At 44.0% G+C, this 72,089-nt stretch overlaps 1 protein-coding gene across 1 annotated transcript; it reads right to left on the bottom strand.

Moving 5' to 3' along the window:
* Window positions 1-14,006: 14,006 nt before the first annotated feature.
* Window positions 14,007-71,001, bottom strand: LOC120057990 (cytoplasmic protein NCK2-like). The gene is made up of 4 exons (XM_039006475.1): window positions 70,805-71,001; window positions 38,161-38,405; window positions 15,280-16,070; window positions 14,007-14,811 (listed from the first exon to the last, which is right to left on the bottom strand). The coding sequence occupies exons 2-4, from the start codon at window positions 38,387-38,389 to the stop codon at window positions 14,593-14,595; spliced, it is 1,239 nt and encodes a 412-aa protein (XP_038862403.1). The 5' UTR covers window positions 38,390-38,405; window positions 70,805-71,001; the 3' UTR covers window positions 14,007-14,592.
* Between the last annotated feature and the right edge of the window lie 1,088 nt (window positions 71,002-72,089).

Raw genomic sequence — 72,089 nt, 5'->3', positions numbered from 1 at the left:
ATAACACTCACTGAGCACTTCACTTCTTTACTTTCTTCACTTGAACTACTGATCTATCTAATGGAGCCCTGGTCAAAGGCTGGCCAAAGGTAGGATAAATGTGGCAGATTTCCAACAAGTTTTATTTCAGTTTTCCGTTCCTCTTAGAAGCTACAGATGTCTCGTAGAGCGACGACAGCACCTGTCCCCCCCCCCCCCCCCCCTTCTGTCCACCACCATTGCTCTCTGTCCAACTCAATCAACACTGTGCTGTGTCTTAATCAAAATTGTTGATCAAAGCCACGCAAGATCAGTTTTTACATCAAAAAGTCAGGTTTCTGACGCAAGAATCTGAATGTATGAGAATCAAACTGTTCAAAGATAATAACTTTGCAAGCTTTCCTGCTTTGACTAGATGACAAAGAAAAGCGCAATAAGCCATCAATTTGTTTAAAGGAGATTTATAGCATCAACTGTGTGTGCATGCATGCATGCCTGTCTGCTACTAAATATGTTCAGGGTATAGTTTGATCAATGCAATAGTCAGACAATAGTTAAAAGGCAGTGATTTTAAAACTTCTCCAAAGATTTCATTTGACCCCAACTTCATTCCGGTACCCCCTTAGATTCTTCTGTGTCTTGGTCGGGGCTGTCGTAACCTAGGTAACTGGCAATAGGGAAGTGGGCCCAGTAGGTTCTGGCCAGGTCCTGGATCCGATCGTAACCAGCCTGGGCAGTCAGCTCCTGCAACCAGCCTGTGAAGTCTGACGACCACAGGGCCCAGTTGGGCATTTCACGTTTTTCCCTGCCTAGGGACAAAATCAATCAATCAATCAATCATTTATTTTTAACCTTTATTTAACTAGACAAGTCAGTTAAGAACAAATTCCTATTTTCAATGACGGCCTAAGAACAGTGGGTTATAACTGCCTTGTTCAGGGGCAGAACGACAGATTTTTACCTTGTTAGCTCGGGGATTCGATCTTGCTACCTTTCGGTTACTAGTCCAAAGCTCTAACCACTAGGCTACCCTGCCGCCCCAGGGTAGCCTAGTGGTTACCCTGCCGCCCTATAATAAAACATATTCATCCATCCTTCTTTCTGGCTCACCTTTGCCTTCCTTTGTGGCAGTCTCCGTCTCTTCTGCTCCTGGATAAGACACAGTGAAGGGAAACGGAAAGAGTCAGACCAAAGTCAAAGTTTAGTACTTTAGGACAGTATGGGTGCATTTACACAGCCAGCCCAATTCTGGTCTTTTGACCGATCAGATCCTTTGTCAATAACTGGGCAAAAGATCAGAACTGGGTTGCCTGTGAAAAACACAGCCTATGAGTGGTATACTCAAAGGTGTTCACCTACCTGTGAAACTGAGGAATCCCAGGAGTATGAAGCAGACCAACATTGAGACACGCAGACGATGCATGCTGTCAGACAAGGCTATCCAGAGATGGACAGAGGGACACAGAAACACTATTTAGTGGAACTGAATAGGCAGAGAGGCCAGGAGACACAGAAACACTATTCAGTCACAGAAGACACAGAAAAAACACATGCAGGCAGATACAGTAGCAAGAAAAAATGCTCAGTGTACCTTGAACTATAAAGGACTAATTTCCTCAAACCACCCAGAGAAAATAGAAACTGGAAGAAAGGTAAAGGCAGAAATAAATACAAAGGGAAAATTGTGTCTATTGTGCTTCCAATGTTGTTACCAAGTCAACAAGTGCTCGAGGGCTGGATTCAGTCTGTAGCCAGAAGATCCACGTTGTGGCGCAATTTAAATGGAAAGGTAGTTTCCCATTGAGCCGACATATGCAGCGTTTACCGTGAATGCGGTCCCTCGAACGCGGGAACATTGCCTTCGGGAATGGCCTTTCCCTCTTTATTCAGATTACAACCTCTCGCTTTTGGTTATTTGAAAATGAAATCTCCAAAATATCGCTATTTTTAAAACAAGCCATAGAAAATTGGTTGCGATTTCAGTTTAATCCACCAGAAAAGAAAGAACAAATATTACAACAAATATTATGGTTAAACTCAAATATACTAATTGATTTTAAAAAACTATTTTTTTGGAGAGAAAAACAAACAAATTATATTTTCTTTGTAAATGATATCATAAATAAGACTGGTGGAGTTATATCACACATGCAGCTAACAAAGATATATGGAAGTGTCTGCTCTACCCAAAATTACAACCAACTGATTGCAGCATTACCACAAAAATAGAAGAAGCAATTGGAAGGCTGAGAAAGTAAAGAACTTGCCTGTCGGCCATGCATTAAAGGCCAAAATTGGTTAAAGAAAATTGTGATAAATAAAAAAGTATACCAATTTCATTTAAGGACCAAAAAATTGACAGGTGTGACATACAGGTTGGAAAATAGTTGGGAAGAGATTTTCGATGTACCAAATCCATGGCACATGGTTTATGAACTGATACAAATGACCAATAGGATGTCATATATATGGGGGACACAACCATCCCAGCTCTGCAGATTTTGCTGCGAAGAGTCTCATTAGATCATTTGTTTTGGTACTGTCCATATGTAGCTGTTTTTGGTCGCAGGTTCAGGAATGGCTGAAGAATTGCAACATTTACCTGGAGTTAACTCTGCAAATAGCACTGCTGGGTGATCGGAAAAGTCAGAGTCAATCGATCAATAATATAATAATACTCTTAGTAAAAATGCTCATCTTTAATTTACAATTTGTAGAAACTATGAGAATAGAAAGGTTCAGAACTTTTGTGAAACATCACAGCACAGTTGAAAAATATATGGATGGTCTTTAGCGATAGATGGGAGGGGTTAAGGGTAGCAGAAGGATGGGACTAAAAACAAACAAAAAACTAATGTAAAATGCACTGTGTCTGTAAAATGTAAAATGTATATAGTATGAATAAGCTGGAAGTAAAAGCCTAAGTGTTGTTGTTCATTAGTTTACTCCAATTAGGGGATGGGACAATAATAAAGGAAAATATATTTCAAAACAATATATATATTTAAAATAACATATATATTTATAAAAAATATATATGGGGGATTATAAAAGATGCAGACAATCACATTCATAGAAGCCACAATCTATTTGCAATATTAAAGCTGATCCACCCCTAAAAAAATATTTTAAAAATTATACAAACAAGCAGTATCCGCAAACGCAGGAACATTGCCTTTAAATCTAAATTGAGCTACAGCGTAGATCTTCCACGCTACGGATTGAATCTAAGCCCTAGTCTAGAGTACACTACCTAACCAACCAATGTAGAGAAGAAAAAATTATACTAGAAATATTCAATATCAGGTAGAAAACCTTACCTGATTGAGATGACTGAGCCAAGGACTTTGCCCGTATTTGACCACAGTAAACTACAGCTACCTTCTCCTCTTTGATTGTACTGTAGTCTGTACCCGTTGAACGGTCCCTGTCCTGTGCTCTGGGGTTTCTGTCCATCTTCAGGTGAGGAGGAGACAGAAGAAGGGCAGACATATTTGTTTTTCACACTTCCTCTCTGTATGTCTGACCTCCACCACAACATACTTCACTGGATCTCTCTCACACACCTTACACACCCGCACACACAGTGATCTGTGATACAAACTCTTTACTACCTGACTCTAGGCATAATGCTGACAACACTGAATTTGTAACGTTAGTTAGGTAGACTACAGCATCAACCATGCATTACTATAAATGCTGTCCAAGCCGCGGTTTAGCGTCAAGGAAATCTATCGTGAAGAATAAACATTTGGCACTGAGCATCAAATAGTGTACCACCTCAGGGTTAAACATATCTGTTTCGAAAGAACAGGAAGGGAGATGAAGAGAGGGAGAAAAATGGGATCAAAATATAGACAGGCGGAAAAGGCAGCCAGGGGGGTAATAGAGACATACATGATAGTGAGAGAGACAGAGAGAGAGCTGTGAGAGATCGGTACACAGCCAGTCCAGAACTCTTCACACTTTGTATCCAGACAGCAGCCGGCTGCAGTATTTTAATATTTAACAGATTTATTGTGGGAAAAGAGAAAGAGCCCACAGAGTGGATGAGACACAGAGACCAGACAGACAAACAGAGACTGGCACGGGTCATGAGAGAGCATCCTGTAATTTCTCTCTTCCATCTGTTATTCTCTTTGGGGGAGGCTAGCACCAGGATGTAAGACTGAGCCTGAGACTGAGCTACTGCTCTGATGTTTAGACCAAGGTTGGGTAAACTTCCCCTGCCAGGGCTGGTGGGTTGCTGCCTTTTACTCCAGCCAAGCAGTACTAATCAATCAGTACTAATCAATCAGTACTAATCAAGTCTTCATTCAAGGCTTTGAGTGCTTGGCTGGTGTTTAAATTGGTGTTTAATAACCATTCAATGTTTAATTTAATTGTTTTTCCAGGCTTTGAGACACATCATAAGAGGTGTGTGTGTTTGTGAGAAAGTAGATAGAGAGAAAAAGAGAGCGAGAGTGTGTACTGTATGTGTGTGTAAAAGAGAGAGTGTGTACTGTACATATGTGTAAAAGAGATGGGGAGTGTGTACTGTGTGTGTGTGTGTGTGTGTTAGTGTAAAATGCTTTTTCATCATTGAGAGGGGAGTGGAATTATGTACAGAGACGGAGAAAGCCTTCTATATGAACAGTGTCCTCTCACTGATAACTTCACACACACAATGATCTGACACCTTCACAAACACAATGAGATGAAACAGCCTGGTCTCATAGACTAGACATAATTAGATGTACCTAGGCAAATTAGAGTGATATGTTATGTTTGGTTACATAAGACAGATGGTTACTTAAGGCAAAAACAAAAGTAGAGTGGTTTTTCGGGGTGGATGGATGTGCATTTAACGCGAATGTCTAGCAACCCAAAAGTTGTGTCTTCAAATCAGATCACAGACAACTATAGCATTTTAGCTAATTAGCAACTTGCAACTACTTAGCATGTTAGCTAACCCTTCCCCTAACCTTAACCCCCTAGCCAAGCTAACGTTAGCCAGCTAGCTCATTTTAGCCACCTAGCTAGAAATCGTAACATATCATACTACATGTAGCAAATTCAAAACATATAGTACGTTTTTCAAATTCATAACATATTGTACGCTTTGAAATTCGTAACATATAATACAAATTGTAAATCGTAGCATATCATATGGTGATGGACATCCAAAATGAATACATACAAAACGTAATATATCATGCTAATGGCTACAGGACTGTTTTGCTAGCACAGACTGGAATATGTTCCGGGATTCCTCCGATGGCATTGAGGAGTACACCACATCAGTCATTGGCTTCATCAATCAGTGCATCAATGACGTCGTCCCCAGAGTGACCGTACGTACATACCCCAACCAGAAAACATGGATTACAGGCAGCATCTGCACTGAGATAAAGGCTAGAGCTGCCGCTTTCAATGAGCGGGACTAACCCGGAAGCTTATCAAAAATCCCACTATGCCCTCCGACGAACAATCAAATAGGCAAAGCTTCAATACAGGACTAAGATCGAATCGTACTACACCGGCTCTGACGCTCGTCGGATGTGGCAGGGCTTGCAAACCATTACAGACTACAAAGGGAAGCACAGCCAAGAGCTGCCCAGTGACACAAGCCTACCAGACGAGCTAAACTACTTTGATGCTCGCTTCGAAGTAAATAACACTGTAACCTGCATGAGAGCACCAGCTGTCCCGGAAGACTGTGTGATCACGCTCTCCGTAGCCAATGTGAGTAAGACCTTTAAACGGGTCAACATTCACAAGGCCGCAGGGCCAGACGGATTACCAGGACGCGTACTGCGGGCATGTGCTGACCAACTGGCAAATGTCTTCACTGACATTTTCAACCTTTCCCTGTCCAAGTCTGTAATACCAACATGTTTTAAGCAGACCACCATAGTGGCTGTGCCCAAGAACACTAAGGTAACCTGCCTAAATGACTACTGACCCGTAGCACTCACGTCTGTAGCCATGAAGTGCTTTTAAAGGCTGGTCATGGCTCACATCAACACCATCCTCCCAGAAACCCTAGACCCACTCCAATTTGCATACCACCCCAACAAATCCACAGATGATGTAATCTCTAGTGAAGAGGGCACGACAACACCTATTCCCCCTCAGGAGACTGAAAAGATTTGGCATGGGTCCTCAGATCCTCAAAAGGTTCTACAGCTGCAACATCGAGAGCATCCTGACTGGTTGCATCACTGCCTGGTATGGCAACTGCTCGGCCTCCGACCGCAAGGCACTAGAGGGTAGTGCGAATGGCCCAGTACATCACTGGGGCCAAGCTTCCTGCCATCCAGGACCTCTATTCCAGACGGTGTCAGAGGAAGGCCCTAAAAATTGTCCAAGACTCCAGCCACCCTAGTCATAGACTGTTCTCTCTGCTACCGCACAGCAAGCAGTACCGGAGCGCCAAGTCTAGGTCCAAGAGGCTTCTCAACAGCTTCTACCCCCAAGCCATAAGACGCCTTAACATCTAGTCAAATGGCTTCCCAGACTATATACATCTTTACACCACTGCGACTCTGTTGTCATCTATGCATAGTCACTTTAATAACTCTACCTACATGTACATACTACCTCAACTAACCGATGCCCACGCACATTGACTCTGTATCGGTACCCCCCTGTATATAGTCTCGCTATTGTTATTTTACTGCTGCTCTTTAATTACTTGTTACTTTTAGTTCTTATTCTTATCCATATTTTTTTTTAACTGCATTGTTGGTTAGGGGCTCGTAAGTAAGAATTTCACTGTAAGGTCTACACCTGTTGTATTCGGCGCATATGACTAATAATATTTGACCTGAGGTTCTGGGATTTAAGTACAGAACAATACAAAATGCTCTGAGAGCAGGTTGCAGCGATGAAGCAGCAGAATGACAAGATGGAGGAGGAGAGAAGAGTTGTGAGTTCAGAGAGCAGTGGATCAGAACAGCGATCAATCAGCAATTTGAGGGAGTTTATTCAATCAACCACTGCACAACAATATGTACAGTACACACCAGAGGAGGCTGCTGAGAGGACGGCGGCTCTTAATAATGGCTGGAACGGAGCGAATGGAATGGCATCAAACACATGGAAACGACGTCAATCATTCTACTCCAGCCATTACCACTAGCCTGTCAGGGCCCGTATGGTTTGTGTGTGTCTAGCCCACTCCTCCTCACCTAATCTAACGTAGCAGGTGTAAAAAGACGCCTGAGTGGAGTTTCCACATCCGGTTTTCAGCGTAAAAGGAAGCTAGGCTGAAGATAGCTGTATCCTTGAAAACCAGATGAATCCGGTTGTTGGCATCTCTGCTAAGGGTGCTCCTCACCAGACAGACACGGTGTGATGTTTTGCCACTGGTCAATCAAAAGGCTGAAGGATTTACTCAATGTAATGTGAACAGTGTGTCTGGCCAAGCCATTCCCTGAGATAAAGCTGGAAGGACTAACACCCTCCCTTACTCAGCAGAGACCCTGCTCCACACTGCAGCAAAAACACTAGACTGCCCATTCCTCTCTGCATCATAGTCACACACATCTCCACCTCTCACAGTAAACCACGTCTGTCATTAACTCCATTAGACTCCTCTGTATACATCAATGATGTTGCTCTTGCTGCTGGTGAGTCTCTGATCCACCTCTACGCAGACGACACCATTCTGTATACTTCTGGCCCTTCTTTGGCCACTGTGTTAACAACCGTCCAGGCGAGCTTCAATGCCATACAACTCTCCTTCCGTGGCCTCCAATTGCTCTTAAATACAAGTAAAACTAAATACATGCTCTTCAACCGATCGCTGCCTGCACCTGCCCGCCTGTCCGACATCACTACTCTGGACGGCTCTGACTTAGAATATGTGGACAACTACAAATACCTAGGTGTCTGGTTAGACTGTAAACTCTCCTTCCAGACTCACATCAAACATCTCCAAACCAAAGTTAAATCTAGAATTGGCTTCCTATTGCGCAACAAAGGATCCTTCACTCATGCTGCCAAACATACCCTTGTAAAACTGACCATCCTACCAATCCTCGACTTCGGTGATGTCATTTACAAAATAGCCTCCAATACCCTACTCAATAAATTGGATGCAGTCTATCACAGTGCCATCCGTTTTGTCACCAAAGCCCCATATACTACCCACCACTGCGACCTGTACACTCTCGTTGGCTGGCCCTCGCTTCATACTCGTCGCCAAACCCACTGGCTCCAGGTCATCTACAAGACCCTGCCAGGTAAAGTCCCCCCTTATCTCAGCTCGCTGGTCACCATAGCAGCACCCACCTGTAGCACGCGCTCCAGCAGGTATATCTCTCTGGTCACCCCCAAAACCAATTCTTCCTTTGGCCGCCTCTCCTTCCAGTTCTCTGCTGCCAATGACTGGAACGAACTACAAAAATCTCTGAAACTGGAAACACTTATCTCCCTCACTAGTTTTAAGCACCAGCTGTCAGAGCAACTCATAGATTACTGCACCTGTACATAGCCCATCTATCATTTAGCCCAAACAACTACCTCTTTCCCTACGGTATTTATTTATTTATTTATTTTGCTCCTTTGCACCCCATTATTTCTATCTCTACTTTGCACATTCTTCCACTGCAAATCAACCATTCCAGTGTTTTACTTGCTATATTGTATTTACTTCGCCACCATGGCCTTTTTTTTTTGCCTTCACCTCCCTTATCTCACCTCACTTGCTCACATTGTATATAGACTTATTTTTCTACTGTATTATTGACTGTATGTTTGTTTTACTCCATCTGTAACTCTGTGTTGTTGTATGTGTCGAACTGCTTTGCTTTATCTTGGCCAGGTCGCAATTGTAAATGAGAACGTGTTCTCAACTTGCCTACCTGGTTAAATAAAGGTGAAATAAAAAATAAATGTTTAAAGAAAAAGACAGGTCCTTACCAACAGATCACACATTCATCAGGGTTATCAAAGCCTGGCTGTCTCTCAGAGACTAGAGTATAGGACTTTCTGTCATTAATGTCCCTTCATGCTTCACCCTTCACCACCACCATGTTATCTAATCTATTGGTCATGTTTCTACACCAGCAGACATGAAGGTAGTAAAGTAAGATAATAGGGAAGTTTAGACATGTTACATAGGCAGGCATTCACAGTGCATCTCTTTGAGCTAGAGGACCAGTGCTCTCTAAAGGAGATTCGGGGGTAGGGGACAATATATCCTATTTTCCGCTCATATTTCCTGCCTTCTACCATCTTCTCATTCAGACTCTTCTCTCTTCCCCTCTTTGTTCATCCTTCCTGCCATCCTCCACTCCTCTTCTCTCATCCCCTTCCATCTCACTCATCCTCTACTTCCCTGTCCCCTAACAGCTCTCCTTCTACCATTCTCTCATCCTCTCCTCCCCTAGCTCACATCTACTCATTCCATCATCCTCTCCCCCACTTTCTCTTAACAGGGGGATTTACCTGCTGTAGTGATACAGTTGTTACCAGAAATATTTTGAAAGAAAGCTACAATTTCACACCATGTTATTGACTACTAACACACCCTTAGGCCAAGATTCAATCAGATAAAGTGTTAACAGGCAGGATTAGGCCGCCGCCTATGGTTGCAGATTGACGAGGGTGGCATTTACTGAGCTAAACTGACCAAGATGCACACGCAACAACACATAAAACATCACATAATTCTGCTCAAAAACAATGACAATTTCTCTCAACCAGTGGCATATGGGCTTTTTAGGTGAGAGCTGATACAGCCCTGTGATAAGCAGTGCCCACCTTGTCAAAGGCAGGGGCTTAAAATATTTTGCTTGTCATTTCCCAGCGCGCCTCTCTGTCGGAGGCATCACTGTGGCGCTCCACCAACGTTCCATCCAAAAAATGATCTAACATGAACCATGTAGCAGATAAAGCCAGGGTAAAACATTCACAATCATTAAAACTAGGCTGTATGTGGCAGGGTCAACAGACAATCACGGATTACAAAGGGAAAACCAGCCACGTCACAGACACCGACGTCTTGCTCCCGGACAAGCTAAACACCTTCATTTGCCCGCTTTGAGGATAACACAGTGCCACCGATGCGGTCTGCTCCCAAGGACCGTGGGCTCTCGTTTTCAGTGGCTGACATGAGTAAGACATTCAAGCGTGTTAACCCTCGCAAGGCTGCCGGTCCAGACTATATCCTTAGCTGCGTCCTCAGAGCATGCACAGACCAGCTGGCTGGAGTGTTTTTACGGACATATTCAATCTTTCCCTATCCCAGTCTGCTGTCCCCACTTGCTTCAAGATGTCCACCAAGGTAACTGATCTAAATGACTATCGCCCCGTAGCACTCACTTCTGTCATCATGAAGTGCTTTGAGAGTCTAGTTAAGGATCATATCACCTCCCCCTTACCTGACACCCTAGATCCACTTCAATTTGCTTACCGCCCCAATAGGTCCACAGACGATGCAATCGCCATTGCACTGCATACTGCCCTATCCCATCTGGACAAGAGGAATACCTTAATTCAAGAATGCTGTTCATTGACTATAGCTCAGCCTTCAACACCATAGTACCCTCCAAGCTTATCATTAAGGTCGGAGCCCTGGATTTGAACCCCGCCCTGTGCAACTGGGTCGTGGACTTCCTGACGGGCCTCCCCCAGGTGGAGAAGGTAGGAAACAACACCTCCACTACACAGGGGCCCCAGAAGGGTGCGTGCTCAGTCCCCTCCTGTACTCCCTGGTCACCCATGACTGTGTGGCCATGCACGCCTCCAACTCAATCATTAAGTTTGCAGACGACACAACAGTAGTATGCCTGATTACCAACAATGATGAGACAGCATACAGGGAGGTGAGGGCCCTGGCAGAGTGGTGCCAGGAAAATAACCTCTCCCTCAACGTCAACAAAACGAAGGAGCTGATCGTGGACTTGAGGAGACAACGGAGAGAGCACACCCCTATTCACATCGACGGGACCGCAGTGGAGGTGAAATAGTTCCTCGGTGTACACATCACTGACAAACACGTCTCCAGTGAAAGTTACACCCCTGGTAACAGATTTCTCTTTCCTTTCACCACTGTCTGGAGGCTGGAAAGGTTTACCGCATAGATTGGCACTCATAAAATTACATTTGAGGCAACACCTCAGTAAGCACGGAACGATGCCGACGCCTTTTGGACGTTTTTTTTCTATCGGACTTTGCCTTGATTTCCACGGACGTTGGTTTTTAGTCCAACCCGGCCTTGATTTGGTCCAAAACATAGACGTCTATTCAACTTTCATTCAGAACCAAAAATGTACCGGATTTCAACATACAGAAAATACGTATTTTCAACATCTTTAAAATAGGTATTTTCAGCTTTCATTCTGAACCGAAAATGAACCTTATTTCAATGTCCGGAAAATCTATATTTTCAGATTTTATTCAGAACCTAAAATGAACATAACTTCAACGTCGTCAAAAAATACACATTTTATTTTCAACGTCCTTTACTTACTGGGAATATTCTAGTTTTGTCGGGGGAAGCAATTTATTTTATCTGTCCTAGGGCGGTAGAACAGCCACTGCCCTGCCCACATAGCGGATGTTTTGGCGGTGTGGGAGGTTTAACTGTATAGCAGTGATCAGCTGCTCTTGCGATCATTTTCAAGAAGCCATACCCACCCCATTCGTGTTAGAAGTTCAGAACGAGAATATGTAGCCTATATAGAATAATTACGCTTAAATTAAAAAATCATTAAAAACAAAAATAATGAGGATTTATATCATTCTAATGGAGGTGTAGATTACATCTCACATTCCAGTGTTCGAACTTGTAGTGCGACTCGTGGTCAGCTTTACGTATGACAGGAGCCACTAGTGGATTTGACAGCTCTAACGTAGTTCCACCTCCAACACCATCAAAACAATCTCTATGCAGATGCTGGCTAAAGCGGATCTGATTGAATCGAGCCCTTAATCAATGTCTGACAAGGTTGTCATTGTGGGTGTCAGCGTAGGACAAATCAGAAGTCTGTTTACGCTTTCACAATCATCTGCATCATTTGTACAGACTGTCTGTGAGGGAGCTATTAATGATATACTCTGATCAGACTGAGACAAGCCAGTCGATCCGGTTCAATCAATCTGTCAAACTCTGCATGTTGACAGCTAGGTGTCATCAGACCTGTGGCAGATGGTGTTAACCAATGATGCAACGAGACGCCGACAAAATGAAGGAAAAGTTGGTGAAGCAACAGCTGTGCTGGAATGCGAACGCAATAGGTGTCAGTTCTGATGGTATGGAGCTGCAGAATGAGGGTCAAGGACGAGAATGGTCAGTACTGGAAAGACATAAGAAGAGAGATCATGATACAGAAAGCAGTGGAGCATCTTGTAAAGAAAGCATAAAGAGGGCCAAGGTATGAATCAAGAGTAATGTGTTGGAGTGGAAATAGTGATAGGGTATCTCCCTGTGTTCTCATCAAACACTATCTGACTAACTAATGCCGTAGAGAAAGAGGTAGGGGAAGTGAAATTAGCTCAGTTCATTGGAAATGGTAGATTGTTCATGTTTTTTGGTAGCCAGGTTCAGCAAGAGAAGATTCTGAAAATGGAAAAGCTTACACAGGGAGAAGATTAAAGGCCATGTACGTGGGACATGCTGAACAATCCCAAGGGTGGAGTGTTTCAGCATGACATAGATAACGTTTAACGGGGTTGGGGGAGGATTTGGTAGAAGTTAGTAGGGATTTAATTGGTTTTCATTTTATTTTCATGGTAGTACAGAATTCGCCAGCTCATGATTGATTGTACATTCCAGCACAGTACTTAAAACGATTGTTTGCGGACCGCCATGATTTCAAAGAAGACGACGACGCTCAGTCACTCAGCAGCCAGACTGCATTTCAACAGCCAGACAGTTCTGACTATGATTAACTATGGTGTAGAATAATAACATCCACTCCCAGACACCAGCAGCAATTACCACTTGTCTCACAATACAGCATCAGAGACAGAAAGGGCAGACGGCTTATGATTTGAGTTATTCTGCAAAAACTTTTATTGAACATACGCATTTCAATTCTCATCACGTGATCAGCGGTACAGTACCATAGGTTGGATCAAAACGATTCATATATGCACATCTTCTGAATATATACATACAGTGGGAACAAGAATTAAATAACAATGCTCAATGACATTCAGATATATTATATCTAATAAAAGCTGAGAACCCCATGATCGAAACGTAGCAAGAAGTAAATAAAAACAAAAAACATATTACTCTTGAATTAGTGTCATCCATCAGCTCCATTTACATATTGAGAGTAGAACGCCTGAAGACCTGATTTCATTGGAAAACAGCACTATGGCCAATGAAGAGCAGTACAATAAGGGCTCAATTCATATAGTGAAAGTTCAGCATTAAAGCGTGATTTAAATTGAAAGAATATGTTCTCGTGTTAGCGGAGACTGCATTCACGGTAAAACGCTGCATCGGTCAGCTCAATCAGAAATGACCTTTACATCTCTAGCGTTCAATCTGTAACGCTTCAGCCATCCAGATTGAAACGAGAACTAAGTGTAGTGTAGAGCTGGAGCCAATAGAACAGTGCAGTTAGTGTACAGCAGGAGCCAATCAAATAGCAGTAGTGTAGAGCTGCGGCCAATAGAAAAACAGAATAATAAGTGTAGTGCCAATAGAAAAGCAATACAGTAAGCAGGTGGCACATTGACAGTATCTCTCTCTCAAATTGAGTCCCGAGGAGGATGAAGGTGGAGGAAGAGAGGGCTAGATGAGGATGAAGGTGGAGGAAGAGAGGGCTAGATGAGGATGAAGGTGGAGGAAGAGAGGGATAGATGAGGATGAAGGTGGAGGAAGAGAGGGATAGATGAGGATGAAGGTGGAGGAAGAGAGGGATAGATGAGGATGAAGGTGGAGGAAGAGAGGGATAGATGAGGATGAAGGTGGAGGAAGAGAGGGATAGATGAGGATGAAGGTGGAGGAAGAGAGGGATAGATGAGGATGAAGGTGGAGGAAGAGAGGGATAGATGAGGATGAAGGTGGAGGAAGAGAGGGATAGATGAGGATGAAGGTGGAGGAAGAGAGGGATAGATGAGGATGAAGGTGGAGGAAGAGAGGGATAGATGAGGATGAAGGTGGAGGAAAAGAGGGATAGATGAGGATGAAGGTGGAGGAAAAGAGGGATAGATGAGGATGAAGGTGGAGGAAAAGAGGGACAGATGAGGATGAAGGTGGAGGAAAAGAGGGACAGATGAGGATGAAGGTGGAGGAAAAGAGAGATAGATGAGGATGAAGGTGGAGGAAGAGGATAGATGAGGATGAAGGTGGAGGAAGAGAAGGATAGATGAGGATGAAGGTGGAGGAAGAGAAGGATAGATGAGGATGAAGGTGGAGGAAGAGAAGGATAGATGAGGATGAAGGTGGAGGAAGAGAAGGATAGATGAGGATTAGGCAAAAGGAAGAAGGAAACATCTAAAGAGTGTTTACAGTGGTCCCTTAGTGAACTTATTATTTCCTTTAGAAATCATCAGAACCTCTGGAGGGTTTACATTTTGATTTTTTTTTTTTAACTAACAAAGTTAACAGGACCAATACGAACTATGTGACTGGGCTAAAACAGACAGTAAGGTCTCTCCTCAAGTTCAGCATGTTGAGGATAGCTGGGGTGCGGGCAGCGGTTTGACCAGGTAGAGCTTGTCTCCTTGTTCGCTGGTGAAGATGGGTGCTTTCTTGTAGTGTTCCACCAGTTCATCTATGGAGCTAAACTTGCGCTGGCCAATACAGTAGACCTCCTCTGAACACTGCACCTTGAAGTGCTTGTTCTTCCCAGGCGCCTTCAGAGACACAGAGAAATCACTGGGCTAGAGGGAGAAGGATGGAGAGAGCGAGAGTCAGTTCACTTTACACACAACATAGATGAAACATCTCCAACACCCTACTAACACTACTCACTATCCACCAGCAGAGGGCACTATGACTTCATTTAGAAATCACAGGCCAATAGCTGTTCATGTGTGCAGATACTGTATATCTCCTATCCTCCAACTTAGTATTTTATCCTTGGGAAGATCTCAATTGCATACTCCTCGCGTCCTCTCTCCTCGTCACCTCCTCAAAACCCATTGGAGGAGGTGGTCAGAGAGGGGCATGAGCAGTATGCAATTGAGATCTTCCCCTTCCCACCATCCTTCTATCCTCCATCTCCCCCTCAACTGTACCATCTATCCCCGGGGGGCAGTGTTTGGGAAACCCTGGTCTATCTCTTCTCACACACTCCTACCTCCTTCCCTAATCCCTCCCCTTCCTTCATCCTCTCCTCCCCCACTCACCGATGACTCGCTGTCACGTATGAGGAAGTCCCCCTCCTCTCCTCTCTCGTTGAGGACCAGCTCTGCTTGGTGTCTGGTCACCCCTCCGTAGTACCAGTCCCTGCCTGCAAACTTGCCCTCGCACGCCGGGGCCACATGACCGATCTGTGGGGAGCCGGGGGGCGACAGCGGAAGGGCGGGGAGCCCGGGAGGCCCGTTGGTGTCATTCAGCACCAGCACGTAGTTTTTGGGCACCAGGCCCACCAGACCGCGGGTGTTCCGGCAGCGCCACCACTCTGGGTCGTTCTCAGGTTTCTCAACAACCTCCATCACCTCTCCTTTCTCAAAGTTCAGCTCCTCCTCCGTCACTGAGCTGAACGGGTAGAGAGTCTGGACCAGCTGGAGCGCACCACTGCCCTCGCCACCCCGGCTGCCACCACCTCCCGCCCGCCCGTTGGTCATCGTGGCCTCCCTGCCCCTCCCTGGGGAGTCCCTTCCTCCTCTACCCCCTTCACCCTCTGCGGGGTCCTCCAGGACATAGTTAGAGGGGAACCAGCCCACACGGCCCCCCTGGCTGCCCCGCCACCAACCGTCACTGCACTTCTCCATCACCGTGACCCGGGACCCCTTGGCTAGGGTCAGCTCGTCCTCGCGCTCCGCCACGTACGAGAACTTGACCACAGCCAGGATGTTGAGGTCGTAGACCCGCTCGGCCCCTCCTCCGCCACTCCCATTGGAGGGGTACTCCGCATCTGTGCTGGGCATGGGGAAGGCGTCACTGGCACTCTGCTTCCTTCTGCCCTTACCCAGTCCTGAGACAGAGACACAAAGACAGAAATCACTACATCAGTATGTTAAGCTAACCTACCATGACATTATATTTTAGACAGCCAATCAAAGACAACATGTCTGGTGTTGCCAGTGGATTGAATAAAAAGTACTGTGGATTTCTTCCAGTTGGCAGCATTGGCAGGGACTGGTACTCCAACACTTGTATAACCAGATACTAAGGAATAATCAACAAGAGGTTATGCGTCTTATGGAAAATAATAAACAGCTAGGAGTTGCATTATTTTCCAGAGAACATAGCTGATTATCTCTTTTATACCATGGCTATAATTGAACACAGTTGCCTCATGGCTATAATTGAACACAGTTGCCTCATGGCTATAATTGAACACAGTTGCCTCATGGCTATAATTGAACACAGTTGCCTCATGGCTATAATTGAACACAGTTGCCTCATGGCTATAATTGAACACAGTTGCCTCATGGCTATAATTGAACACAGTTGCCTCTAGAAATGTGTTCAACATCCACTGAAGTAGCTAGCAAGTTAACTAGAAAGCTACAGTAGTTGCCTTGGTAACCAAACACAGACTTGCTAGTTTAGCTAACCAAACCACAATGCCAATGTTTTCAATTTGACTTGCTTTCAAAAGCCGCTCAAACATGGAAGAATGAACTACAGACAGTTAATTCTACAACGGGTGGATCTAATCCTGGATGCTGATTGGTTAAAACCGCATTCCAGCCTATGTCTATTCCACCTGTTGTGAAATCGTTAGATTACTTGTTAGATATTACTGCACAGTCAGAACTAGAAGCACAAGCATTTCACTACACTCGCATTAACATCTGCTAACCATGTGTATGTGACCAATACAATTTGAAGTGACAACCGGCTAAAGCTATGCCTATTTACTCTGATCCATCTCACTGTGCAATCCACTGTCTCATCAGCCCAGCCATACAATTTATAAACTTGATCTCTACTGTAAATACCATATAGAGATTCTCCCATTTCTTTTAGACTAGCAATTGGTTTTCAATAGCGATTTGCATAAACCTTGCAGTCGGTCTCTCTGACATTTCCAACATTGTTTCAATATTGAAATTCAATCTCCAGCTGTCCAATAGTAATGAACATGTAGGGGTCGGGAGTCGGGACAGACAGTTTTTCTCAGCCAGTCGAAATCAGGAATAGGCATCATTTTAGGACATATACGAAAGACATTTCAATGGAAAACAGATAAACCGAAACTAAATGCAGCTAGTTTGCAGTCTTTCCAGCTTCAGTTTGAAGTGATTGTGTTAGCTGTGTTGTTGGCTAGCTTCCCTGAACAACAGTGTCCTGACGAGAGAACACATTTTCTATGCCAGGTGAAATCGCTCATCATTAGCTGATTCTTATGAATGTATCCAAATAAATGTCACTAGAAAACAGCTTAAACATGCATCTACTTTGCTGTTATTCTGGCTGCGGTGTTTAACTTGACTAAGTTAGCCGTAGTTGGGTAGCTAGCAAGCAAGGGATAAGAACGTTGCCAGCTAGTATGACAATAGAACATTTAGGATGAACGACTGGGTCACATCCATAGATACAGAACAAAAAGACTGAACGACGGTCGCGTCTCTGGCAACCGAACTGATAGAACGAACGACCAGCCGGCTTGGGTAGCAACCCTAGATTTGTGTCAGGACTATATTTTGTGGAAGGATGAAATAGTATGAATAAATTAATCTAAATAAAAATGTAATGAAAATATGTCAATCATTATTTGAATATGTTGGTAACCCGTTATATTTAAGTGATAATGCCCTCGATTAACCCCATGCCAATGTATCCTCCAAACACATTCAAGCCAATCAGAAACAAGTATTCAACAATCCCATGATATTAACATCTTTCATATCCACAACCGAAAACAAGTTATAACTCCAGTGGTATTGAGAAAGTAAATAAGACAGCAGGAGCCGAAGCGGATTCAGGACACTGGGAGACAAGGCAGGGGTTGGGGGGACGACACACTGGGAGACAAGGCAGGGGTTGGGGGGACGACACACTGGGAGACCAGGCAGGGGTTGGGGGGACGACACACTGGGAGACCAGGCAGGGGTTGGGGGGACGACACACTGGGAGACCAGGCAGGGGTTGGGGGGACGACACACTGGGAGACCAGGCAGGGGTTGGGGGGACGACACACTGGGAGACCAGGCAGGGGTTGGGGGGACGACACACTGGGAGACCAGGCAGGGGTTGGGGGGACGACACACTGGGAGACCAGGCAGGGGTTGGGGGGACGACACACTGGGAGACCAGGCAGGGGTTGGGGGGACGACACACTGGGAGACCAGGCAGGGGTTGGGGGGACGACACACTGGGAGACCAGGCAGGGGTTGGGGGGACGACACACTGGGAGACCAGGCAGGGGTTGGGGGGACGACACACTGGGAGACCAGGCAGGGGTTGGGGGGACGACACACTGGGAGACCAGGCAGGGGTTGGGGGGACGACACACTGGGAGACCAGGCAGGGGTTGGGGGGACGACACACTGGGAGACCAGGCAGGGGTTGGGGGGACGACACACTGGGAGACCAGGCAGGGGTTGGGGGGACGACACACTGGGAGACCAGGCAGGGGTTGGGGGGACGACACACTGGGAGACCAGGCAGGGGTTGGGGGGACGACACACTGGGAGACCAGGCAGGGGTTGGGGGGACGACACACTGGGAGACCAGGCAGGGGTTGGGGGGACGACACACTGGGAGACCAGGCAGGGGTTGGGGGGACGACACACTGGGAGACAAGGCAGGGGTTGGGGGGACGACACACTGGGAGACAAGGCAGGGGTTGGGGGGACGACACACTGGGAGACCAGGCAGGGGTTGGGGGGACGACACACTGGGAGACCAGGCAGGGGTTGGGGGGACGACACACTGGGAGACAAGGCAGGGGTTGGGGGGACGACACACTGGGAGACAAGGCAGGGGTTGGGGGGACGACACACTGGGAGACAAGGCAGGGGTTGGGGGGACGACACACTGGGAGACAAGGCAGGGGTTGGGGGGACGACACACTGGGAGACCAGGCAGGGGTTGGGGGGACGACACACTGGGAGACCAGGCAGGGGTTGGGGGGACGACACACTGGGAGACCAGGCAGGGGTTGGGGGGACGACACACTGGGAGACCAGGCAGGGGTTGGGGGGACGACACACTGGGAGACCAGGCAGGGGTTGGGGGGACGACACACTGGGAGACCAGGCAGGGGTTGGGGGGACGACACACTGGGAGACAAGGCAGGGGTTGGGGGGACGACACACTGGGAGACAAGGCAGGGGTTGGGGGGACGACACACTGGGAGACAAGGCAGGGGTTGGGGGGACGACACACTGGGAGACCAGGCAGGGGTTGGGGGGACGACACACTGGGAGACCAGGCAGGGGTTGGGGGGACGACACACTGGGAGACCAGGCAGGGGTTGGGGGGACGACACACTGGGAGACCAGGCAGGGGTTGGGGGGACGACACACTGGGAGACCAGGCAGGGGTTGGGGGGACGACACACTGGGAGACCAGGCAGGGGTTGGGGGGACGACACACTGGGAGACCAGGCAGGGGTTGGGGGGACGACACACTGGGAGACCAGGCAGGGGTTGGGGGGACGACACACTGGGAGACCAGGCAGGGGTTGGGGGGACGACACACTGGGAGACAAGGCAGGGGTTGGGGGGACGACACACTGGGAGACAAGGCAGGGGTTGGGGGGACGACACACTGGGAGACAAGGCAGGGGTTGGGGGGACGACACACTGGGAGACAAGGCAGGGGTTGGGGGGACGACACACTGGGAGACAAGGCAGGGGTTGGGGGGACGACACACTGGGAGACCAGGCAGGGGTTGGGGGGACGACACACTGGGAGACCAGGCAGGGGTTGGGGGGACGACACACTGGGAGACCAGGCAGGGGTTGGGGGGACGACACACTGGGAGACCAGGCAGGGGTTGGGGGGACGACACACTGGGAGACCAGGCAGGGGTTGGGGGGACGACACACTGGGAGACCAGGCAGGGGTTGGGGGGACGACACACTGGGAGACCAGGCAGGGGTTGGGGGGACGACACACTGGGAGACCAGGCAGGGGTTGGGGGGACGACACACTGGGAGACCAGGCAGGGGTTGGGGGGACGACACACTGGGAGACAAGGCAGGGGTTGGGGGGACGACACACTGGGAGACAAGGCAGGGGTTGGGGGGACGACACACTGGGAGACAAGGCAGGGGTTGGGGGGACGACACACTGGGAGACAAGGCAGGGGTTGGGGGGACGACACACTGGGAGACAAGGCAGGGGTTGGGGGGACGACACACTGGGAGACAAGGCAGGGGTTGGGGGGACGACACACTGGGAGACAAGGCAGGGGTTGGGGGGACGACACACTGGGAGACAAGGCAGGGGTTGGGGGGACGACACACTGGGAGACAAGGCAGGGGTTGGGGGGACGACACACTGGGAGACCAGGCAGGGGTTGGGGGGACGAGACACTGGGAGACCAGGCAGGGGTTGGGGGGACGACACACTGGGAGACCAGGCAGGGGTTGGGGGGACGACACACTGGGAGACCAGGCAGGGGTTGGGGGGACGACACACTGGGAGACCAGGCAGGGGTTGGGGGGACGACACACTGGGAGACCAGGCAGGGGTTGGGGGGACGACACACTGGGAGACCAGGCAGGGGTTGGGGGGACGACACACTGGGAGACCAGGCAGGGGTTGGGGGGACGACACACTGGGAGACCAGGCAGGGGTTGGGGGGACGACACACTGGGAGACCAGGCAGGGGTTGGGGGGACGACACACTGGGAGACCAGGCAGGGGTTGGGGGGACGACACACTGGGAGACCAGGCAGGGGTTGGGGGGACGACACACTGGGAGACCAGGCAGGGGTTGGGGGGACGACACACTGGGAGACCAGGCAGGGGTTGGGGGGACGACACACTGGGAGACCAGGCAGGGGTTGGGGGGACGACACACTGGGAGACAAGGCAGGGGTTGGGGGGACGACACACTGGGAGACAAGGCAGGGGTTGGGGGGACGACACACTGGGAGACCAGGCAGGGGTTGGGGGGACGACACACTGGGAGACAAGGCAGGGGTTGGGGGGACAACACACTGGGAGACAAGGCAGGGGTTGGGGGGACAACACACTGGGAGACAAGGCAGGGGTTGGGGGGACAACACACTGGGAGACAAGGCAGGGGTTGGGGGGACAACACACTGGGAGACAAGGCAGGGGTTGGGGGGACAACACACTGGGAGACAAGGCAGGGGTTGGGGGGACAACACACTGGGAGACAAGGCAGGAGTTGGGGGGGAACACACTGGGAGACAAGGCAGGGGTTGGGGGGGGAACACACTGGGAGACAAGGCAGGGGTTGGGGGGGGGGCACTAAATTGAGGCTTCAGGCTGCACTCTGGGCCCAGCTGGGGAGTAAACACGTAAGATAGAGGACAAAACAAACACATACAGGTAACTGCCAGAATAAAGGAAACACCAACAGTCTTAATAGGGCACCACGAGCCAGAACAGCTTCAAACTAATGTTCACAATCACATGCATGTACATACAAGATTGCACACACATGCACAGACACTACATACACAGTAATTCTCTCAAACCCACATACAGTAAACACACCGAAGTGACACACAGACACTCCCTCCATCACAACTGCTAGTGTGTTTGTCACAACTCCCATCTCCTCATTAAACCAGGCATTCAGCACCACCGACATGCTCTAGCTCAGCTAACCGAGTCCCCTCAAAAAGCTGAAAATAGTACATTCGAGCTGGGGAGGAAAGTGGAGCAGACAGCCTGGTGCGTGGCTCTGCTGTGGTACTGACAGGCAGGCAGTGGATCAAAGGTGCCTCTACACCTACCCGTCTCCTCTCCCTGCCTCCATCTCCTGCACAACGAAGACAGCAAGCTCTCTCCTGTCTCCTCCATGTTGATTATTTACCTGTTGTAACCCATGTTGAGCGCTAGCTAGGGCCAACTAAGAGTTGTTCTGATGCTTTCAGTTGTCACACCTAGGGAGATGGGTGACTGACATACAGATGACTAATGGCTCCGGGGGTTGGATGCTGTGCAGACAGACCCCATCAGGGCAGCTCTTACTGTACAAACCAATTACATCTTAAATAAAAGTCACCAAACATACTTTAGTTGTTCTGTTAGTTATGCAGTAAGTACAATTACATTCCACTGCAAACACATTCCCAATGTTGTAATTTGTTTAGTCACAACACAGGGAAAAGTGACAACTATGTGTCAGTGTTTGAGTTGCAGTGTAGAGCCAGGTCACAGCTCTGTAGATGACAGATAACTCAGAAAGTTATTGGGTTCACACAGAGTGGCACTAAACTTTCCTCCTGCTTTGTTGTGTGAGAAAGAAATGGGTGGGGAGAGATGGAGGGAGGAGGCTCCCTTGGCAGCTGTTACTAACACACAGAAGACCAGACATCACAGGACAGAACTCACAGAAAAGAGGGGGAGAGAGTGAGAAAGAGAGCGAGAGAGAAAAAGCGAAACAGAAAAAGAGGGCAAAAAAGAGGGCGAGATCGAGGAAAAAAAGAGTGAGAGAAAGACAGAAGGGGATGAAAAATGCAAACAAGACAGGAATATTGAACAGACCATAATGTTTAAAAGAAGAGTCAAGGTCCATGTACAACAAGCCACTGAGGAGTGGCTTCCGTCTGGCCACTTTACCATAAAGGACTGATTTGTGAAGTACTGCAGAGATGGTTGTCCTTCTGAAGGTTCTCCAATGTCCAGAGGAAATCTGTGACCAAGGCCCTTCTAGCCTGATTGGTCAATTTGGCTGGGTGGCCAGCTGTAATTATTTTTTTATTTAACTAGGCAAGTCAGTTAAGAACAAATTCTTATTTACAATGACGGCCTACCCTGGACAAACCCTGACGACGCTGGGCCAATTGTGCGCCGCCCTATGGGACTCCCAGTCACGGCCAGATGTGATGCAGCCTGGATTCGAACCAGGTACTGCAGTGACGCCTCTTGCACTGGGATGCAGTGTCTTAGACCACTGCACCACTCGAGCCCAAGAGAGTCTTGGTGGTTCAAAACTTCAATTTAACTTGTTTGGGATAGGGGGCAGCATTTTCACGTTTGGATGAAAAGCGTGCCCAGAGTAAACTGCCTGCTACTCAGTCCCAGTTGCTAATATATGCATATTATCAGTATATTTGGATAGAAAACACTCTGAAGTTTCTAAAACTGTTTGAATGATGTCTGTGAGTATAACAGAACTCATATGGCAGGAAAACCTGATAAATCCAACCAGGAAGTGGGAAATCTGAGGTTTGTAGTTTTTCAACTCTTGGCCTATCGAATACACAGTGTCTATGGGGTCATATTGCACTTCCTAAGGCTTACACTAGATGTCAACAGTCTTTGAACCTTGTTTGATGCTTCTCCTGTGAAGTGGGGGCGAATGAGAGGGGATTGAGTAAGGTCTCTCCCAGAGAGCCACGAGCTGACCATGCGCGTTCATGTGAGAGTTAGCTTGAGTTCCATTGCATTTCTGAAGACAAAGGAATTCTCAGATTGGAACATTATTGAAGATTTATGTTAAAAACATCCTAAAGATTGATTCTATACTTCATTTGACATGTTTCTACGGACTGTAACGGAACTTTGACTTTTCGTCTGCTCCTAGTGATCGCACGTCATGAATTTGGAATACTGGGCTAAACGTGCTAACAAAAAGGAGGTGTTTGGACAAATCATTAACTTTATCGAACAAATCAAACATTTATTGTGGAACTGGGATTCCTGGGAGTGCATTCTGATGAAGATCAAAGGTAAGTGAATATTTATAATGCTATTCTGACTTCTGTTGACTCCAAAACATGGCGGATATCTTTATGGCTTATTTGGGCTCTGAGCGCTGTACTCAGATTATAGCATGATGTGCTTTTTCCGTAAAGTTTTTTTGAAATCTGACACAGCGGTTGCATTAAGGAGAAGTATATCTTTAATTCTGTGAATAACACTTGTATCTTTTATCAATGTTTATTATGAGTATTTCTGTAAATTGATGTGGCTCTGTGCAAATTCACAGGATGTTTTGGAGGCAAAGCCAAATGAAAACTGAGGTTTTTGGATATAAATATGAACTTGATCGAACAAAACATACATGTATTGTGTAACATGTTGTCCCGGGAGTGTCATCTGATGAAGAATATCAAAGGTTAGTGATTAATTTGATCTCTATTTCTGCTTTTTGTGACTCCTCTCTTTGGTTGGAAAATCGCTGTATGCTTTCTGTGACTAGTTGCTGACCTAACATAATGATATGTTCTGTTTTCGCCGAAAAGCCTTTTTGAAATTGGACACTGTGGTTGGATTAACGAGAATTTTATCTTTAAAATGGTGTCTAATACTTGTATGTTTGAGAAATTTTAATTATGAGATTTCTGTTGATTGAATTTGGCGCCCTGCAATTTCATTGGCTGTTAGCGGAACCCCCGGTCCTGGACAGGTTAAGAATGATGGAGGCCACTGTTCTTGGGGACTTTCAATGCTACAGAAATGTTTTGGTTCCCTTCCCCAGATCTGTACCCTGACACAATCCTGGACAATTCCATCGACCACATGGCTTGGTTTTTGCTCTGACATGCACTGTCAACTGTGGGACCTTATATAGACAGGTCCCACAGTTGACAGATCATGTCCAATCAATTGAATTTACCCCAGGTGGACTTCAATCAAGTTGTAGAAAGATCTCAAGGATGATCAATGGAAACAGGATGCACCAGATCTCAATTTCGAGTCTCATAGCAAAGGGTCTGAATACTTATGTAAATAAGGTATTTCTGTATTATATTTTTTCGCTTTGTCATTATGGGTATTGTGTGTAGATTGCTGAGGATTTGTTTTTTGTTTGTTTTTTAAAACCATTTTAGAAATAGGCTGTAACGTAATACAAATTTGAAAAAGGGGTCTGAATACTTTCCAAGGGCACTGTATGCTAATCTGAAAACATATCCTTTGGTTGTGTTTATGAAGAGCTTTGGGTAACACTAGAATACGCAAAAATATCCTTTGGTTGTGTTTATGAAGAGCTTGGGTAACACTAGAATACGCAAAAATATCTCTCAGAGGAACACAACAGCATTTTCATTATTTATGTTACAGTACGCAATGTTATTTATGTTACTCTTCAATTTGAGAGTTATAAGTGGTTTGGAAACATCCGAATCTGCTCTGTGATACTATATAGAACACGTATATACCAAAACGTCTTACCTGCATGTGACTCTGGAGCAGTATTTGGAAAAGTCATTTATTGGCGCTCCAGGAAAATGTTCTCTTAAAAACTGCCTATAAACACAAATTATGTTTGTGATATCAAAATGCTAACACGTGTGTTAAATACTTATTTAGGAAAAGTCAAGAACGGAGGGGGGGGGCATGACATTAACAATTGCAGAGATATTTCTCTTCTAGATTCATATGCATTCAAAGTGTAAATTAACTTTGAAAAATGTATATATTTTTTAAAGTTACACTTCTCAAAAGGCACTGAATGGGTGGAACAAGTCATTAGTGTGTGTTGCCCCACTTGTTGTGACAACATGAAACCTCTCCTCCTGGGCCTACTTCAAGCCATCCCGTGGAGAGACTGAGCTGTCGACTGCCTCAGGGTAGAGAGCAGAGATATGCCGAGGGCAGCAGACACAAAGTCCCCCGAGACCCACACAGCCCAGCTCAGCTGAAACACACACACTCTCCATCTCCCTCATTTCCACTTCAAGGCTCTGGTCTGCTGGTTGGCAGCAGAACAGTCTCTATTCCCTCCTCCCACACTCCATCTTTCTCTCCCCCCATCCTTATTCATTCAGCACTGGAGCCTGACCCATGACAACCCTACCTCAGCATGTCTTAATAACAACCCAGAGCGACGCAGAGGTTGGCATATCAACAGGGTGGGTAGGATTAGGGCTGTGGCAGTCACAAAATTTAGTCAGCCGGTGATTGTCAAGCAAATAACGGTCAGTCTCACGATAATTGATGGTTAATCAACAAACACATTTAGCATCTCCTGGCTTCCACTAATCACCTACAAGCCACTGATGCAGAACTTTGGAACATCTACATTTAAAAATGTCTAATAAATCCATTAAATATAGCCTACAACTTCGCAATAAATCCATTATTTATTAGGGACAGGTCTAAAGAAGCATGACATGAAGAAAATGTAGTCTATTTCAGAAGAACAGAACAGAATACTCTGAGTTGTCCTTATGTTAGGTTCTGATCTGGTTATGCTAAATGGCTGGGCTACACTAGTTCATTTAGCAGACAAGATTTGCTTAGAATTCCGTGGCATTATTTTATAGTATGAAGAATACAATTGAACAATGCTGAATAAAAGAAAGGACATTTTCTCCAAACGATTTGAGAGAGTGCGACCATGCGGCAATTTTTTGTTGAGGTTAACAAAGAAATAGGTACTCCTATATGCTTAATTTAGAGTTATTCATGTAACTTTAGTTGTTCTGCAAATTTTGCGCTATGTTTTGTTTTTAATACATTGTAAGGCGGCATGACGCGACTAACGATTTGAAAAAAAGTTGCTTGAAAGGCATGAGCTCTGCTTTGTTTTTTTGCGGAGGATGTACACACTTCATTAGTCTCTCATTCACAATTTGACAAGCACTTGATAATGCCGCGGATTTCACGGCGGAATCCCCTTTGTATGGCCGTAATGCACCCTAAGCACGAATGTTCCATTAGCAAAAAACACCATTATCAAGTGACCGCAAATGCGATTGTGCATGTAATGTATTTATTATAAAAGGTGCATTTTTATGGTGAAAATGATCTTCCCCAAACTTGAAACTCACGTGCTGCTTATGTATGCCAGTTAGGCTATATTGTCACCCATCAGACAATTCTTGATTTAAGCTTGTCTTTACATATACTAAATAATGTGTGCAATTTGTTTTGATTTAGGACGGATCATTATCATGCACCTGTCTCCAAACAGGGGCAGAGATAAAAATACAGGTCATCTATGCACTTAAATAGCGAATGGAGGAGCTTTTCCTGTGGTTCATTTTAATGCCAGCCTGGTAGGCTATATTCCTGTTGTAAAGAGAAGCAATGTGCTTAATATTAAGAAAGTTGAGAAATAAATATAGTAGGCCTAGTCTATAGACAGCTGATGGGATCCTCTTTTCAACAGAGGCCATCACTGTTTTCTCACGCAATTGCATAGCCTATAGAAATGTTGCGCAACATGAGCTCATGAAGTGTTTGATTAGATTTTTGATTACATTTGCATTGATGTCAGTGATTAGAGGGACAATAGAGTGCTGAGATCAGGCAGTTAGGAAGTTTGGTAGGCTACTAATGACCATCAGCAGCATCAGAGCTTGGAGAAGCCTAATTACCGTGACTAAACGGTCAAGTGGAATTTGACTGTCTTATGACTCATGACTGTCGGTGTGGCGGTAATACGGTCATCGCAACAGCCCTAGGTAAGAGACTTAAACTGTAATACGTTACAGTTACTAATTACCTGTCAATTGAAAATCAGTAGGGCTGACTCCAATTAGTCGACTGGTCAATTGTTTAGGCGATAGGCTGTTGGTCGACCGAGATTTGCGTAACAAATATAGAGTACCAGTCAGAAGTTTGGACACACCTACTCATTCAAGGGTTTTTCTTTATTTTTACTATTTTCTACATTGTAGAATAATAGTGAAGACTTCGAAACTATGAAATAACACATATGGAATCCTGTTGTAACCCAAAAAAGTGTTAAAATCAAAATATATATTTAATATTTGAGATTCATCTAAGTAGCCATCCTTTGCCTTTGACTGCTTTGCATACTCTTGGCATTCTCTCAACCAGCTTCATGAGGTAGGTAAATATATTTTTTTATGGCACAGGAGACATGTCTGATTGGCGCCCATCTCAGGACACTAATCCATTGCGGTGGCTAAAACGCACAACGCACGTCTCTCTCCAGAATGTGCTCTCTCCTGCCAATTTGTGAACAGTCAACTTCATTGTGTGAATTATTTGTATTTGATTGTTAGTGTCTGTCAATTCCCCATTACATATATCACCAGTAGTACATTTACCATTAATTCCTATAATTTGTAATCTATAATGTTTGTTAGATTACAGTCATTTCTGTTAATGCATTCAATATATAATTATTCCAGTCTAAAGTCCCCGTTGTTGGAGTGGACACGCTGTTTGCAGAGCACACAACATATGCTTGAGAGAAACAAGTTTTGATTCATTTCATTCCTTTTAGGAGTTTTTCCAATTTATGTATGGTCTTTTGTTTGGAGCGCTTCTGTCAATGTTGAGTAAGGACACGCACCGGATTATACGTAGAAGTAGGCCGATAGGCTACCTGTCCTGCATGCAAATGTAGGCATATAAATGTGCCCATTTGGGGATCAGATAGTGTTTCTGATTGGCTTAACGCAGCACTACTAATGAGCAGTGGAGCATCTCAAAGTAACCTCAGACAGCAAGCAAACGAAGTCTGTTTTTACATCCATTGAGAATGACAACAGTTCCTCAATGTATTTGAAACATCTTTCCAGCTCTCTCCCTTTCAGTAACCTCTCAGCGTGAAAGAGAAACATGTCATGTTCTGATCCAGTGGAAACGTCAGAAAACAGGCCTACCTGATGACCTCTTATCCCTTGCGCAAATAGCCTACAGCTGTGTCTGTCCCGAGCTCACTAGCTCAGGAAACTGACGGCTCAGAATATTTTATACAATGTTTCAAATTCATTGCGGACAGGCCATGCGTAACCAATATGATATTTATTTTTATCAGGGTATTTTCTACCTGTAGGCCGCAATGTTTTAATTTGTTGGCTTTATGTAGGCTATTTTTACATAGTTGGCAATGTCAATAGAAGTGAAGTTACTTTTTAGGTTTGTATCCTTATCATTTAGATAGATTTTTGATTAACCACATGACAATGATTGAGATAGGAAGACAAATTAAATGAAACTCTTCCACAGAAATGTGCTTATGAAAACCATAAATGCCACGCAGATTGGTAGAAATGTTAAGATAAACCAGCATTCCAGGTGAGAAAGGTTGCTGACTCCTCATGCAGCCTATAACCGGCAACTTCAGGAGAGTGAAGGCAGAATCTGTGAAAGCCAGTAGGAGCAGGTTTGTTTTTGCTGCTGTGAAGGCACACTGGTATTTCACCCAATAGATATTGGAATTTAACAAATTTGTTTTCAAATTATTCTTTGTGGGTCTCTCGCTCTCACTGTTCAACTATTGTCTTTCCGAGTTAACTACTAACCACACTTTATGCACTGCAGTGCTTGCTAGCTGTAGCTTTTCTTTCAGTACTAGATTCATTCTCTGATCCTTTGATTGAGTGGACAACATGTCAGTTCATGTTGCAAGAGCTCTGATAGGTTGGAGGACGTCCTCCGGAAGTTGTCATAATTACTGTGTAAGTCTATGGAAGGGGGTGAGAACCATGAGCCTCTTAGGTTTTGTATTGAAGTCAATGTACCCAGAGAAGGACGGAAGCTAGCTGTCTTCCGACCACACCATGGTGCTGAGGCTACTGTAGACCATTGCAAAAAAAAAAACTTTTAATCAATAATTTGGTGACGTGAATATATTTAGTATAGTTATCTAAAAATGATAACTTTGTTTCACAATTTATATGAAATTCACCGAGGATGGCCCTCTTCCTCCTGAGGAGCCTCCACTGCCATGCAGTATCGCCTGTAGGCTAAACCACTGCTGTCGTCTTTACTGCCAAGCGTTTATTCAAGTTGTATGTATGATCTTTGGATGCCGACAGCAGTCACACCATTGGAAGACATAGCTTGAACTGTAGCCTACAAATAAATAAATATATATACATATTCATTCCTGTGATCTATTATTGATCAAACGCATTACTGTGTCATCATGTAGTGGTCTCTGACTTGTGGTCAGACTCGCTCAGGCAGAACAAACTTAGAAACTTGCGCCTTTTTCAATGCTGATTGATTTGAATGTCATTGAGAAAAGAGAAAGGTGTCAAAGTTTATTGTAAACATCCTTTATGAATATTAAAGTAATCCTAGAAGTAATCTGTTTTTCCCGAATGAATTGTAATCTGATAATATTTTGTAACCGATTACTCCAACCCTGCCAATGCACAGGGCAACCGGAAGGAGTCATGGGGAGTCAGTAGTTTTTATACTAAATACACAAGTGTGTTGAGGTAGTGGATGTGTTCCCTTTCATAATCATAGTTTCCATATTGTTAACCTGTTTGGGCTGCAGGGGCAGTATTGAGTAGCCGGATAAAAGGTGCCCATTTCAAACGGCCTCGTACTCAATTCTTGCTCGTACAATATGCATATTATTATTACTATTGGATAGAAAACACTCTCTAGTTTCTAAAACCGTTTGAATTATATCTGTGAGTAAAACAGAACTCCTTTTGCAGCAAACTACCTGACAGGAAGTGGAAAATCTGAAATCGATGCTCTGTTCTAGGGCCTCCCTATTAATGTCCTTGATATTTATTAGTATAGATGCACTTCATACGTCTTCCACTAGATGTCGACAGGCAGTGAGAGAAGAAATGGAGTGTATAACTTGATCTGGGGTCGAATAAAAGCTCTCGGCATGACGTGTCACCAGTTTCCTGTTTTCTGGAGAGCGCGTGAAGGGACCTGGTTTTGCCTTCTGATAAGCTGTCGTTATGGACGACTAATATCTCCGGCTTTGATTTTATTTGATACATGTGACAATATCATCGTAAAGTATGTTTTTTCAATATAGTTTTATTAGATTATTGAAATTTATTCGGGACGTTAGGCGTGTTGCGTTGTGTGCCTTTGTTCAGGAAGGAGAGCTTCGCGCTACTTTGCTAGCTTTCCGTGCTAATTGACTGGAGAAGAGGACATTCTAAATCCAAACAACGATTGTTCCCGACAAAGGACCCCTTGTACAACATTCTGATGAAAGATCATCAAAAGTAGGACCCAATTTATGATGCTATTTCATATATCTGTCGAACATGTGAAATAGTCGTTTGCGCCCAGATTTTGGGTACTCTCTCGCTATACCTAAGCTGGATGTCGTAATGAAGTTATTTTTAGAATTCTAACACGGCGATTGCATTAAGAACTAGTGTATCTATCATTTCCTATACAACATGTATTTTTTAGTAACGTTTATGTATAGTTAATTGGTCAGAATAGTTGAGTGCCATAAAAATATCCGCACATTCTGGGAAAAAGATGCTACGTTAGCACAATGTATAACCACTGATTTCAGCTCTAAATATGCACATTTTCGAACAAAACATAAGTGTATGTATAACCTGATGTTATAGGACTGTCATCTGATGAAGCTTATCAAGGTTAGTCAAAAATTATATATCTTTTGCTGGTTTATTCGCTATCGCTAACGTGCCTATTGCTATCGCTAACGCGCCTTGATGAATGAATGCGGTAGTGTGGTAGGCTATTGTAGTAAGCTAATATAATGCTATATTGTGTTTTCGCTGTAAAACACTTTTAAAAAAAAGATGTTTGTCTTTAATTTGCTATACACCATCGATTTTTCAGAAATGTTTTATGATGAGTATTTAGGTATTTGACGTTGGTGTCTGTAATTACTCTGGCTGCTTCGGTCCTATTTGTGACGGTAGCTGCAATGTAAAACTGATTTATACCTCAAATATGCACATTTTTCGAACAAAACATAGATTTATTGTATAACATGTTATAAGACTGTCATCTGATGAAGTTGGTTCTTGGTTAGTTAGGTTGGCTTTGTGCATGCTACCTGTGCTGTGAAAAATGTCTGTCCTTTTTTGTATTTGGTGGTGAGCTAACATAAATATATATGTGGTGTTTTCGCTGTAAACCATTTAAAAAAATCGGACATGTTGGCTGGATTCACAAGATGTTTATCTTTCATATGCTGTATTGGACTTGTTAATGTGTGAAAGTTAAATATTTCTAAAAAATATATTTTGAATTTCGCGCCCTGCACTTGAAGTGGCTGTTGTCATATTGTGCCCGGCTTCGGGCTTGCAGCCCAAAGAAGTTAAGAGGTTTAAATTGAAAAAGTTCTTTATATATATATATATATATATATATATATTTACACACACACACACACAGTTGAAGTCAGAAGTTAACATACACCTTAGCCAAATACATTTAAACTCAGTTTGTCACAATTCCTGACATTTAATCCTGGTAAAAAGTCCTTGTTTTAGATCAGTTAGGATCACCACCATTTTAAGAATGTGAAATGTCAAAATAATAGTAGAGAGAATTATTTATTTCAGCTTTTATTTCTTTCATCACATTCCCAGTGGGTCAGAAGTTTACATAGACTCAATTAGTATTTGGTAGCATTGCCTTCAAAATGTTTAACTTGGGTCAAAGGTTTCGGGTAGCCTTCCACAATAAGTTGGGTGAATTTTGGCCCATTCCTCCTGACAGAGCTGGTGTAACTGAGTAAGGTTTGTAGGCCTCCTTGCTCGCACATGCTTTTTCAATTCTGCCCACAAATTTTCTATAGGGTTGAGGTCAGGGCTTTGTAATGGCCACTCCAATACCTTGACTTTGTTGCCATTTTGCCATAACTTTGGAAGTATGCTTTGGGGCTTTGTCCATTTGGAAGACCCATTTGCAACCAAGCTTTAACTTCCTGACTGATGTCTTGAGATGTTGCTTCAATATATCCACATAATTTTCCTTCCTCATGATACCATCTATTTTGTGAAGTGCACCAGTCCCTCCTGCAGCAAAGCACCCCCACAACATGATGCTGCCACCCCTGTGCTTCACGGTTGGATTGGTGTTCTTCGGCTTGCAAGATCCCCCTTCTTCCTCCAAACATAACGATGGTCATTATGGCCAAACAGTTCTGTTTTTGTTTCATCAGACCAGAGGACATTCCTCCAAAAAGTACGATCTTTGTCCCCATGTGCAGTTGCAAACCGTAGTCTGGCTTTTTTTAAATGGTGGTTTTGTGTGTGATATATATATATAGATATACACACTGCTCAAAAAAATAAAGGGAACACTTAAACAACACAATGTAACTCCAAGTCAATCACACTTCTGTGAAATCAAACTGTCCACTTAGGAAGCAACACTGATTGACAATAAATGTCACATGCTGTTGTGCAAATGGAATAGACAAAAGGTGGAAATTATAGGCAATTAGCAAGACACCCCCAAAAAAGGAGTGATTCTGCAGGTGGTGACCACAGACCACTTCTCAGTTCCTATGCTTCCTGGCTGATGTTTTGGTCACTTTTGAATGCTGGCGGTGCTCTCACTCTAGTGGTAGCATGAGACGGAGTCTACAACCCACACAAGTGGCTCAGGTAGTGCAGTTCATCCAGGATGGCACATCAATGCGAGCTGTGGCAAAAAGGTTTGCTGTGTCTGTCAGCGTAGTGTCCAGAGCATGGAGGCGCTACCAGGAGACAGGCCAGTACATCAGGAGACGTGGAGGAGGCCGTAGGAGGGCAACAACCCAGCAGCAGGACCGCTACCTCCGCCTTTGTGCAAGGAGGTGCACTGCCAGCGCCCTGCAAAATGACCTCCAGCAGGCCACAAATGTGCATGTGGTCTCACAAGGGGTCTGAGGATCTCATCTCGGTACCTAATGGCAGTCAGGCTACCTCTGGCGAGCACATGGAGGGCTGTGCGGCCCCACAAAGAAATGCCACCCCACACCATGACTGACCCATCGCCAAACCGGTCATGCTGGAGGATGTTGCAGGCAGCAGAACGTTCTCCACGGCGTCTCCAGACTCTGTCACGTCTGTCACATGTGCTCAGTGTGAACCTGCTTTCATCTGTGAAGAGCACAGGGCGCCAGTGGCGAATTTGCCAATCTTGGTGTTCTCTGGCAAATGCCAAACGTCCTGCACGGTGTTGGGCTGTAAGCACAACCCCCACCTGTGGACGTCGGGCCCTCATACCACCCTCATGGAGTCTGTTTCTGACCGTTTGAGCAGACACATGCACATTTGTGGCCTGCTGGAGGTCATTTTGCAGGGCGCTGGCAGTGCACCTCCTTGCACAAAGGCGGAGGTAGCGGTCCTGCTGCTGGGTTGTTGCCCTCCTACGGCCTCCTCCACGTCTCCTGATGTACTGGCCTGTCTCCTGGTAGCGCCTCAATGCTCTGGACACTACGCTGACAGACACAGCAAACCTTTTTGCCACAGCTCGCATTGATGTGCCATCCTGGATTAACTGCACTACCTGAGCCACTTGTGTGGGTTGTAGACTCCGTCTCATGCTACCACTAGAGTGAGAGCACCGCCAGCATTCAAAAGTGACCAAAACATCAACCAGGAAGCATAGGAACTGAGAAGTGGTCTGTGGTCACCACCTGCAGAATCACTCCTTTTTTGGGGGTGTCTTGCTAATTGCCTATAATTTCCACCTTTTGTCTATTCCATTTGCACAACAGCATGTGAAATGTATTGTCAATCAGTGTTGCTTCCTAAGTGGACAGTTTGATTTCACAGAAGTGTGATTGACTTGGAGTTACATTGTGTTGTTTAAGTGTTCCCTTTATTTTTTTGAGCAGTGTATATATATATAATGTTTCCCTTCCCCATTGTAAGGTTGTGGCCTGTCATATTTCAAACATTGCTACAGTAAAAGCATAGTGCTATTAACACACAGTGCTACTGTATGCGCTCAGTACAAACATCCAGCGAGTTATGTTTTCACAAACATTATGGGCAGACATGCACGACGACAGTGTGTACTGTACACCCTAAATCTGTCAGAGAGTGAAGCCAATTGGAGAAAAATGGGTAAAAAGTAAAAAAAGAAAAGACAAGAAAAAAAGAGTGAGGGAGCCATTTTGGCTCAGTGTGGAGACATTTGCCCTTTATTGGCCTGCAGTAGCTGTCAATGGATGAGTGAGCATTGCCATTTTTGGGTCAGTGGAGAGATGGTTGCCCCTGCACAGCCATTTTGTGTCAATGCTACTGGGCTTCTCCCTTCAGGAAGAGCAACCCAGGACACAGCGAAACATGCAGTCCTGACTGGAAAAAGAGGAACCATAACTTAGTGCTGACTTTACTAGGCGGGCCAGGATGCATGTGCACACACACAAAATAAGACATTAGAAGTTACTGCCGAACCCTCACCGTCCAAACATTGATTTATGATGAAATACAAAATATTGAAATGCTAGGGGTTGAAGTAGAACCTGGCCATAATGTAAAATTCAATAACAGACGCGGATAGTTAGTCGTTTCTTGGTTTCACCACAGGCTGCAACACCATCAGGCTAGCACGTCAAGCCCTGATGGTTGGTGGGTGGGGAAGTGCATTGCTTTGTTAGAGACCTCACTCTGAAGCTGGTTTACTGGCCTGCAGACAGGACTTCAATGACTCAGCCACATCTCTTTAATGGGCATAGAGACATCCCTTTAATTATGGATACACTCACATTGGTGTCAGAATAACAGTGTGTAGGGGGATAGCAGAGAAGGTGAGAATGATTGTTGATGAGTGTTGGTTCAGTGCCTCTAGAATTCGTTTTCTTACTGCTAGAAATATTTTGAGATTCATGGCAAGAGAAAGAAGCAAGATCTGTGCACATCGTGAGCACTCCCCACGCACACACAGTCCTGACTCAGTGCTGGCGAGTACAAGTGACAGGCTGTGCAGTGTTGGCCCACAGTCTGATGGAGCCGTCCCTCGGGGCAGAGGGGAATAAGTGTGTCTGAAACAGACTACCCATCCCCTCGCATAGCCTCCTCCGCCCTCCCTCTCGCCACTATTTCTCCCTCTCTCTCCCCTTCTCTGTATGTCTGTGTGCGTCTCTCTCCATCTAAACTTCTCTCTCGCTCTCCCACCAGCAGAGAAGACGTACACTATATATGCACAAAAGTATGTAAACACCCCTTCAAAATGAGTGGATTCGTCTATTTCAGTCACACCCATTGGTGACCGGTATGAAATCGAGCACACAGCCATGCAATCTCCATAGACAAACATTGGCAGTAGAATGGCCTTACTGAAGAGCTCAGTGACTTTCAATGTGGCACCGTCATAGGATGCCAACTTTCAAACAAGTCAGTTCGTCAAATTTCTGCCCTGCTAGAGCTGCCCCGGTCAACTGTAAGTGCTGTTATTGTGACGTGGAAACGTCTAGGAGCAACAACGGGTCAGCCACTAAGTGGTAGGCCACACAAGCTCATAGAACGAGTGTTGAAGCGCGTAGCACGTAAAAATCGTCTGTCCTTGGATGCAACACTCACTACTGAGTTCCAAACTGCCTCTGGAAGCAACGTCAGCACAAGAACTCTTCATCTGGAGCTTCATGAAATGGGTTTCCAAGGCCGAGCAGCTGCACACAAGCCTAAGATCACCATGTGCAATGCCAAGCGTCAGCTGGAGTGGTGTAACGATCACCGCCATTGGACTCTGGAGCAGTGGAAACGCATTCTCTGGAGTGATGATTTGGTTGATGTCTGGAGAACACCTCCTGCCCCAATGCATAGTGCCAACTGTAAAGGGCTAGGCCCCTTAGTTCCAATGATGGGAAATCTTAACGCTACATTGCCATTCTGGACGATTCTGTGCTTCCAACTTTGTGGCAAAAGTTTGGAGAAGGCCCTTTCCGGTTTCAGCATGACAATTCCCCAGCACACAAAGCAAGCTCCATACAGAAATGGTTTGTTGAGATCTGTGTGGAAGAACTTGACCGGCCTGCACAGAGCCCTGACCTAAACTCCATCAAACACCTTTGGGAAGAATTGGAACGCCGACTGCGATCCAGGGTTAATCGCACAACATCGGTGCCCGACCTCACTAATGCTCGTGGCTGAATGGCAGCAAGTCCCGCAGCAATGTTCCAACATCTAGTGACAGCCTTCCGAGAAGCGTGGAGGCTAATACAGCAACAAAAGGGGGGGGGGGGACACGAACTCCATACTAATGCCCCTGTGTGCTCAACTCCCTATGTCTCTCTCTCTGGTGCACGCAAGAGTTCACAGTTCAGCAAAATATATATGAGTATATGAGAAAGTATAAAAAAGGGAGAAAGGGAGTAAGGAGATGGCGAGAGACAGAACATGCCAGTGTCTCTTCAGTCTCCACCAGCCCAGAGACAGGCTCACGTTTGATCATCCATGGATGTTTAGTAAACATCTTAGATAAGATTTAATCTTCCATAATCCTGTAGTGTGCGGAGCAGTTTTCATGACGTTACACGCATTATCCTGAACCCTTAACTCTAAACTAGGAATCTTTCTAACCGGAAACCTGTGAAGAGGAATGCTGACAAACCTGGGACAGGTGCTCGACCTTTACACTCACAGGTCACACGTGACTGAGTGCTTGTATAATTAATGTGAGGATAAACAGACTTCAAGCTGTGTCAACTCAGAGATGGCCAGCTGAACACTGTGAGGACATACAGACACCAAGCTGTGGCGACTCAGCGATGGCCAGCTGAACACTGTCCCTGAGATGCTGGTGGATAGCTGCTCTGTAAAGTAAGACAGAGGCTCACATCCAGCCCCAGTACCAGAGTGGGACACACATACAATTCAGGAGAAGGGTTAATAATGAGCTCATCCATTTCTAGCGGATGTGTAGAGGGGATTGACAAAATAGAGGAGGAGGAAGTCGAGGGAATGCTCCTCTTTTTTACTGCTGATAAACTACCACGCCTGCCACCGCCAACATACTGATAACCCTGCCGCCGCCACCGATAACCCTGCCGCCGCCACCACACCGATAACCCTGCCGCCGCTACCACACCGATAACCCTGCCGCCGCCAACACACTGAAACTGCCGCCGCCAACACACTGAAACTGCCGCCGCCAACACACTGAAACTGCCGCCGCCAACACACTGAAACTGCCGCCACCGATAACCCCGCCGCCACCGATAACCCTTCAGCTACCACCACCAACACACAGAAACTACCACCAACAACACACTGACAAACTACCACCACTGTCACCAACAGTTATCGGTTATCGGTGGCTGATAAACCCAGCCCCAACCCTCTTACCCAGTGTGTCTTTGAGGTTCTTGACCAGAGAGGCCTTCTTCACCAGGCTGTTCTTGCGCTCTACGTAGTTGGAGGGGACATAGCCGGTCTGGTTTGAGGCGTTCCTCACCCTCCACCACGTCTTGCTGTCGTCCAGCAGAGTAAGCCGATCATTCTTCCGGATGTCAAGTTCCTGGTCCTGCTGGGCCGTGTAGTCCCACTTGGCTACAACTGTCACCTCCTCCGTCATCTTTCATGGAGTCCCCCTGGAAAGAGAGAGAAGAGAGTAAGTTACACATCAACCTCAAATTAGACCTAAGACGAAGAGAGATTGTCTGCATGGTAGCCCCCCCCCAAAAAAAATATATGATTTAACAATTACGCAAATGAGGTAAATGTGTGAGAGGAAAAAAAAAAGCAGGAAAGCATCCTAATACATATAATCACACTATTGCAACCCTGCCTCCATTTTACACACCGTAATTATGCCATCAGATAACACTACTACACCATCCAACTATAAAATAAGATAGACGGTGCAACAGTGATGAACTAAAAACCACATATATCAAACCAGTCATAAGAGAACTCCTTATTGAAACCAAGCCAGTGTGGTTAGGCTTTCATTAAACTGTGGTTGACCTCTAACAGGAAGCACCTGATAATCTGGATCCTGAACCACCCGTCAGCCAGATCTGAGATCAGATGGCGGAAACATGGCAGATGTATGTGAAGCCAGTTAAAACACCAATGGGCCCAGGAGTTTTTCACATAAAAAGGAAAAAAATGTACTCCCTTCAGAGAGAAAGAGGGCAGAGATCTAACTCAGAGGCTGAGATTGGAGCTCACAGATACTGACTTACGGGATAATGCTTTTTATAAACTGGGTGGTTTGAGCCCTGAATGCTGATTGGCTGACAGCTGGATATACCACAGGTATGACAACATTTATTTTTACTGCTCTAATTACGTTGGTAACCAGTTTATAATAGCATTAAGGCACTTCGGGGGTTTGTGGGATATGGCCAATATACCAAGGGCTGTGTCCAGGCACTCCGTGTTGCATTGTGCATATGAACAGTCCTTAGCCATTGTATTTTGGCCATATACCACACCCCCTCGGGCCTTATTGGTTAATTAAACAGCTGACTGTCACTGAATGAAACTCCTGAAGTCAAGCAGTGAAACATCGATGGTGTTGCACCTTCAGTTTGGCCGTGCAACCCCGACAGTCTTTCTGACAGACTAGATGGTTTTAACAAGAGAGTGCTGGCTATACACACACACAGCCCAGCACATTAGTGTGAGAGAGAGGGAGTATGCATGCTCCAGTTCACCATGCAGGACAGGAATCAGGTGAACAGTCACACACTACTTTACAGCTGAACGTACATGGAAGGGTGTGCATGTATCCGTACATTCAGACATGTATTGTATGCGCGCCTGACTGCCTGCGTGTTGGGGAGTGTTTCTGTGTGTGTGACTGCCTGCCTGCGTGTTGGGGAGTATTTCTGTGTGTGTGACTGCCTGCCTGCGTGTTGGGGAGTGTTTCTGTGTGTGTGACTGCCTGCCTGCGTGTTGGGGAGTATTTCTGTGTGTGTGTGACTGCCTGCCTGCGTGTTGGGGAGTGTTTCTGTGTGTGTGACTGCCTGCCTGCGTGTTGGGGAGTATTTCTGTGTGTGTGTGACTGCCTGCCTGCGTGTTGGGGAGTGTTTCTGTGTGTGTGTGACTGCCTGCCTGCGTGTTGGGGAGTATTTGTGTGTGTGTGTGACTGCCTGCCTGCGTGTTGGGGAGTGTTTCTGTGTGTGTGTGACTGCCTGCCTGCGTGTTGGGGAGTGTTTCTGTGTGTGTGACTGCCTGCCTGCGTGTTGGGGAGTGTTTCTGTGTGTGTGTGACTGCCTGCCTGCGTGTTGGGGAGTATTTCTGTGTGTGTGTGACTGCCTGCCTGCGTGTTGGGGAGTGTTTCTGTGTGTGTGTGACTGCCTGCCTGCGTGTTGGGGAGTGTTTCTGTGTGTGACTGAGTGCATGAGGTGAACACCATATTAAATGTCTATATTTATGAACACACCACCATATTAAATGTCTATATTTATGAACTGAACACCATATTAAAATGTCTATATTTATGAACACCATATTAAAATGTCTATATTTATGAACACAACACCATATTAAATGTCTATATTTATGAACTGAACACCATATTAAATGTCTATATTTATGAACACAACACCATATTAAATGTCTATATTTATGAACTGAACACCATATTAAATGTCTATATTTATGAACACACCACCATATTAAATGTCTATATTTATGAACACACCACCATATTAAATGTCTATATTTATGAACACACCATATTAAATGACTATATTTATGAACACAACACCATATTAAAATGACTATATTTATGAGAGCCGGTCAGGTGTGCTCAGTCTATCAGTGTTGTTCCATCAAGCCTTCCCATAACAGCCTAATGAAATTCTCTGGTCCCACATGCCAGTGGAATGAAACATCCCAATTCAGCGTCTATGTGTAGAACGTTCCGCCGGAGCTCAACCACTGCTGCTGGGAAACAACCGTCAAATAAATAACGGAAGCGCCGCCTTGTAAACATGATACGGAGATGATCGCGAAGAGGAAGAGAAGTAATTCACACAATAACACTAATGTTCTACAATAGTCAACCTCGTCTCCAAATGTTATCATTTTTTAAAGTGAAATACTAAAACAGTCTACTTTTGATGCATTACAACTTGTAGACCTGGGCTCTCTCAACACCTCTTTGAATCCAAACCTGGAGGAGCAATAAACAAGTGCCTGACTCAATCAATCACAGTCTCCCTTCTGTTGAAGTCCTGACCTGCAGGTAAATAGTATAGTAACACTATTCTACTGTGAGGAGGCAGTCGTTGTTTAAAAATGCACGTTGCATAGTAATGGCCTGATTACATATTCATGGTGAAAGAGTGCGAGAGCGACAGAGAGCGAGACAGACAACTGCTAAACCCTTGCTGTGTGAAACTTAGCTAACGGCCGGTGGTTAAACATAGGGCTGGCTGGCTGGCTGGCAGTCAGTCAGTCAGTCAAAACACTGGAGTGTTCTAGAGACAGACATCTCGATAAATGGTAAAATACCCCGGCCCACAGGGGGAAAGACACTTGGGATCACACATTTCCTTTCTCATATCGTCTTCGACATTATTCTTTAATGAGAGGGCAATTCACTGATGAAGCTCTGCCACACAGGACCGTATAACTCACGAGTAGCGGAGCCACACGATTACACCACATAAAAAGATCCCATTAACGCTGGAAAGATTTAGATCTTCAGATATAGCCCACTGTATTTCATAAATGCTGTTTTTAAAAAAAAAAGACAAGATATTAAACTATCCACCACAGGCTCATTTCTTAATGCACCGTCGAGTATATGGATGTTTTAGCACAGTGCCACTCATTTCTAGTACATCAGACGCTTTACTGTCCCATTAGTCTCTTCTCACAGTCACTGGAGAGACAAGACAGACTACTGCCACACAAGCATCTGTGTAGCATCAGAACCATTGTAATATAATGAATGTGCCCCTGCTTGCATGCACTAAAGCTGCCTAACAGGATTCTCCAACAGGCCTGGACACGGTTAGACTTGAAAGGGAGGGGGTAGAGCGGGTAGGAGGAGGTAGAGCGGATAGGAGGAGGTAGAGCGGGTAGGAGGAGGTAGAGCGGGTAGGAGAGGAGCAGGCCAAATCTTGCCTGTGAGCCTGTCCTTGCCTTGGGAACAATGCAGAAGATTGAGTGAGAGGGGTGAGGTGTTACCAACGTGGCTTACAGAACAGCTGTATACACAGTTACACACACACATCTAACCTCGTCCACAGGCTATCATTGGGCAGTAGTGTCTGCTATCGAAATTACACACACAACCAATCCCAAATCAACCCCACACACAAGGATGAGACCGGTAAGAAGAGTATGATAATAACCACCTGTCTCACCTCTGTCTCATCCACCCTCCCTCCCTTCTCTTGTAGTCTCTCACCTCTGTCTCATCCACCCTCCCTCCCCAGTTCATCAGCGTTCTGATAGATGACTCTCGTTCTCCCTCAGAGTGCGATGGCCCCGCTACCTCTGTATCCATGGTGATTATTCAGTCTCCCCCGACGACCGTGCTCATTAGGGAGAGTGATGAGGTTGCCACTTATAATAAGATTAACCCTCCTCTCTGGGCGTTCACACACACGCCGACAGTCTCACTAAACACACACGCCAACAGTCTCACTAAACACACACGCCAACAGTCTCACTAAACACACACGCCAACAGTCTCACTAAACACACGCCAAGTCAGCATACACGCCAAGTCTCACTAAACATGCGCCAACAGACAGCACACGCACCAACAGTCTCACTAAACACCAACAGTCTCACTAAACACACGCCAACAGTCTCACTAAACACACGCCAAGTCAGCATACACGCCAACAGTCTCACTAAACATGCGCCAACAGACAGCACACGCACCAACAGTCTCACTAAACACCAACAGTCTCACTAAACACCCGCCAACAGTCTCACTAAACACACGCCAACAGTCTCACTAAACACACGCCAACAGTCTCACTAAACACACGCCAAGTCAGCATACACGCCAACAGTCTCACTAAACGCCAACAGTCTTACTAAACACCCGTCAACAGACAGCACACACACACACCAACAGTCACCCCACACACCCCAACAGTCACCCCAAAAGTCACCCCACCAGTCACCCCACCAGTCACCCCACACACCCCAACAGTCTCACTAAACACACGCTACACATTAAAACATACCAGCACTCTCACTTGAGGCTGGGAATTGCCAGGGACCTCACGACACGATATCACTTTGGGGCCGATACGATATGTATCACGATTCTCACAATTCTATATGTATTGCAATTTGATACTGTGATTTTAATGCAATTCGATGTTCCAAACATATTGCTCACCATGTCTGCTGCAGAGACGAGAGAATAATGAGACAAGTTTTGATCAGTCAAGGAAAACATTTTTTACTCAATATTTAAAAAGATAAAATGGAGAACAAGCTATGAAGGAAAAATACTAGCATTCTGGTGCAGGTACAGCCAACTAGCACAAAGATAATATTGCGATGGTCAAAATGCTATATTGTCAAAAACTGTATAGATCCCCCCCATTACTACACATACTACTGTGCCCCACACCTATCAGCTTACCTCAGTTTTGTGCTAGATGCTTTAAAGCTCCGACGCACCTCAGTTCTATGCGTTACAGCGCCGACGCACCTCAGTTCTGGCCTAGATGTGTTACAGCTGACGTCCGCCCTCCAGGCAAAGCTTTAGTATATAACTACATTTATTTCATTACTCTTTCCCTACAGCCATCAAGTTCCAGCTGCATTATCATATATGCCTGCCTGCTATTGTCAGATTGCCTTTAAAGGATAAAATTGGGAAGAAACAGGGAAGACACATGGTTAAAAATAAGGGAGATTAGGAGAAAGAGGGAGACTGCTCCCCCCTGACCCTCCATCCCTCTATTGAGAATTGAAAGACGAAGAGAAGTGACAGAGTGCTGAATTGAACTACTCCAGCACTTCAGTTCTTCACTGACGGGGAGAGAAAAAAAACTCCCAGGCCTTTTCATCACAACACAAAGCGATAGTAAAAGAGGATTAAAAAAAAGAGACAAGACTGGCACAGCTCTCCGCATTTGGCATTCAGGTCAAAAACACAGCCAGAGGAAGAGCCAGGGGAACAACAAACCATTCTGCCCTTTTCCCAACACTTTGATTTGTTTGGTGGTGTTTTCGTTGGGTCATTTCTAAAACTGAGGTAGAGGAAACTGGTTGATCTCCAGCATCCTGAATGAATACACCGTAGGATAAGGAACCAGCTCCTGGTACTCCTATAGACCCATCGGTTCACTGTGATCTGGAGGGGCCTACTAGCAGCACCCACAACACACTGCTTTGGCAATGGGTGCTGAAAGCAGGTCAAAGCCCTCGTCATCGTGGCCAAATTCATTGGAACACTGTCAATGTTAATGATGTGTTTTATAGTGAGCCCACTGCCACAGTCATGCCCTACCACTCTGTTCACGCCTGGCCTGAAACACTAAACGGGACACGTGTGTGTGTGTGTGTGTGTGTGTGTGTGTGTGTGTGTGTGTGTGTGCACACATCAGGGGTGTGGTATGCAATGCAGTTGGCTAGACCCATCTCTCTCTCTGATGTTGGTGCGTGCTCCTCTTCATTTTGAGCGGCAGAAAATTACTACCATGTTTGATGTCATCAAAGAGGACAGGCTAAAAACTGTCAACAGACCCAAGACTTTGATGGCTCAGGGAGGTCCCGAAAAGGAAGACATCATGCCGTCCTTTCAAGTGCCTGCTCAAAATAGACCCTGAGGAGTTAGCTTGAGCTACTGACAGAATTCTCAGACCACAGATCGAGGCCCAGGCCTGCAGTCATTCAGCCGGCTACTTCATGGGGATAAAATACAGCAGGAACAGGGACTTATCGAATTAAGCTATTGTAAGTCCTGATCAAAGCTACTGTGATTAAACTATATCGCTGACAAAAGCCTGTACAGCAAAATGGACTGAGAGTATAAGTAAGCGCTAAGACTGAAATAACCATACTCTATGCCAGGTGTTTCTTAATCGTGGTCCTGGGGACAAACATCTGATATCACTAATTAAAGGTTTGATGAGTTGATTAATGGATTCAGGTGGGTAGTGCTATGGAAAAACCGTGCGCCCGTTGGGTCCCCAGGACCAGGATTAAGAACACCTGCTCTACATGTCCTTCTCTTCAGCTCCAGAAAATGACATTTCTACAAAAAAGTTATACACCAAAGCTAAACGACTACATTTTAATGTGCTGTGTAAAACGTTTCTAAAGTATATATAGTTGACTTTGTGACAGCCCTCCACCTCAGTGCTTCAGAAAGCAGGGAGGTCATTATTTTCAGACAGTATCGCTGTCCTCTCTATCATCTTCTCCACTCAGAGAGAAGATTAGGCAGCGTCTTGGGTCCACCCAGTCCCAGTCAGCCGCCTTGGACAGCGCTTTCACACGTATGTCCATCTTCACTAAACAAACTGTGAATTCCTCTCTTTCTCCATCCACCCAGTCTTTCTCCATCCACCCAGTCTCCATTCACTCCCAAATTTTCAAGCAATTTCTCACTTCACTCTGGTTCTGTCATTTCTTTCCCTTCCCCCCCCCGAGTGGGAGAGACATTGTTTAGCGAGTTTCCATGGTTACGGTTGGCGTGGTGGTCACACACACCCCTACTCACCGGTCAGACTGCAACAAAGCGAGAAAAATGTGTAGTAGAATAAAATGCCTGGACACTCACATAGTACTCAAGATGGAGTTGGCTTGAAATCTGTCTAGATTTAAAATGTTGTCAAGCAATAGGTACAGGCATTGCAGTAAGTGTCCTATTTAATTTTAATGAAGTCCGTCCCACGACCATCTTAACCCCTCCCTCTTCTTGGGCTAACTTACTCAAATCAAATGTATTTATATAGCCCTTCTTACATCAGCTGATATCTCAAAGTGCTGTACAGAAACCCAGCCTAAAAACCCCAAACAGCAAGCAATGCAGGTATAGAAGCCCGGTGGCTAGGAAAAACTCCCTAGAAAGGCCAAAACCTGGGAAGAAACCTAGAGAGGAACCAGGCTATGAGGGGTGGCCAGTCCTCTTCTGGCTGTGCCGGCTAGAGATTATAACAGAACATGGCCAAGATGTTCAAATGTTCATAAATTACCAGCATGGTCAAATAATAATCACAGTAGTTGTCGAGGGTGCAACAAGTCAGCACCTCAGGAGTAAAAGTAAGTTGGCTTTTCATAGCCGATCATTGAGAGTATCTCTACCGCTCCTGCTGTCTCTAGATGGGACCTTTGACTCGCTCAGGTTCCTACTGTACTACCATTGTTTTGTGACTGGCATGTTTTTTCTTCCCTTTGTTTATTTCTCACCGCTTCAATGGAAGTGCACCAGACTACAGTGTTAATCATGTATCCTCTATTTTTACCCCAGGAGAGATGACAGCATGGTCCCTTCATGTTCCTGGGCACACAATACAAAGCATAGAAAACAAGAGCTTTGATGTACAGCTCAGTTTGTTTAGCACCGTCTGGAGGAGTAAGGGTAATGCTGAGGTGAACACGTACGTGTGTGTGTGTCACAGTGCCAATGTAAATCAGCCATATGGTCAACCAAAGGGTAAAATACAACACACATGGCTGTGGGCTAAAGCAGTGTACTGAACATCATCATTGATTATTGTACTACACTCTCTCCCCCCAGGCAACTCCAAGACCATCCTCATTCACAATGACTGTACTTCTGCAAACTGTCCTTTATGTTGGTGTCAGTTACAGTACTGGAGAGGGTTCTGTGGCACAACCACCTGGGGCTAACATGGCTCCTGGAGCATCCACATTGCCTAGCCGGGTGCTAACATGTTTCCTTTGGCGGGCCGGGTTCATGCACGCTGACACGGTTGCCAGTTGTACGGCGTTTCCTCCGACACATTAGTGAGGCTGGCTTCCGGGTTGTGTCAAGAAGCAGTGCGGCTTGGCAGGGTTGTTTCGGAGGACGCATGGCTCGACCGCTGCCTCTCCCAAGTCTGTATGGGAGTTGCAGCGATGGGACCAATTGGATATCACGAAAAAAGTGTAAAATATTTTGGGTTCTCCCCAACTCAAATACATCTGCCATTGTGTCACACGAGATGCCCATTTCCTTAGGTTGCTTAAGGTCATGTGTTTGTGTGTAACTTGAAGTAATGGACATCTGAAGTGTAGCAATGGCACACAGACATAAACACACAATCAATCATAGTGTCTCCCACAAGCAGGGATGATAACTAGTGACGGTCCAAAAAGGTAATACAGTTGCATATAACAAGTACATAATACATATTTGAACAATCTCAATACTCAGGAAACATGTTTATGGTATGCTGACATTGCTTAATTCAATACATGGGTCAAATTTAAATCCACGGAAGTGTAGTGTGGCAGGATTTTCCATGTCTGAAGAGGACCTATTTGTTTGGCATGACAGCTGGTCATGGCTGCATCTCACTGTAGTAGGCTGTGTTTTCATTATTTGGATCTCCATTCAACGTTTGTTTACTGTTAATGTCACTGGCCTAAATATAGATTGTGTCATGCCTTTATCCATCTGATATTTTGTCTACTAGGTACCGCTGTTTTGTTCTGATGCATTCATTTGTTTGCGTTCGCAGTCGTGTCAGTATTCTAAGCCAAACTGCTATTCAGTGTTTTTGCATGCATGAATAACTAGGCTACTACTTTTTAATTTTGCATTATTTTGGTAAGACAGCTGCATTCACATAAAAAGGGTAATTCACCTATTACAAACAGCCTGTCTTATAGCCTATATTCATTACCAAAACGGCCTTGATTTAGTGTGTAGGGCACTGTCCATTCTGCTGATACAGCGCAGCAGAGATTCACTTCAAAAGCACTCAATGGTCTAAGTGTCGGCATTTGCATTTTGTGTTATAACATAAGCAAAATTCAATATATTTCCAATGCAAGAACTCCCCAAAAATGTGCCCCCTCGCCGATTTCAACTGCCCCCTTGGAAACTTTATCCTGGCGCTGGGTCTGGAGAGAAGTGGCTGAGTAGACTAATGGCTGGTTAGGGGATGCGGCTGGCTGCTCACAGCTGTCACACGATATTATTGGAAGCACTGATATGACATCACACTCCCAACTCTGAGATTCTATTTTTAGGATGCGTAGGACGGTCATTAATTTCGATATGAGAAACATACACCATTATTCATTGGCGGGAGGTGATGTTAGCTTGCCAGCTTAGATGCTAACGTAGCTAGCTAACATTAATAATTTGCGCTATTGAAACAAATGCAACTATAATTTGTTTCTGATCAACTATAACCGTATAATTATTTCAAAAACAGGTTGCTTACCTCGAGTTGCATTCCAAATTTCCCAGTCAGGAACAGTTTGTTGCGTGGAGTGCGTGATGACACAGGATGCCACCTGTTAGATAAAATACGGAACGGTTCCGTATTTCACTGAAAGAATAAATGTTTTGTTTGAGATGATAGTTTCCGGATTCGACCATATTAATGACCTAAGGCTCGTATTTGTGTGTTATTATGTTAAAATTAAGTCTATGATTTGATAGAGCAGTCTGACTGAGCGATGGTGGGCACCAGCAGGCTCGTAAGCATTCATTCAAACAGCACTTTCGTGCGTTTTGCCAGCAGCTCTGCTGTTTATGAATTCAAGCCTATCAACTCCCGAGATTAGGCTGGTGTAACCGATGTGAAATGGCTAGCTAGTTAGCGGGGTGCGTGCTAATAGTGTTTCAAACGTCACTCGCTCTGAGACTTGGAGTAGTTGTTCCCCTTGCTCTGCATGGGTAATGCTGCTTCGAGGGTGGCTGTTGTCGATGTGTTCCTGGTTCGAGCCCAGGTAGCAGCGAGGAGAGGGATGCAAGCTATACTGTTACACTGGCAATACTAAAGTGCCTATAAAGAACATCCAATAGTCAAAGGTATATGAAATACAAATCGTAGAGAGAAATAGTCCTATAATTCCTATAATAACTACAACTAAAACTTCTTACCTGGGAATATTGAAGACTAATGCTAAAAAGAACCACCAGTTTTCATATGTTCTCATGTTCTGAGCAAGGAACTTAAACGTTAGCTTTCTTACATGGCACATATTGCACTTTTACTTTCTTCTCCAACACTTTGTTTTTGCATTATTTAAACCAAATTGAACATGTTTCATTATTTATTTGAGGCTAAATTGATTTTATTGATGTATTATATTAAGTTTTTAAAAAGTGTTCATTCAGTATTGTTGTAATTGTCATTATTACAAAAAATATATTTTTTAAATTATATTAAAACAAAACGGCCGATTAATCGGTAGCGACTTTTTTGGTCCACAAATAACCGGTATCGGCGTTAAAATCATAATCGGTCGACCTCTAGTACACACTCAGCACACAGAGGAAATGTGATGCCACTGGTCTGCTGTTACCTGCAGGTTCCCCTCAGCTAACGTTTAACCTCCCATTCACTACAGGTCAGGATGGGTCCTTTTCACAGTGACTGGCTGCTAAAACACCTGTCAAAACAAACACTGATGCATGGATCTCTGGTTTAGCAGTAGAGCTCCTAACTATGTCACTCAACACAAATGACACCCACAATGCCAGGTGAATTGAACACACACTTGTGTATAGAAGGGGGGAAACCATAGTCTGAACCCCAGAATCAATGTGGATTTAAATTTAGCTTCAGATGCAACAAACAAACTCTTGTTCGCTCATCACACAAGCAAACAGAAACTCACAAACCTCCAGGATACTCGTTATTGAACTTCTCCTGTTTCTCTCATTAGTCCCAGTGCTGTGCACACCTGGGAGATCAGTTGCAGCAATGTGTGTGTGGTGATTTTAAGAGGTGGGGGCGGATAGATGGGAGGGTTGAAGAGGTCTCTAGGGCTGGTACTATGATAGGCGAGGGTTGGTATTTGATTAGCATCCCCATTAGCTGTTGCGAAAACAACAGCTACTCTTTCCTGGGGTCCACACAAAACATGACATAATACAGAACAGTAATAGACAAGAACAGAAGTTAATTTGACAAGAACAGCTCAAGGACAGAACTACATCAATTTAAAAAAGGCACACGTAGCCTACATATCAACATATACACACAAACTATCTAGGTCAAATAGGGGAGAGGCGTTGTGGCTTGAGTTGTTGCTTTATCTGTTTTTTTTAAACCAGGTTTGCTGTTCATTTGAGCAATATGAGATGGAAGGGAGTTCCATACAATAACGGCTCTATATAGTACTGTACGCTTTCTTGAATTTGTTCTGGATGTGAGGACTATGAAAAGATTAATGTTTCTTATAAAAACAAGTGATGCAGCCCTCTCCAACTCTTAGCCAAGAGAGACTGGCATGCATAGTATCGAAATTATCCCTTTGATTACAATGAAGAGCAAGACGTGCCACTGTGTTCCGCCTGTAGTTTAACTAGGTCTTTCTTTGCAGCACTCAACTGGACAATAATCAAGATATGACAAAACTAGAGCCTGTCGGACTTGCTTTTGAGTGTGGTGTCAAAAAAGCACAGCCTCACTACTACGGACAGACTTCTCATCTTTACAACCAATGAATCTATATGTTTTGACCATGACAATTTACAATCTAAGGTAACACCAAGTAATTTAGTTTCAACTTGTTCTGCCACACCATTCATTACCAGATTCAGCCGAGGTCTAGAACTTATGGAACGATTTGTTCCAAATACAATGCTCTTAGTTTTAGAGATCAGTTTATTATTGGGGACCAGTTTATTATTATTCCAGGACCAGTTTATTATTGGTGACGCATTCCAAAACAGACTGCAACTATTTGTTAAGGGTTTCAGTGACTTCATTAGCTGTGGTTACTGATGGGTATATGGTTGAATCATCAGCGTACATGGACACATGCTTTGTTAAATGCCAGTTGCAAGTCATTGGTAAAAATAGAAAAGAGGGCAGAGAGAGCTGCCCTGTGGTACACCACACACTTTATGTTTGACATTAGAGAAGCTTCTATTAAAGAAAACCCTCAGTTCTATTAGATAGATCTCTCCCATATTGTTGATTCAGAGCTGTTGAAAACAGAGAACACAAGTTCTCTCAACAACAGGTTATGGTCAATAATATCAGAGGCTGCACTGAAATCTAACAGTATAGCTCCCACAATCTTTCAACCAATCATCAGTAATTTGTGTCAGTGCAGTACATGTTGAGTGCCCCTCTGTAAGCATGCTGAAAGTCTTAAAAACATAAATTTTTTCAGAGACAGCATTGTATTTGGTCCCCCCCAAAAAATCCAAAAGTTTGCGAGCTGATAGGTCTGCTGTTAGAACCAGTAAAGGCCACTTCCCCACTCTTTTGTAGTGGAATGACTTTGGCTTCCTCCATGCCTGAGGACCAAGACTTTCTGCTAGGCTCAGATTAAAGATATGACTAATTGGTAGCTGACTATATAGCTACTCCTTTCTCAGTAGCTTTCCATTTAAGTTGTCAACGCCAGGAGGTTTGTCATAATATAACGCAAATAATTTTTCCACCTCTCCCACACTAACTTTACAAAATTCTAACTTGCAATGCTTATCTTTCATTTTTTATACACACGAATACAATGGCTCACTGTTAATTTCCCCAAATAAGTAATCATTAAAATGTTTGTGATGAATAAGCCACCTGATTCAATGAAAGATGGAGTTGAATTTGTCTTTCTACCGATAACTTCATTAAAAGTATTCCAAAGTTGTTTTCCATCACTCTTTATATTATTGATCTTCGCTTCAAAACAGTTTATTCTTTTTGAGTTTAGTCATAATTTCTCAATTTACAGTAAGATGTGCAGTCAGACTTATTAGCCACTCCTTACCCCCCCCCCCCATCTCTTTCAACCATACTGTTTTTCAATTTCTCATCAACCCATGGGGAATTAAAAGTTCTAAATAAAAATAATTTAAAAAAAAAAAAAAAAAAAATCGGTCAAACACACATTATTGCTGGTGTAGCGAAATGGAATAAGAAACAAATATTAGGACGAGCAACATCAGAGTGGCATTGACTAAAATATGGTAGATACATATGAGATGAGTAAAGCAGTATGTATGTAAACATTATTAAAGTGACTCATGTTGAATTATTAAAGTGGCTAGTGAATGTGTCCGTGACATGAATGGGGCCATGTATCGTGAGATTGAGTGAAAACCTCCTTCCATCAGCAAGGGCATTGAAGATGAAACGTGGCTGGGTCTTTCAGCATGACAATGATCCCAAACACACCGCCCCGGGCAACGAAGGAGTGACTTCGTAAGAAGCATTTCAAGGTCCTGGAGTGGCCTAGCCAGTCTCCAGATCTCAACCCCATAGAAAATCTTTGGAGGGAGTTGAAAGTCCGTGTTGCCCAGCAACAGCCCCAAAACATCACTGCTCTAGAGGAGATCTGCATGGAGGAATGGGCCAAAATACCAGCAACAGTGTGTGAAAACTTACAGAAAACGTTTGACCTCTGTTATATACCCTTTGTTGGCAATTACAAAGTATTGAGAAACTTTTGTTAATGACCAAATACTTATTTTCCACCATAATTTGCAAATAAATTCATTAAAAATCCTACAATGTGATTTTCTGGATTTTTTTTCTCATTTTGTCTGTCATAGTTGAAGTGTAACTATGATGAAAATTACAGGCCTCTCTCATCTTTTTAAGTGGAGAACTTGCACAATTGGTGGCTGACTAAATACTTTATTGCCCCACTGTACATACAGTTGAAAGTTTACATACACCTTTACCAAATACATTTAAACTCAGTGTCACAATTCCTGAAATTTAATCCTGGTAAAAATGCCCTGTTAAGGTCAGTTATGATCACCACTTTATTTTAAGAATGTAAAAATGTCAGAATAATAGTAGAGAATGATTTATTTCAGCTTTTATTTCTTTCATCACATTCCCAGTGGGTCAGAAGTTTACATACACTCAATTAGTATTTGGTAGCGTTGCCTTTAAATTGTTTAACTTGGGTCAAACATGTCAGGTAGCCTTCCACAAGATTCCACAATAAGTCGGGTGAATTTTGGCCCATTCCTCCTGACAGAGCTGGTGTAACTGAGTCAGGTTGTTAGGCCTCCTTGCTCGCACACGCTTTTTCAGTTCTGCCCACAAATTTTCTATAGGATTGAGATCAGGGCATTGTGATGGCCATTACAATACCTTGACTTTGTTGTCCTTAAGCCATTTTGCCACAACTTTGGAAGTATGCTTGGGGTCATTGTCCATTTGGAAGACCCATTTGCAACCAAGCTTTAACTTCCTGACTGATGTCTTGAGATGTTACTTCAATATATCCACATAATTTTCCTTTCTCATGATGCCATCTATTTTGTGAAGTGCACTAGTCCCTCCTGCAGCAAAGCACCCCCACAACATGATGATGCCACCCCTGTGCTTCACAGTTGGGATGGTGTTCTTCGGCTTGCAAGCATCCCCCTTGTTCCTCCAAACATAGCAATGGTCATTATGGCCAAACAGCTCTATTTTCGTTTCATCAGACCAGAGGAAATTTCTCCAAAAAGTACGATCTTTGTCCCCATGTGCAGTTGCAAACCGTAGTCTGTCTTTTTTTAATGGTGGTTTTAGAGCAGTGACTTCTTTGCTCAGATGGCCTTTCAGGTTATGTTGATATAGGACTCGTTTTACTGTGGATATAGATACTTCTGTACCTGTTTCCTCCAGCATCTTCACAAGGTCCTTTGCTGTTGTTCTGGGATTGATTTGCACTTTTCGCACCAAAATACTTCATCTCTAGGAGACAGAACGCATCTCCTTCCTGAGCGGTATGACGGATACCTGGTCCCATGGTGTTTATACTTACGTACTATTGTTTGTACAGATGAACGTGGTACCTTCAGGCATTTCGAAATTGCTCCCAAGGATGAACCAGACTTGTGGAGGTCTACAATCTTTTTTCTGAGATTTTCCATGTCAAGCAAAGAGGCACTGAGTTTGATGGTAGGCCTTGAAATACATCCACAGGTACACCTCCAATTGACTCAAATGATGTAAATTAGCCTATCAGAAGCTTCTAAAGCAATGACATCATTTTCTGGAATTTTCTAAGCTTTTTAAAGCCACAGTCAACTTAGCGTATGTAAACATCTGACCCACTGGAATTGTGATACAGTGAATTATAAGTGAAATAATCTGTCTGTAAACAATTGTTGGAAAAATTACTTGCGTCATGCACAAAGTAGATGTCCTAACAGTCTTGCCAAAACCTTAGTTTGTTAACCTCACTAGGGTATGTGGGACGGTAGCGTCCCACCTCGTCAACAGCCAGTGAAACTGCAGGGTGCCAAATTCAAAACAACATAAATCCCATAATTTAAATTCATCAAACATAAAATTATTTTATACCATTTTAAAGATACACTTGTTGTAAATCCAACCAAAGTGTACGATTTCAAAAAGATTTTAACGACGAAAGCACACCAAACGGTTATGTTAGGTTAGAGCCAAGTCACAGAAAAAGACAGCCATTTTTCCAGCCAAAGAGAGGAGTAATAAAAAGCAGAAAGAGATAAAATGAATCACTAACCTTTGATGATCTTCATCAGATGACACTCATAGGACTTCATGTTACAGAATACATGTATGTTTCGTTCGGTAAAGTTCATATTTATATCCAAAAATCTGAGTTTAGGCGGGACGCTACTGTCTCACTTGGCGAAAAATGCAGAGCGCCAAATTCAAATTAATTACTATAAAAATTGAACTTTTATTAAATCACACATGAAAGATACCAAATTAAAGCTACACTGGTTGTGAATCCAGATAACATGTCAGAATTCAAATAGGCTTTTCGGCAAAAGCAAACGATGCTATTATCTGAGGATAGCATAATTGTAAACAAAGAGAGAGAAGCATATTTCAACCCTGCAGGCGCGACACAAAACGCAGAAATAAAAATATAATTCATGCCTTACCTTTGACGAGCTTCTGTTGTTGGCACTCCAATATGTCCCATAAACATCACATATGGTCCTTCTGTTCGATTAATTCCGTCAATATATATCCAAAATGTCCATTTATTTAGCACGTTTGATCCAGAAAAACACTGGTTCCAAATTGTGAAACGTGACTGCAAAATATCTCAAAGGCTACCTGTAAACTTTGTCAAAAAATTTCAAACTACTTTTGTAATACAACTTTAGGTATTTTTTTACGTAAATAATCGATCAAATTAACGACGGGATGATCTGTGTTCAATACAGGATTAAAACCAACTGTAGCTAGCTTTCTGGTCATGCGCTTCTAACAAACAGGACACTTCGAGTGACCCTCCTTCAAGATGGCCGTACTTCTTCATTACACAAAGGAATAACCTCAACCAATTTCTAAAGACTGTTGACATCCAGTGGAAGCGGTAGGAACTGCAAGAAGGTCCCTTAGAAATCTGGTTTCCCAATGAAAAATCATTGAAAAGAGAGTGACCTCAAAAAAAGAAAAGAATCTGAATGGTTTGCCCTCTGGGTTTCGCCTGCTAAATAAGATCTGTTATACTCAGTATTGATTCAAACAGTTTTAGAAACTTCAGAGTGTTTTCTATCCAAATCTAATTATACTAATAATATGCATATCTTATCTTCTGGGGATGAGTAGCTGGCAGTTTAATTTGGGCATGCTTTTCATCCAAAATTCCAAATGCTGCCCCCTACCCAAGAGAAGTTAACAAGAAATTTGTGGAGTGGTTGAAAAACGAGTTTTAATGACGCCAGCCTAAGTGTATGTAAACTTCCGACTTCAACTGTAGGTATTCAGACCTTTTACTCAGAACTTTTCACCTTTGGCAGCGATTACAGCATAACATTTTCTTGGTATGACGGTATGGAGCTTGGCACACCTGTATTTGGGGAGTTTCCTCCCATTCTTCTCTGCAGATCCTCTCAAGCTCTGTCAGGTTGGATGGGGAGCACAGACATTTTCAGGTCTTTCCAGAGTTGTTTGATCGTGTTCAAGTCCGGGATCTGGCTGGGACACTCAAGGACATTGAGGCTTGTCCAGAAGCCACTCCTGCATTGTCTTGGCTGTTTGTTTAGGGTCGTTGTAATTTTGGAAGGTGAACCTTACCCCCAGTCTGAGGTCCTGAGTGCTCCGGAGCAGGTATTCATCAAAATATCTGTACTTTGCTCTGTTCATCTTTGCCTCAATCCTGACTAGTCTCCCATTGGGTGCTGTAGGTGTCCTGGAGGGCAGGCAGTGTGCCCCCGTTGATGCGTTGGGCAGACCGCACCACCCTCTGGAGAGCCCTGCGGTTGCGGGCGTTGCAGTACCAGACAGTAGTGCAGTTGCTGTAGCAGGTGGTGATAGAGCCCGACAGGATGCTCTCAATTGTGCATCTCTAAAAGTTTGTGAGGGTCTTGCGGGCCAAGCCAAATTTCTTCAGCTTCCTGAGGTTGAAGACCACACTGTCTGCGTGGATGGACCATTTCAGATCGTCAGTGATGTGTACGCCAAGGAACTTGAAGCTTCCCAACTTCTCCACGGTGGTCCCGTACATGTGGATAGAGGTGTGCCCCCTCTGCTGTTTCCTGAAGTCTACAATCAGCTCCTACGTTTTATTGACGATGAGAGAGGGGTTACTTTCCTGGCACCACTCCGCCAGTGCCCTCACCTCCTCCCTGTAGGCTGTCTCGTAATTGTTGTTAATCAGGCCTGCTACTCATCTGTCAACTGCAAACTTGATGATTGAGTTGGAGGCGTGCATGGCCACGCAGTTATGGGTGAACAGGGAGTATAGGAGAGGGCTGAGCACGCACCCTTGTGGAGCCCCTGTGTTGAGGACCAGCGAAGAGTAGTTGTTTCCTACCTCCACCACATGGGGGTGGCCCATCAGGAAGTCCAGGACCCAGTTGCACAGGGCAGGGTTTAGACCCAGGGCCCCAGCTTAATGATGAGCTTGGAGGGTACTATGGTGTTGAAGGCTGAGCTATAGTCAATGAACAGAATTCTTACATAGGTATTCCTCTTGTCCAGATGGGATAGGGCAGTGTGATGGCATCGTCTGTGGATCTATTGTGGCGGTAAGCAAATTGAAGTGGGTCTAGGGCGGTCGGTAAGGTAGAGGTGATACGATCCTTTATCTAGTCTCTCAAAGCACTTCATGCTGACAGAAGTGGGTGCTATGGGGCGACAGTCAGTTGAACAGTGTCAGGAGTTTGTCCTGACCAAGAAAATGTCAGGCTTAGTCAGTTGAACAAGTACATGTTTATCAATAATTGGAAGAAGCAATTTCATAGCATCTGTATGCTCCTTATTAATCACATCAGACCAACAAATATTTTTATCATCCACATAGGAGTCACAGCAAAATCTTTTGTATGAACTCTTATATACTATTTTAGGCCCGGCTTTCGGAACTTTGGCTTTCCTGGATATAGCCACTATAGTGATCACAGCATTCAATGGGTACAGATACAGCTTTAGAACCAAGTTCTATAGTATTAGTAAAAATGTGTATACATGTGGATGATCTTATTCCTGTAGTGTTTGTAAACACGCTGGTAAATTGATTAATAACCTGATCCAGATTAAAGGCACTGGTTCCAGTGAGAAGCTTCCTTTTGAGTGCACAGCTTGATGAAAACCAGTCAATATTCAGGTCCCCAAGAAAGTAGACCTCTGTTTACGTCACATACACTGTCAAGCATTTCGTACATTATTTAGATACTGACGGTTAGCACTTGGTGGCCAATAGCAACACCCAAAAAGAAAAGGCTTTAGATGTGCCAAGTGAACCTGCAACCACAACACTTCAATAACACTCGAAATAAGATATTCTCTAAGCATTACAGGGATATGGCTCTGAATAGATACAGCAACAACTCCCCTATAAGCATTCATGTCTCTTCTATAGATGTTATGTCCTTGTATTGCTACTTCTGTAACATCAAATTAATTTTTTAAGTGGGTCTCTGGGGCTGGTACTATGACAGGAGAGGGTTGAAGACGTCTCTGGGACTGGTACTATGACAGGAGAGGGTTGAAGACGTCTCTGGGACTGGTACTATGACAGGAGAGGGTTGAAGACGTCTCTGGGACTGGTACTATGACAGGAGAGGGTTGAAGACGTCTCTGGGGCTGGTACTATGACAGGAGAGGGTTGAAGACGTCTCTGGGGCTGGTACTATGATGGGTTCAAACATTGGACAACGTTGCCCATGTACATTAATGTAATTCTGTTAATGTAGATGTGTAATTATACATGCATGACCATATGTGTGTAATCCCTCCAAGGCAATGGAAGGCAGGCATGGTATTTTCTTAATGAGCTACCCTGGAAAGAAGCATGCCTATTCTCTACTACATAAACTATATTGTGAGTGAGAGTGAGGAGAGAGAAGAGCTTTGCCTACACAGACATGGTGTTGTGCAGTCACCGTGGGCATCATTAGGTGTGGAGTCAAGAACCAGAGCATAACATGTGGATGAGATTCTCTTGGCTGTGTCTCTCAGGCTGGCTTCAGGGAATTCAGATTAGCATGTGTAACGGAGCCGATCTCTGTACGTCTGACAAGCCAAGGCATTCATGAGTCCTGGCACCTGTACTTCAAGGTCTCAGGAAGTAGACATCACTGCTCAATGCTAACTTAACCAAAATAACTACATATGCAAATAACTACATATGCAAATAAGAGACTACATAATGTTAAGTAAAAATTGTCTCTTGTTCTCTCTTACTCTGCCCCTTTTCTTTCTCCAGTAATGTAAAGTGCTGTTGACTCTTTCAGCATGTGCTTAACCTTCTCTTTGTACCTCCTGCTCTTCTCTCCTCCACAGCTGCTCTGAATAGCTGAATTATTCTCTTTGATGAAGAGCAACCCAATGGCACCAAAGTGACAGTACAGGGAGAAAGAGAGAATGTGAAGAGAGAACTATTTGGAGTGAAGAAAGTGGGTTTACGTCATTACACTACCATACCCACCTGCTGGTCTTTGGCATGCCACAAGACAGCGTATTATTTTTCTCTCTCTCTCCCCCTCTACACACACACACAGAGAGATAGTCAGTGTGGCTGCCATGGCCTTTGGCCTGGTGTGCTGCAGGTATATGCTGGGGGTGAGTCACTTCTCTCCTGCTTGCCTTGCCCAAGCGTGCATGTTATATAAGCCCTGCTCTGACGTCGTGACAATGCTCCCAGCCCCAGGAAGTAAGGTTGACGCACAATCAGAGGAGAGAAACGGAAGCCGCCTGTGTGAAGAGGATCATCTCTGGCCCAAGACTAACAATCACACTGTCACGACCGGCTGACACAGCATTAACCAGTGTGTGCTGTGCGTGTGTGTGAGCCTGACATTTTCTTGGTCAAGACAAAACTCCTGACACTACCAACTATGACACATTGTCACACACCAACACCAAATATAATAGATGTTCTTTTAGAAAATGGAAGCCAAAACAACCCATTGCTACGCAACAGAAGTGTTTCTATTTTCCCAAACAGGCAGAATGCTGATGTCACTCCTTCCACACAAAACACCAACATTCAACGGGCATCTGCTTGTGCGTGGCCATGTATTTGCTTGGCCCTGGTAATCTCGTTAGGACCCCAGTCACTCTTAAGCCATCTATCTCATAAATAAATAAAACAGTTTCATAGTGCACCCCCAGTGTGTGTGTGTGTGTGTGTGTGTGAATTAACACTGCGGCACACTGCAGCTTGTCAGGCTATTGGTGCGTACTAATAGGAGGGGAGAAGGGGTGAAAAGGGGTTCTTTGACACTAACCCATTGAGACCAATCCAGAGGAAATGTGATACGTGATAAATCAGTAACTGCTTTAATCAATGGCACACTATGAACTCGGATGATGAACAATCACACACAGAAGGCATATTATATTAATTGATTGACAGGTGATGTTAAATAGCACATCACAGCTCGAGGTTTCCTCTAGCTAGAGCGATGCCGAGATGGGTGATTGGGTAGTTCAGTCAGAACTTCTCAGTGGCCTGAGAGACACATTCTAATCTGTTAAAAGCACAGTCCTAACTGGTGGAAATCTCTAGGGGCTCTATTGATATTATAAAGTACTATTTTAAAACTGTAACCTAGTGCTATAGGGTAGTTCTACCAGTCTTACCAGCGAAAAGATCAGGGATAGGTTACGATATAGCAGCAACCTCCGACCCTGAGAGCTGTGTCACCATCAGGGCTATGGGAGCCATGCATGGACAGGGGGACAGAGGATCACATCTTACACAGTAATGGGGAAGTAGTTGATTCTCTCTCTCCATACCGGCAAAAAATGTTGTCCTTTGAAGAGGGGGATGACCGCGGCATCTTTAGGGATCTCAGACGATACGAAAGGTTGAACAGGCTGGTAATAGGGGTTGCAACAATTGCGGCGGATCATTTTAGAAAGAGAGGGTCCAGATTGTCTAGCCCAGCTGATTTGTAGGGGTCCAGATTTTACAGCTCTTTCAGAACATTGGCTATATGGATTTGGGTGAAGGAGAAATGGGGGAGGCTTGGGCAAGTTGCTGTGGGGGGTGCAGGGCTGTTAACCGGGGTAGGGGTAGCCAGGTGGAAAGCATGGTCAGCCGTAGAAAAATGCTTATTGAAATGGTCAATTATTATTGTGGATTTATCGGTGGTGACAGTGTTTCCTAGCCTCAGTGCAGTGGGCAGCTGAAAGAGGTGCTCTTATTCTCCATGGACTTTACAGTGTCCCAGAACTTTTTGTAGTTTGTGCTACAGGATGAAAATTTCTGTTTGAAAAAGCTAGCCTTTGCTTTTCTAACTGCCTGTGTATATTGGTTCCTAACTTCCCTGAAAAGTTGCATATCGCAGGGGCTATTTGATGCTAATGAAGTACGCCATCTGAAGTACGCCATAGGTTTTTGTGCTTTGCAAGTGTGCATTTGATTTGCTAATTAAGTAGCTAGTTAACCACATAGCTAGATGACTAACTTCTTCCAAAATCAATCTTCTCTTGGTAACATCAGAGAAGACCCTCCTGGATCAAGAGTCTTGCTGTCTAATATTTGTTTAGTGTGTACAGCAAACTGTGAGTAGCATTTTTTTTACTTGTATAACTTTATGAGTTGGTATGTCTGTGCAAATAGTTTAGGTCAGAAACTGTATAAAATGTTCACAATGCACTCATTAGCATTCTATATGGGATTTACATGTGCTTGTTAGCATTGCTAACTTTCGGATTACATAGACTCACTGGGGTTTGAAAATAATCCCCCCTTGTATTCAGAGCCGGTATTACCGTATATCCCGGTATGACAATCTAGATACCGCCCAAACCTACTTCTCTCTCCCATCCCCCTCTCTCCACAATGGCAGTCCAGCGCCATGAGGGTTTAACCTCTCCTCAGAACACCCTGGCGATCTGGGTTGTTATCTGAACATGACTGAAGCCAGGAGGCAGAGAGGGAATCACGGCTTCATGCTACTGCTGGCAACACGCCTGCTCTCTGTGACTGGCTGCTTTAATCTTGCACTAACATATGACTGCTGCGCCTGCCGCCTCTGGGGGCGTTACACTGGTACCCCAAGTTGACAGGAACTTTGACAACTTTCACAAAACGGAAGTGTCAATGAGTTGTCAGCGAGAGTGCACAAGTAGTAGGGAATTAAATGATGCCTTTGGATTTAATTTTCAACTCACATACAGGCTACACCTAGGGCAGCAGGCAAACACACACACAGAGAATCCCACCACCCACTGTATTTCCAGTGACCAGATAGCAAGCTAAGGGAATCCAAACCTTGATGCAGTGACATTACCGAACTGCTTCTGTCAGATGTGTGTTTTTGTTTCAGACGAGGTCATGAACTGAGGTCTGTACCGCTCTCGTTCTCTCACTCAGGGGGGTGTTGGGTTTCACCCCTCGCCCCAAAGTGCCAATTTTCACCAGGGTAATTTGAAGCCAGCCATGCAGACTGGGAGATGGCGTGGGAGTGCCATCCACCCTTAATTACTCTTTAACGAGCACTTCTGAGGGTTCTTTTGTCTGTCTGGGGGAAGAGGGTGAGGTGAGGAAGGGGAGAAAGAGGGAGAGTGGCAGTGGTGTGAACTCATAGTCCCAACAGAAATCCTACCCCCTGGTCCCAGCCCCCCTTGGTCCCAGTCCCCCTTGGTCCCAGCCCTGTGGAGTGTCTCTAAAGCTATACACTGGAGCTGTATTTCATGTTTTCATTGATGAACCGAGCTAACTGATTGGATGGGAGTCACTGAAACATACTCCCTTCTCTTTCCCACGTCCTCCATCTCCCCCAGCATCCAGGGGAAAGTTGGGTATTTTAAAGGGCCTGTTTTAAGGGCTTTACGGAACCATATGGGCCTGGGGTCAGGGCTTGTGGACAGGGAGTGGATGGGCCATGAAAGAGACATACTAGTGTAATCTCCCCCTCCCCTCTATCTGTCCCCCTCTCTGTCCGTATCTGCAGCCCAGAACAGGATTAGGCTGGGTGCCCAGTGGTGACACAAGTCCGTTGGAGCTGAGCTGACAGACTGTTGGTTCAGTTGTTGGATGCAAGCGGAGTGAGGACCTGAGAGAGAGGGAAGGGAGGATCGGAGTGGGAGCGTTGAGACAGAAGTGAGATAAACAGCTTAAAATGAGTGAGAAGGAGAAAGAGAGTGAGTGAGGAAAAGTGGGAGAGCTGGTACACTGTGTAATAAAATGGAGAAAGAAAAGGCTGTAAAACAATCACTGATGAGAGAGGGCAGAAATAGAAGGTTCAGTCAGAGGACAAAGTCTCCTTGGACTGTCCATGTCGGATAACTCTTAACTTAAAGAGCGCCAAGCTGGAAGGGACGTTTCTGATGATCATGTACTGTGTGCCTATAATGACATACATCTCTTCAACATTTGCTCTCACTATGTTATAAGTAGGATTGCAGTGTGTATGCAGATATATATGGCATACAGAAAGAGACACACATGTCATGTCTATTCTCATCGATACGATTTCCTACGGAGCATTGACAGTATCATTTAAAACAGATTCGCATTCAAGTCAACATTCTCTGATGTGTGAACCTCCAACCATCTTTGTGGTACCATTTTAAATGTCCGTTTTATTCCCATTTTAGCACTTACCAGCCAAAACATGACACCCACCCTGTATTCAAGACAAAGTTGTCTCAACCAATGGCGGTCACACCTCAGATGATGTAAAATAGTGTCTACGGTACAACATATGCATTGACGTTTAAGATAAAACAATTTGTTTCTTTTTTTTCTATTAACTTTTATTTTTTATTGTTTGACAACCCTGTTTGTACGCTTTTAAAATTATATCAATCTCAACTGTTTATAATTTCCAGTGATGAAGACATGAAAGTCTCATGGTATGGTGGGTTATGCTAAATAGGTCCCCTTTGAGCACATTTATCTATTGAATGTTTTGGTATTCAGGTCCAAAAAAAGTCACTTTGAGCACTTCTACAACAGGCAAATACGTATGGAAGGTTTTGTTCAAATCGAAAAGGGGTGCCGTCAAAAAGTGATTGAATTCAAATGGATTTACCCTGTAACTGCTGCCACGATTAACGGCTGCCCTGTTCCCGATTACAACATGATTAGAGGGAGAATAACAATGAGCTAACCTTTGGACCTCCCATCCCTCATTACATAATACATCTCCAACCATCTGGGTCTGTATCCATCTAGTCCTCTATTGGGCAGATGAACATTTTGCAGTAGGAGAAAGATCAGAGAGTTTAGGACCAGCTACTGTGCTACCAAATCAGTGGTGTTGTGGTTTAGGACCAGCTACTGTGCTACCAAATCAGTGGTGTTGTGGTTTAGGACCAGCTACTGTGCTACCAAATCAGTGGTGTTGTGAATGGGTGGTTTTACAACATGGCTTCTTTTCTCTAACAAGCAAAACAGATGAGGAATGATGACGTCTTGGTGATTCTGGGTCAGCTTTACACGTCACAGTGGAAGTCACAATTTATTGTGTAGCCTAGCTATAAATGTGGATGATTACACATGTTCTATTTCCTATTTCTACAGATGGCCAGTCAGAAAATTGTCAAACGTATAACATATGATAAAACAATATGTTTGAGTGGAATGAGAAACCACTAAATATCAAGGGATGGGCTATGGGCTTGCAAGGCTCCACCAAGTCTTGAACACTATAATTATAGCCTTTTTAGAGAGACATTCAAGTCTATTTAGGTCAGTGTTCCAAAGAGACAGAGAGAACAAGAAACTGTTATAGATATACAGATCTGAAACAGATGGAGAAAGAGAGAAACATATATAAAGATCTGAAACACTGATATGGAGAGAGAAACTGTTAGATATATCTGAAACACCGATATGGAGAGAGAGAGAAATATATAGAGATCTGAAACATGGATATGGAGAGAGAGAGAAATATATAGAGATCTGAAACACTGAGATCAAGACAGAGAAACTTATGTAGAGATATATGAAACACGGATATGAAGAGAGAGGAACTGTTAGATTTATACCTGAAATACTGAGAAGAGATCAAACACGGAACCTGGAGAAGTATTCATGCTTGAGAAAACGTATGCTACGAGTTTCCTCACCATTGCATGTTGCCTACATTTAGAAGTACCTACCAACAAGTCCCCAAATTGACTAAATGTTTTTTTTTAAATACAGTTGTTAAAAATGCAAGATTCCAGTAGTTGAGACCCCTTGCACTAGAGGTTTGGGGACGTGTAGGCGCCTGAAAGAGTCTGCGTCTTCAATGGACAAATAGTTGACTGTCTCACACGGTGGTTAATACACCCGGTCTACAAACAAACAGCGAATGGATTTACCCTGGAGCTCCATACAGCTCTTTTGTTTAAAATCAGAGACTGGTACTGAAGGAGATTGGTACTGAAGTGTGTACACAACTAATTCTATCTTAGGGAAGAGTAGGATGGTGGTAGCCTATGTCACAGACATAGCCAGAGCATTTAGTCCTACAGCTATTTAAGACAGAACACCGTCCCATAGTTGGTGTGATATTACAAAGCAGGTTTAAAATCAAATCAAATTTTATTAGGTCACATGCACCTTACAGTGAAATGCTTACTTACGCTCCCCTAACCAACAGTGCAGTTTTAAAAAATATGGATAAGAATAAGAGATAACAGTAGCAAGTAACAATATATACAGGGGGGTAAAATACGTAACGGTTCCTTATTTCACTGAAGGAATAAACATTTTGTTTTCGAAAATATAGTTTCCGGATTTTACCATTATAAATGACCAAAGGCTCGTATTTCTGTGTGTTTATTATTTTACAATTAAGTCTATGATTTGATAGAGCAGACTGACTGAGTGGTGGTAGGCAGCAGCAGGATCGTAAGCATTAATTCAAACAGCACTTTACTGCGTTTGCCAGCAGCTCTTAGCAATGCTTGAGACACAGCGCTGTTTATGAGTTCAAGCCTATCAACTCCCGAGATTAGGCTGGCAATACCAAAGTGCCTATAAAAACATCCAATAGTCAAAAGGTATATGAAATACAAATGGTATAGAGAGAAATAGTCGACACGTCATAATGCCTATAGCGACAACCTAAAACTTCTTAACTGGGAATATTGAAGACTCATGTTAAAAGGAACCACCAGCTTTCATATGTTCTCATGTTCTGAGCAAGGAACTTAAACGTCATCTTTTTTACATGGCACAATACTGCACTTTTATTTCTTCTCAAACTGTTTATGCATTATTTAAACCAAATTGCACATGTTTCATAATTTATTTGAGACTAAATTGATTTTATTTATGTATTAAGTTAAAATAAGTGTTCATTGTTCATTCAGTATTGTTGTAATTGTCATTATTACACACATACATATTTTTTTTAATGTATATATCTTTTTTTATATAAAAAATAAATATATATATTTTTTTTAATAATAAAAATGTATTATTATTATTTTAAAATCGGCATCGGCTTTTTTTGGTCCACCAATAATCGGTATTGAAAAATCATAAATCGGTCGAACTCTAATGTACATTTAGGTAGAGTTAAAGTGGCTATGCATAGATGACATGTCTTTAGTTTCCAAGTGACTGGACAGACTTTAAATCAGACCTGATGTGATTGAGTTTAAGACCGTTGCATCAACCTTTCTTGGACGGTTGAGTCAGCCATAGAAAAACCATTCTGGGATAGGCTACATTTTCGCTCTAGCTAACAGACTACGGATTTCTACTATCAGCACTAAATAGTGCTGAACGATTAGTGCTTTTTGAGGTCAGTTCTGTTGTTTCGGTCCGATTATTAAAAAAATATATATATTTGTTTACATTAAATGCACTATGCATTGTTTGGGTTGAATGCTGTAACACTGAATAAAAGTCATATGATGATAGTGACTATTACCGCTTATGACTAATTAACCATCAGTTATTCACATTGCTGATATCTTTATTTCATTCCAAGTCATCGCCTCATCTCTACAGAGTCATCGCCTCATCTCTACAGAGTCATCGCCTCATCTCTACAGAGTCATCGCCTCATCTCTACAGAGTCATCGCCTCATCTCTACAGAGTCATCGCCTCATCTCTACAGAGTCATCGCCTCATCTCTACAGAGTCATCGCCTCATCTCTACAGAGTCATCGCCTCATCTCTACAGAGTCATCGCCTCATCTCTACAGAGTCATCGCCTCATCTCTACAGAGTCATCGCCTCATCTCTACAGAGTCATCGCCTCATCTCTACAGAGTCATCGCCTCATCTCTACAGAGCTGCTGCCTATGCTGTCTGACAAAACCACTATTTTTGTATTTCAAAATAAATAAGGCATACTTCTGTGACTGCTTAATAACAAATATAAATCACTTAGATCATGTATTATCAGGCTTGCGAAGCAACTGCTTCCTATTCCTCTCGATCATGTGTTTTCTTCTCTAGTGTCTGCACCGCACAGACCAGACAATCCCTGGTTTTCAGATAACTTGGCAGAATGAATTAGAAAGAAATATCTCTTGAGCTCAAGTTAGACATACAAATGCTCCTGTTGACTGGGCCTCCTTCAGAGCGCTAAGAAACAAATGCACAGGATTGATCAGGAAGTTCAAATCAGATTACTATTTAAATGCAGTCACAGAACCTAAACAACCCTACCAAGTTCTGGAAGCTAATCCAATCAGTGTCAGGTTATAATGTATCCTCTGGCCTTCCTGACCATTTAATGATGGATTCTAATGAAGTGAAGGATAAAGCCAATATTGTAGGGGGTTTTAACAAGCACTTCATACCTGCTGGTTCAGTTTTTGATAATGGTGGGGCCCAGGACTCTAATGCAAGCTCTGTTGGTCAACTATGATATAGTCCCTCATGTGAACCATGTTAACCTTGAGCCTGTTTCTTATACTGAGGTCTATAAAGCACTAAAAGGCAATAGACATTAAAAAGTCTACAGGTCCAGACAACCTGGATCCCTACCTCTTAAAGATAGCAGCTGGTATTATTACTGAACCTGTGGCTCACATTTTCAACTTGAATCTCAACCAATTCCATACCCAGCATTTGGAAATCAGCTTATGTCCTCCCACTGCTAAAGGGTGGAGATCCCTTGGATGCTAATAACTATTGTCCTATCTCCAAACTCCCTATCCTGGCCAAAGTCTATGAATCCCTAGTGAACTCACAGTTAAAAAAGTTAATTGAAAAGAACACACTGAGCGGGGTTCAGTCTGGCTTTAGGTCGAGGCACAGCACCACAACTGCAGCGGCAAATTACATCATTAATGCACTTGATAAAAAGCACCATTGTGCTGCTCTGTTTGTGGATTTATCAAAGGTCTTTGATTCAGTTGACCATTAATTGTTGCTAGCTAGACTCAGAAACATTGGTCTCAGTGAAGGGGCAGTAAATTGGTTTAGAAACCATCTTTCTGACAGAACACAATGTGTATATACTGACAATCACAAGTCTAGCTTTCTAGAGATTAATAGAGGTGTGCCCCAGGGTTCCATTTTAGCTCCTGTGTTCACAATTTTTATTAATGATTTGGGAAATGGGATGCAACCAGCAAAGTTCCATCTATATGCAGATGATACAGTCATATATTAATGTGCTCCTTCTCTGGTTCAGGCTGTTGAAGAGATCCAGACTGCTTTTCAGTCACTGCAGGCCTCGCTTTATGGTCTAAATGCATGACCTTTACCAGAGCTAGAACTCTGCCAGAGAAGGTTAGCATTGTCACATATGGTGGCTTATCCATTGAAAAAGTGTTATCCTACAAATACCTAGGTATTTGGTTGGATGACAAGTTGTCCTTTAAAGTTCATGTGGATAATCTTGAGACAAAGCTTAAATTGAAATTGGATTTTTATTTTCGTAATAAGGCTTGCTTCCCGCTTATGGCTAGAAAGAAGCTTGTTCAGGCCACTTTTCTCTCTGTAATTGATTATGGTGACTTGTTGTATATGCATGCAACCTCCTCCGTCTTACAGAGACTGGACTCTGTTTATCATGCATCCTTGCACTTTATTACAAATGCCAAGTCACTCACCCAGCATTGCACCTTGTACCGAATGGTTGATTGGACCTCACTTTATGCGCAGAAAGATACATTTGTATGTGTTCATCTACAAAGCCCTTCGGGTAAACTCTCTCTCTACCTCTGTAGTCTGGTCTCCTTCACCACCAGCAGTTACCATACCCGGTCTGCTAGGTGGTTGCTACTTAAAGTCCCCAGGACATTCACAGTATTAGGCAAGACTACCTTTCTCTTCTTGTGCATCAGAGGCATGGAATAGTCTACAATCTATGCTTCATCTAGATATGTTAGTGCCACTGAATGAATTACAAATATTGATAGACTTACAGAGGAGTGTAAATGCTTTTTTAGGCTGGATCATGTTGTGTTGTATGTTTTAATGATGTAATGTATTGATTGTTTCTGCCTTCTTGGCCAGGTCTCCCTTGAAAGAGAGACTCTGGGTCTCAGTGGGCTTTTCCAGGTTAAATAAAAGGTTAAATAAAAGGTTAAATAATTGGGAGGCTGGACACTGATCATGAGTCAGATTTAGTCTATTTGAGCAGACATTTGAAGATCATGTAAGGATATCTATTGAAATCAGTTAAAAATGTTATATATGGATCCATGAATGATCAGATAATGACTACAGATATTATACATTTCTGAAAGTGGATTCGTTCATGCCTAAGTATAAAGGCTTAGATATGTCAGCATGTTGACACATACCCTTTTGCGATATCAAAATATTCTACCAATATGTAAGTGGGTGCACACGCATCAGGGGCATGTCTTGGAGAGAGCTCATCCCAGATATCTCCCGGACTCATAAGGTAGCAGGGAAATTTCTAAGGTCCGGATTGGATGCATGTAGAAACTGTCCCATTACGGAGAATATCCAAGGTCCATATGAAATGAAGGACATGCGTATCCGGATAAATATAGCTATCACCTGATATTGACCCTTTTCTCCCAGTGCATTTTATTTGAAATCAATGACAGTAAGGTACATAATTGTTACCCAGAAATTATTTGATATTGAGGTAAAAACAGCTGCATTGGACCTTTAACAAGCCTACAGAGAATGCCAGAACCTGCATTTACATACCTGTCATTGCAACAACGGCAGCCAACCATGTCCCGTAAAAACGGGGTTGCCATGGTGACCTACCTCTCAAAGGGGTGTATCTGCTAGGTGCGGCCCAAAACTACACCTGTCCCGCTGACTGTCCCAGATACAGAACCTTCATCCGCGTCACATAAAACTGATCTGATAAGGACAAGAAAGCTGATAAGCTAAATGTCCTTATGAGTCTGTTAATCAGTGGAACGTTTTTCATATTACTGTCCACAGCACGGAGATAAATGTGTTAGTTCTGGCATTTGTGACATTTGCAGCACCGGTAAAAAATGGGATTAATGCCTGACTGTAAAGTACAGTATCTCTCGATGGAACCACTTCACACCTCTGAAAGCCTGATGGAATAACATAAGGGTGCTGTGGGGTGGTGGTGTGAGTGCCTTCATTTGCATAGATGTCAGCCTTGGGCTAAATGATGGTCTCTAAACAGTAGCCTAGTAGACAAAAGAGTGGTGGATTATAAATTATATTTCTTTAGTTGTTTCTGTCATTGCTCTTTTGTCTGGACTGTGTTCGAAAGAAGTTCATTAACCATTCTTCCAGACTGCAAAACAGGTTACTACTGTATGTAATCCCTGTCGGCTCTCGTAGCCTACAATGTGAAGCTCCTTTTTTTCTGGCAACAAAATATAATTTTCCTCAATGTGTGATAAAGGTTTGCTACGAAGATTGTTGAATTGTCTAAGCGAAGCTGTTGAAGCAAAATGCTCATACCAACGAATATGAGATGTGTGCGGGAATCTAGGTTTTGATTGGATTGTAGACCAATTGTGGGAAAAGGTTATTGGCTACGGGATAGCATTTAGCAGTTCTCCAATTGATGAAACCTGAAAACCACAAATAGACAAAACTGAAAGTAAGAGGAACTCTTAAAAGAAAACCGCCTACAGTACAAACCGGACAAAACTTGGTTTCAAACAGTTGAAGCACAAGAGATACAAATGAATGAGTCGAATGTTAATTTACACGATATACTCTACTAGCATATTCTAGCCTACTTCTAAGAATAAGTGCATTATTTCATGTAAAATTACAAAAAAAAGCATTCCCGTTAACCATATTTAAACAATCCTGTAAAAACGCACATATAGCCTAACAACTGTACCGCCAGTGTGTGGACACGACGACACAGTGACCGAAAGAAAGAATCAGAAAGTGACGTTTAGTTTAGTGTTCTGACAAAATGGTTCATGAATATTGTCCACGTCTAGGCCTTGTACCAAACGCTAAATAGGCTTCTGTGTATAATGTTTATAACCACTGACTTGTCATGGTTCGCAATGCTACATTTGTGAAAAGAAAATACAGCGACTATGGGCTATAGTTCTCGCCACAAACATCACCCGGGGCGACCACACCAACTTTACGCTCAGTTAATTTTTTCCTTACCTTTGTGTTCACTCCAACGAGAACAGGCACCGGGGACTGACGAAGCACACACACTCGAACAAGAACGAAAATAAACCGTTTCCACAAACCAGTCGAGTCGTAAGCAAAAGCGCAACAAAATTAATTCACGTACTTTCTTTGGTTTCTCAAAACAATTCCTTTCACGTAGCTGCCTCCACCTCAATTCACTCGACCTAGTGACGTCACCGCTGCCAAGGCAGGCTTGCGGGGGGTGTTGCGTTCATGGCTAGATGGGATACTTAAAACTTGTGTCTTTAAATATATAAAATACATGTTATATTTATTTATATACAGTACCAGTCAACATTTTGGACACAACTACTCATTCCAGGGTTTTTCTGTATTTTTATTATTTTCTTAATTGTAGAATAATAGTAAAGACATCAAAACTATGAAATAACACATATGGGATCATGTAGTAACCAAAAAAGTGTTAAACAAATCAAATATATTTTATTTATTTTATTTCAAATAGCCACCCTTTGCCTTGATGACAGCTTTGTACACTCTTGGCATTCTCTCAACCATCTTCATGAGGTAGTCACCTGGAATGCATTTCAATTAACAGGAATGCATTTCAATTAACAGGTGTTAACTTCTCTTGGGCACGTGAGACGGTTGCGTCCCACCACTTCAACAGCCAGTGAAACTGCTGGGCGCCAAATTCAAATACAGAAATACTCATTATAAAAATTCAGAAAACAAAACATATTTTACATAGGTTTAAAGATTAACTTCTTGTGAATCCAACCACGGTGTCAGATTTAAAAAATGCTTTACGGCGAAAGCATACATTACAATTATGAGAACATAGCCCACAAGACAAATCATTACAAACAGTAGCCAGCCAGATAGAACAGTTACACAATTTAGAAATAGAGATAAAATTAATCCCCTACCTTTGATGATATTCATATGGTTGCACTCAGCAGACATTCATTTACTCAATAAATGTTCCTCTTGTTCGATAAAGTCTCTTTATACCCAAAAACCTCAGTTTTGTTTGCGCGTTTTCTTCAGTAATCCACAGGCTGAAACGCAGTCAAAACAGGAAGACAAAAAAATCCAAATTGTATCCGTAGTTCATAGAAACATGTCAAACGATGTTTATATTCAAACCTCAGGTTGTTTTTAGCCTAAATAATCGATACTATTTCAACCGGACAATAACGTCGTCAATATAAAATGTAAACAAGAAACGCACTCTCTCGGTCTTGCGCGGGAAAAAGCTCCGTGAAACTTTAGGGTCCACTCATTCAGACTG

The sequence above is a fragment of the Salvelinus namaycush genome, chromosome 13 (assembly GCF_016432855.1).
Source record: "Salvelinus namaycush isolate Seneca chromosome 13, SaNama_1.0, whole genome shotgun sequence".
NCBI classification, from domain to species: domain Eukaryota; kingdom Metazoa; phylum Chordata; class Actinopteri; order Salmoniformes; family Salmonidae; genus Salvelinus; species Salvelinus namaycush.
The sequence above is the reverse complement of the archived record's forward strand: the minus strand, read 5'-3'. Positions and strand labels throughout refer to the sequence as shown.

Bases quoted from the DNA above. Each gene is read 5' to 3' on its own strand.
- LOC120057990 (XM_039006475.1), bottom strand. From the start codon at position 38,389: ATGACGGAGGAGGTGACAGTTGTAGCCAAGTGGGACTACACGGCCCAG. The intron at 16,071-38,160 runs GTAAGAGGGTTG...TCTCTGTCTCAG, and splicing joins GAACCTCAAAGACACACTGG to GACTGGGTAAGGGCAGAAGG. The intron at 14,812-15,279 runs GTGAGTGGGGGA...TTCTCCCTCTAG, and splicing joins TACGTGACAGCGAGTCATCG to CCCAGTGATTTCTCTGTGTC.